Source organism: Brachyhypopomus gauderio, chromosome 6 (genome assembly GCF_052324685.1).
Source record: "Brachyhypopomus gauderio isolate BG-103 chromosome 6, BGAUD_0.2, whole genome shotgun sequence".
In the NCBI taxonomy this organism is placed as follows: Eukaryota; Metazoa; Chordata; class Actinopteri; order Gymnotiformes; family Hypopomidae; genus Brachyhypopomus; species Brachyhypopomus gauderio.
This window is the reverse complement of record NC_135216.1, coordinates 8469578-8539512: the sequence shown is the minus strand read 5'-3', so window position 1 is coordinate 8539512 and position 69935 is coordinate 8469578. Positions and strand designations below refer to the sequence as shown.

The 69935-nt window shown below is 45.4% G+C and overlaps 5 protein-coding genes across 14 annotated transcripts; 3 read left to right on the top strand and 2 right to left on the bottom strand.

Annotated features, from left to right (window-relative positions):
- The first annotated feature begins 16318 nt into the window (after positions 1-16318).
- Positions 16319-30985, top strand: fndc5b (fibronectin type III domain containing 5b). Its single transcript, XM_077008489.1, has 6 exons — positions 16319-16877; positions 23372-23487; positions 27167-27365; positions 29604-29690; positions 30406-30581; positions 30752-30985. Exons 1-5 carry the CDS (start codon positions 16808-16810, stop codon positions 30543-30545), a joined length of 612 nt encoding a protein of 203 aa, XP_076864604.1. The 5' UTR covers positions 16319-16807; the 3' UTR covers positions 30546-30581; positions 30752-30985.
- Positions 30986-36944: 5959 nt separating this feature from the next.
- ldlrap1a (low density lipoprotein receptor adaptor protein 1a) lies at positions 36945-48009 on the bottom strand. 8 transcript variants are annotated; one of them, XM_077008488.1, is made up of 10 exons: positions 47279-47596; positions 42329-42471; positions 42050-42162; positions 41775-41889; positions 41386-41458; positions 40953-41000; positions 40216-40328; positions 39887-39921; positions 38282-38313; positions 36945-37608 (listed from the first exon to the last, which is right to left on the bottom strand). In XM_077008488.1, the coding sequence occupies exons 1-10, from the start codon at positions 47358-47360 to the stop codon at positions 37568-37570; spliced, it is 795 nt and encodes a 264-aa protein (XP_076864603.1). In that variant the 5' UTR covers positions 47361-47596; the 3' UTR covers positions 36945-37567. The 8 variants fall into 8 exon arrangements, 5 of the variants coding, with proteins under 5 accessions (XP_076864603.1, XP_076864602.1, XP_076864601.1 ...); XM_077008487.1 differs by having other exon boundaries at positions 36945-38313; positions 47279-47597; XM_077008486.1 differs by lacking the exon at positions 38282-38313 and having other exon boundaries at positions 47279-47592.
- maco1a (macoilin 1a) lies at positions 47953-54995 on the bottom strand. Its single transcript, XM_077008483.1, has 11 exons — positions 54736-54995; positions 54283-54424; positions 53969-54095; positions 52817-52940; positions 52452-52621; positions 51568-52069; positions 51264-51422; positions 50765-50947; positions 50220-50340; positions 49766-49940; positions 47953-49647 (listed from the first exon to the last, which is right to left on the bottom strand). The coding sequence occupies exons 1-11, from the start codon at positions 54813-54815 to the stop codon at positions 49445-49447; spliced, it is 1986 nt and encodes a 661-aa protein (XP_076864598.1). The 5' UTR covers positions 54816-54995; the 3' UTR covers positions 47953-49444.
- Positions 54996-54998: 3 nt separating this feature from the next.
- Positions 54999-58838, top strand: srfbp1 (serum response factor binding protein 1). Of its 2 annotated transcripts, none has more exons than XM_077008481.1 (3): positions 54999-55150; positions 55820-56449; positions 56617-58838. In XM_077008481.1, exons 2-3 carry the CDS (start codon positions 55844-55846, stop codon positions 58123-58125), a joined length of 2115 nt encoding a protein of 704 aa, XP_076864596.1. In that variant the 5' UTR covers positions 54999-55150; positions 55820-55843; the 3' UTR covers positions 58126-58838. The 2 variants fall into 2 exon arrangements, with proteins under 2 accessions (XP_076864596.1, XP_076864597.1); XM_077008482.1 differs by having other exon boundaries at positions 55791-56449.
- Positions 58839-60081: 1243 nt separating this feature from the next.
- Positions 60082-68032, top strand: e2f3 (E2F transcription factor 3). Of its 2 annotated transcripts, none has more exons than XM_077008479.1 (7): positions 60082-60643; positions 61851-61953; positions 63160-63379; positions 63454-63616; positions 64524-64634; positions 64772-64901; positions 64988-68032. In XM_077008479.1, exons 1-7 carry the CDS (start codon positions 60362-60364, stop codon positions 65260-65262), a joined length of 1284 nt encoding a protein of 427 aa, XP_076864594.1. In that variant the 5' UTR covers positions 60082-60361; the 3' UTR covers positions 65263-68032. The 2 variants fall into 2 exon arrangements, with proteins under 2 accessions (XP_076864594.1, XP_076864595.1); XM_077008480.1 differs by lacking the exon at positions 60082-60643 and adding an exon at positions 60881-60900.
- The last annotated feature ends 1903 nt before the right edge of the window (positions 68033-69935 follow it).

Here is a 69935-nt window from a genome sequence, read left to right as displayed (position 1 = left end):
GTGCACTGTGGACGTCCTTTGTCCCTCAGCTACTCTGGCAGTGTGTAGTCTGAGGGGCTCTACGTCACTCCAACCTGTCTCATGCTTCAGTAAAGCACATCTGGGTGGGTGGTGGGAGGGGCTCAGTCTGGCCACGCCTTTCAGCCACTTGTCCAATGGGCTTATCAGCCTGCCAGAAGTGTGTACAATGCCACACGAGGTTTGCTGGATCAGAGAAGTAGGACCTTCTTGAGGCATGCTCCATGAAACTTTTGATAAAAGCAGTTAAAAGATGCAGAAAGTCTGTATTGTAAAAGGTTATTGTATTGGCTTTACACTGCTTCCCTACAAAAAAGTGAAAGTTTACTGTTTGTGAAACATCGTGAATTTATCTGAGTGCAAATTATAATAGCCAGTCATATTGTGAATTGCATGCTCTATTGCATAGATCAGAATATGTTGTTAGAATACGGAGAACCAACATTATAAACTTAATTATCACTTAAATAGCCTGCTTTGTCAAATCTTTTGTATATGGCCAGTATTATTTAAGTTTTAGCCTAGTGACCATGTGCAGCGGAGATTGAATATGTAACAGAACTGGTGTTGGCAGTCTGTAAAACTACAGCTGGCCCTTAGACAATTCACTGTAATTAGTGCTTAAGCTTGTACAATATACTGCGCTGTCGAAAAAGTTGAGGAGCATTTGAGTTCAAGGTAGCACAAGGTTTATTAGTGCTATAGAAGCCAATTAGTTGCACATTTATTCTTCTTCTATACCTGGTGAATCCGATTTAGAGCCACAAGGGGCCAGAATCTGTCCCAGCAGCAGTGTGTGAGGTGGGACCCAACCCTGGGCATACTCAGGGCATACACACACCCCACTCACAACACCGGGCCAATTTGGAGATGCCATTGTCAACTTCACTCCAACTATACCTCCACCCAGGGCCACCCCCACCTTCAGCATTGTTTTACCACCACTAAGCAAGCAAACGTGATCATGTGCTAGCTGAACTCTATATCATAAGACATCAGTTAGGTATTACAGTCTGGAGGAACACCGAGCTACTGTTTTATTTAACGCTTCACCATTTATGGAGGGGCATGTGACATGTTTTGTGGTCATACTTATTTGTATGCGAGACCACAAATGTTTATAACAATGGATACAGACAAGAGCAGTAGCATCGAACTTGGAAACCGTATCCATGTAATGCTTAATATGATATTATAGAATAACAAAATAAACAAACAACCAAAAACTGAACTATTTTGCAACATTTTGAAAATCTCCTTTATTTCAACATGAAATAATAAAAAAAAAAATTCATATTTCCATTGAATCAACCACATCCTAAGATAAAATTGTTATTGAAGTAAGGTTGTCCCTAACACACAACTAAAGATGCTTAGCATCTAGACCAGGGGTGCCCATTACGTCGATTGCGATCGACCGGTCGATCGCGAAGGAAGTGTGGGTAGACCTCATGACATTAAAAAGTAGTGGATGAATGACAGGCTATGGTCCATCTGCACTAACGGTTGTATATTGATTGACATACATGGTAGCCAATCTGACGTCTAGGGTTTGACGACACATGCACCCCCGCACCCCCCCCCCCCCCCCCCCCCCCTTTACTTGGTCATCTTATAAGTAGCTCGCAAGCTGAAAACTCGTGGGCACCCCTGATCTAGGCTGTTTTCAGCCCATGCATTTGTGAGATCCTACATCTCTTCTGTAACAGCGTCATGCTTTAACATGATCTAAACTGTCACAGAACCAAATGGCACGGACACTGGTCTCAGCTCAGCTTATCTTAAAAAAGAGTGCAGAGAAGAGAGGGGATGAGAGGAGAGGAGAAAAGAGGAGAGGCCACCTGGAGTGTTGAGAGAGAGTCCTTGGGAAAGGCAGGACAGGACATACATCCATGTCTCATTAGAGCTGTACAGTCTGGGCTCACATGTCACTGGTAAACAGCGCGCCAATCCCAGCCCTTCATTCAGCTCCAGGGTAATGCACAGTGGCCTCTACAATGATGGGCCCACCATGGTAAAGCCAAGAGGCTTATGGGAAAAATGTCTTTTTAGCTTGACCATAAAATGAAATCTAATAGAAATTAGTTTAATTGATTATTTATTTCATTAACTGAACATCTTTTAAAGAAACAATCCCTCTTTAGCAATTCTTACATTTACAGCATTTGGCAGACGCCCTTATCCAGAGCAACTTACATTTTTATCTCATTTTTATACAAGTGAGCAATTGAGGGTTAAGGGCCTTGCTCAGGGGCACCTCAGTCAGGGCCTCAGGTCTGGGGATCGAACCCACGACCCTCCGGTCACAAGACCAGTTCCCTAACCACCAGGCCATGACTAAGTTATGTATTTTAGTAACACAAGCATATATATAGATAAAACCATTAGTCAATTGTCAGCAGGGAAAACAATAAGTAAAGTAAAATGGGAAATTAAATGTTTTTTACTTTCCTAAGTCACATCAATGATGACAGAGACAAAAATGCTTCACATCTGAAAATGTAAATACCCACCTCTACTTTTAGGGCAATATGTTTTAAAATACATTTTGAACAACTGGTTGACTGGAAGTTTGTTTTGTGTGAGAGAGAGTTTAGGAGAAATGTCTGTCTAAGTATTATGATAGGACAGCTGCGATAGCAGCTTGTGTCAAGCATCCACATTTTTCCATGCCAACAAACTCCTCCATGCCAACAAACTCTTCAGAATGCTTGCCACGCAAACGCTTTTGCTGATATCAAACCTCACCAGCTAGCCATCACTACAACTTTAATTGGAACCAGACAGTGAGCAGACAAGACAAAGATAGAATTTTCTGTCTACACTAGATATGGATTGATAAGGAAAACGGAAGGTCACACAGAATATGGGCTTTTACTGAGTTTATAAAGATGATTCTATGACATAGTAGGACTTCAATTGACATCAGACAACTCTGTGACATAGTAGGACTTCCAATGAGATCAGACAACTCTGTAACAGAGAGACTTCCAATGAGATCAGACAACTCTGTGTCATAGTGGGACTTCCATTGACATCAGACAACTTTGTGACATAGTAGGACTTCCAATGATATCAGACAACTCTGTAACACAGAGAGACTTCCAATGACATCAGACAACTCTGTGACAGTGGCACATCCAATGAGATCAGACAACTCTGTGACATAGTGGGATTTCCAATGACATCAGACGACTTTGTGACATTGTGGGACTTCCAATGAGATCAGACAACTCTGTGACATAGTTGAACTTCCACTGACATCAGAGTTTTGGTAGGATGTTTGGTAATGTGAACTCAAATACCAGAACATTTTAGATCAAATTCTGTCTCCTTTTTGAAAAGAGGGTGATCCTGGTTGGCTGTTCTAGCAAGACAGTGATCCTAAGTTTAACAACTTTGAACAAAGGACTAACTTTAGTAAAAATAACTAGAACTTTTTTCTTTTAAAAAAATTCTCATTAGATGTTTAGCAATGCACTGCTACAGAGAGTCCTTTCACAAGTCCATAAAAACTGATTAACAGGAAGATAAAGAAGGAGATTACTGCTCATAGTCCATCCTACCCCATAGTCCATCCTACCCCATAGTCCATTGTACCTCCCCTGCTGGCACACAGACATCTGAAACCAGCTCTCTGCCTGATCTTTGGTCCCGCAGTCCTGCCTCAGTCCCGCAGCCCTGCCATCAAGGAAAAGCCTGTCAGGTGAACACATTATTGTGAGGTGTGGTTAGTGCAGACTCGTGTAGATTAGTGTAAACTAGTGTAGATTAGTGTAAACTAGTGTAGATTAGTGTAGACTAGTGTAGAGTAGCATCAGGACTTTCTGGGCCAACTAATAGATGACTCTGTTAATGGACCTCATTACCTCAGTAATGGCTAAACTCCTGCAGGAATATTTGTGTGGTAATGAGAAACAGGTGTGGGCCATTTTTTTTTCTTTTGCCTTCAGTAGCCAATCATTTGCTCTCTGGTTGGACGACTTCTTCTGGTTGGATGACTTCTTCAGGCTCTGTTGCTGAGCTCCAGGGCTGCTGGAGCCGTTTCCTGCACCAGCGCTCCAGAAAGAGACCACAATCACCTCGCCCAGCTCTGGAGCAGAGCAGCTGGCCACGCGAGGCCTGACCACTCCACCTTACTGATTATGTAAAAACAGAAAAAAAAGACCAGGACAAATACAACCAAATACAACTTAAAGAGATCGGCTCGCTCGGTCTGGTGCGTTATCTCCTCCGGCAAAGCTGTTTTCCACGTCCGAACCCCCTCGCCCTTTCCACCACACACGAGCGTTATCGGTCTGACAAAGCGGATGCAGCTTACACAGCCAGCAGTGCGGAGGGTGGGGTAATCCTTGGGTGAAGGGAGGCAGGCTGTGTGCAGCTTCAGTGCTGCAAATGAGAGGAGATGAATAAGCCCCACGCAGCCGGTGGAGAGATGGGGCTGTGCGTGTCGGAGGAAGAGGAGTCCTCCTTCTTCATCCAGTCCAGACACAAATGTGCTTCCACTTTGCTTAATGAGGAGGTGGGAGGTGTATAGAAGCGTAGGAGAAGCGAAGAAGAACTGCATGTGGGTGGGTGAGAGTCTGTGTGTGTGTGTGTGTGTGTGTGTGTGTGTTCATTAGATTGTGTAAGAGCTCTCGGCCATCTCCATCCTGCCTGTATCTGCCTGCAGCAACGTGCTGGAGGATCATGAGCAGGGACGGGAGAGATGGAGACCTGAATGGCAGTTGGCCATATGACTGAGCTACAGACCTGACTCCCCTCCACGCTGATGCAGCTGAGCTCAAACGCAACCCCCCCCACCCCCACCCCCACCCCAAACTACCTCCACATCCGACTCTCTCTCAACATCTTCGAGTCCTATTCTCAGCTTCTCTCTCTCTGTCTCTCTCTCACACACACGATGAGCACACGTCTGGCGTGGGCGTGCGGGGGTCTTTGTTGAAAGCGGGTGGAAACTGTGTGGAAGTGGAGCTCCCTGGCGCTGCCCTGAACACCGGAGCACGCTTCGGAGACGTTGACAAATGGGTGCGGTTACCCAGGCACATTACACTCCTACAGGCTGATGGAGCAGCAGCTCCCACTCCCACTGGAGCAAAGCAGGCATGCTGCGGGAGTCTGGGCGTGTGCTCGAGTGACGTCGGCCCGTCGGACCGATGATCTGGTCGCTTCTGTTTTTGGTGCTGAGGAGGGGGCAGTTCTCTCTATTGAACAATCCCACACAGAGACATGCGTGAAGCATGTGGGTGTGATTGATAGGAGAGTCAATAGAACACAGTGCTTGGGTGCTTTTCTCTTTCAACATCAGAGACAGTCAGTGTGACACACTCTGTCTTTTATGTCTCTCTCAGACACGCGCACACGGAGCCATAAGGGTGCAGATAAAGCTGCACACCTGATGTCTGCTGTCAGGAGATCTGCCGCAGTTATTCATCAACTCCCTTTTTCTCCACGCTGTCTTTCTCACATTATTTGCCTCTCCCTGACCTTGTCTCACTTTGTCTTCGTCTCACTCTGCCCTCGTCTCACTCTACCCTCGTCTCACTTTGCCATCATCTCACTCTGCCTTCATCTCACTCTGCCATCGTCTCACTCTGCCCTTGTCTCACTCTGACGTCGTATAACTCTGCCCTCGTATAACTCTGCCCTTGTCTCACTCTGGCCTCGTCTCACTCTACTCTCGTCTCACTCTGCCCTTGTCTCACTCTACTCTCGTCTCACTCTGCCCTCATATAACTCTGCCCTCGTCTCATTCTGCCCTCGTCTCACTCTACTCTCGTCTCACTCTGCCCTCATATAACTCTGCCCTCGTCTCACTCTGCCCTTGTCTCACTCTACTCTCGTCTCACTCTGCCCTCTTCTCACTCTGCCCTCATCTCACTCTACTCTCGTCTCACTCTGCCCTCATCTCACTCTACTCTCGTCTCAGTCTGCCCTCGTCTAACTCTGCCCTCGTCTGACTCTGCCTGAGGCTCAGATTCAAACAGGGATTACACAGCTGTTAAATCAACTTTGCTAAAGATAATCAGGATTATGTAACCTAATACATACATCCCACAAGGTTCTGGAGACGCAGTGCAGCAGTGCATGCAGAATGGGTCTCCACAAGGCAAAGAGGTGAGACATCAGGTAAGACATCAGGTGAGACAATAGGGGACACATGGTCGTGTAGGTGACAGTGAGCTTACTGAGACACAGCAGCTGAAGACCTACATTAAACTTCCTCGACCACGAAAATGGGAGCTAAAGCTGTGTCAGTCAGAATGGCGCGAGTTTCACAGGCGTTAATGGTGCACAGGTTGCTAATGAGTTGGAACTGTGTTGTGTGATGGATGGGAATTGAGGAGTGGCAGCTAGAGGCAGGGCAGCTAGAGGCAGGGCAGCTAGAGGCAGGGCAGCTAGAGGCAGGGCAGCTAGAGGCAGGGCAGCTAGAGGCAGGGCAGCTAGAGGCAGGGCAGCTAGAGGCAGGGCTCACCACACACTCATTCACACAGGCAACACAACAGCTCCTGGAACTCCTGCTCCACAATGTGACATTTATAAATATGCAACAGAACCTACACAACACCTCTCATGCACTCAAAGAGGTCTTGCATCGACAATCTCTCTCACCCTCTCTTTCTCTGTCTGTCTGTTTATTTCTCTCTTTGCCTCAATCTTTCTCTGTTTCCCTCAATCTTATCCTCTCTCTTTCTCTCTCCTTTCTTCTCTTTGTCTCTCTTTCACTCTCTTTCTCTCACACTCTTTGTCTCTCTCACTCTGTATCTCTCTCCTCCTCTCTCTGTCCACCCACACTGCTGCATGTAAGCTCTCACTGCTCTCTTGCCCCACACAGTGATAAAAGAGTCATCTTTTCACATTAGACTGTATGTGTGTGTGTGTGTGTGTGAGAGAGAGAGAGAAAGAGAGAGAGAGAGAGAGCGATAGATAGGAGGACTGTGTGGTACAGATTTTTAAAACATAGGCTGACATGAGCAAGGACTAACAGCATGGGCGTCGGCATAGAGAATAATAATGTGGTGAAAGTGCATGTGAAATAATGTGTCTAAATAAGCCTATAACAGCACCGAGATCCAATGGAAGGAGTCTGCTGGAATGTACATTCATATGACCCTTTGGACCTTTGCTAAGCCTCACTGATTAATGGAAAGAGACCCAGAAAGATCACCTGCAGAAGCAATTACCCCCACACTGTGCTCAGAGCGCACAGATTTAAAGATGGACAACTGGAGCTGATTATAAGACATCTGCAAGTCTAAAACCACGAGGCTCTAAAACCACAGCTTTACTGCAATCCCCAACATGCTGAGAGACAGACAGAAAGAGAGAGAGAGAGAGAGAGAGAGAGAGAGAAAGGCTAACATGATATTTCTCCCTCCCATATATCCATGAATACAAATGAGAGGGGATGTGGGAAAGCGTCGGCTGTGTAGGAATGCAGTCTACTCTTCCTGGAAAGCACTAGAAGATTCCACAGACCCTGGGATGCTGATTAAAGTACAGCGGAGCTCTCCAGCCATGGCCGGAGTGAGTGGCGCTACCCACCTGCTCAGTGGCTCAAAAAAGGGGGCATGCAGCGTATGCGACGCATAGGGGCGCTGCACTAGAGGGGGCGCCAAATCGATGAGATATAATACTTAATTTGTGTCCATCTTACGTTCGCCCCCCCGTCAACAACTTTCGTTCGGGGGGCGCCGATAGTATGTTTGCATACACCTCAGAAAGTAAGTAATTGCACCACTGCACCTGCAGGTTCCTCTTTAAGCCCCCCACGCACGGGTGTGCGGCACGATCCGGAGAGACCCATCACAGCATCCCAGACTTTCTCCTCGACAGTCTGAGCTGCCGATGAAACGGTGCCTCATAAAATATTGTGTTTTCGTGCCCTGAGGGCTCAAGTTTATTGCATACGAGGAGGACGTTCCTCATAGCCCGTATGATGGGGCTCGTTCAGATCCGCACATGTTTGAGAAAATGCTCAGAAACAGAGAGTGGGATGTGGCGTTAATGTCACATCTCACTGTTTGACTATGTTTGCTATATACGGACCAGGTAGCTGTAGAGGAAACAGGAGGAACTCAGCCAAACCTGTAGATGTTCATGGAGAAGACATCACACACACACACGCGCACACACACACACACACACACACACACACACACACCATGCATTCTGTCATGTGTGTTTAGTGTCTGCTGAGCCTACCAGTCAAACTGTCCTCTGAATGTTCCAGTGACCATTCACAGGCCTGGTAAATATGTACAGAACAAACAGACCCAGGGGTCCGTCTGTACCTAAAGCCCCAGCATGCATGAACCTGTTTTGGAGGGTTTGTCTGCCAATCTGGCCACCATACCGAAAGAAACCGGAGCAAATAACCCCTTGAGTTCTCTCATCGATGGAAATGATAGGTTGAAGGTTTTCACTCAGGCAGAAAATTGAATTGTCCGGTGGAGGGAAATCCCCTATTTAATCATAGTTATTTACACCTATGATGACGTGAAACTCATTAAAGTCACACAATGATGACTGATGACTGTTTGGAGGCATGAGCTGGAGTAAAGCTGCGGGTGAGGGGGTGTGAGTGTGGAAGGTGAGTGAGGTGTTGTAGGTAGATTGGGCTACAGATTCCCTTCACATATTTGGGAAGTCGACACATATTAGTGTGGTGGGTGTACTCACATATCTGTGGGAATCCAGATTTGAGGTAGTCGTCATATTTTTGGGGCAGTCTGTGTGTATTTGATGGCAGGTTACTGAGGGAAGGATGCTGGGATTTGAGAGGAAGATAATGAGTCAGAGCCCAGACAGTGTTGCTACAGTGCTGTCAGTGATGGGGAGTGTCACAGTGAACACAGAGGGGGATGTGAGCACAGTGAACACAGAGGGAGGATGTGAGCACAGTGAACACAGAGGGGGGATGTGAGCACAGTGAACACAGGGAGGATGTGAGCACAGTGAACACAGAGGGGGGATGTGAGCACAGTGAACACAGAGGGGGGATGTGAGCACAGTGAACACAGAGGGAGGATGTGAGCACAGTGAACACAGAGGGGGGATGTGAGCACAGTGAACACAGAGGGGGATGTGAGCACAGTGAACACAGAGGGGGATGTGAGCACAGTGAACACAGAGGGAGGATGTGAGCACAGTGAACACAGAGGGGGGATGTGAACACAGTGAACACAGAGGGGGATGTGAGCACAGTGAACACAGAGGGAGGATGTGAGCACAGTGAACACAGAGGGGGGATGTGAGCACAGTGAACACAGAGGGGGGATGTGAGCACAGTGAACACAGAGGGAGGATGTGAGCACAGTGAACACAGAGGGGGGATGTGAGCACAGTGAACACAGAGGGAGGATGTGAGCACAGTGAACACAGAGGGAGGATGTGAGCACAGTGAACACAGAGGGAGGATGTGAGCACAGTGAACACAGAGGGGGGATGTGAGCACAGTGAACATAGAGGGAGGATGTGAGCACAGTGAACACAGAGGGGGGATGTGAGCACAGTGAACACAGAGGGAGGATGTGAGCACAGTGAACACAGAGGGGGGATGTGGGCACAGTGAACACAGAGGGGGAATGTGGGCACAGTGAACACAGAAGGAACATCCATCTGCTTCTTTTGAATGAACACAGTGGAGCTCCAGATAGGCAGAAGAGGTCAGCAGTGACTGCAACATCATCTCAGCATCACCTCAGAAATATCAGTGACGTCAAGTGAGGTGAGGTGAAGAGGGAGGTGAGGTGAAGAGGGAGGTGAGGTGAGGTGAAGATGGAGGTGAAGTGAAGAGGGAGGTGAGGTGAGGTGAAGAGGGAGGTGAGGTGAAGAGGGAGGTGAGGTGAAGAGGGAGGTGAGGTGAGGTGAAGATGGAGGTGAAGTGAAGATGGAGGTGAAGTGAAGAGGGAGGTGAGGTGAGGTGAAGAGGGAGGTGAGGTGAAGAGGAAGGTGAGGTGAGGTGAAGAGGGAGGTGAGGTGAAGATGGAGGTGAAGTGAAGAGGGAGGTGAGGTGAGGTGAAGAGGGAGGTGAGGTGAAGAGGGAGGTGAGGTGAGGTGAAGATGGAGGTGAAGTGAAGAGGGAGGTGAGGTGAGGTGAAGAGGGAGGTGAGGTGAAGAGGGAGGTGAGGTGAAGAGGGAGGTGAGGTGAGGTGAAGATGGAGGTGAAGTGAAGATGGAGGTGAAGTGAAGAGGGAGGTGAGGTGAGGTGAAGAGGGAGGTGAGGTGAAGAGGAAGGTGAGGTGAGGTGAAGAGGGAGGTGAGGTGAAGATGGAGGTGAAGTGAAGAGGGAGGTGAGGTGAGGTGAAGAGGGAGGTGAGGTGAAGAGGGAGGTGAGGTAAAGTGAGAGGTGAGGTGAAGAGGGAGGTGAGGTGAAGTGGGAGGTGAGGTAAAGTGAGAGGTGAGGTGAAGAGGGAGGTGAGGTGAAGTGAGAGGTGAGGTGAAGAGGGAGGTGAGGTGAGGTGGGAGGTGAGGTGAAGAGGAAGGTGAGGTGAGGTGAAGAGGGAGGTGAGGTGAAGTGAGAGGTGAGGTGAAGAGGGAGGTGAGGTGAAGTGGGAGGTGAGGTGGGAGGTGAGGTGAAGTGAAGAGGGAGGTGAGGTGAAGAGGGAGGTGAGGTGAAGAGGGAGGTGAGGTGAAGTGGGAGGTGAGGTGAAGAGGGAGGTGAGGTGAGGTGGGAGGTGAGGTGAAGAGGAAGGTGAGGTGAGGTGGGAGGTGAGGTGAAGAGGGAGGTGAGGTGAGGTGAAGAGGGAGGTGAGGTGAAGAGGGAGGTGAGGTGAAGAGGGAGGTGAGGTGAGGTGAAGAGGGAGGTGAGGTGAAGAGGGAGGTGAGGTGAAGCAGGTGGCAGCGACTCACTGAGAATGCACGCCATCTCAACCTTGAAAACTCTACCCAAATCTGTCCTGCCTCCCACGCACTTGTCTCTCTCCATCTCTCTGCCCCTCCCTCTCTCTCTCACTCTCTATCCCTCTCTATTCATCTCTCCCACACCCTCTCTCTGCCACTCCCTCTCTCTCTCCTACTCTCTCTCTGTCCCCTCTCTCCCTCTCCCTTTCTCTCCCACTCCCTCTCTCTCTCTTTGTCCCTCCTCTCCCATTCCCTCTCTCTCTCTGTCCCCCTCTCTCTCCCACTCCCTCTCTCTCTCTCTGTCTCATCCTGTCTTCTTTTCCCTCCATCTGTCCTACCTGGTTCACCAGCTTCACCCATCCTCACCACACTTCCCAGTCATGCTCTGTTGAATTCATCATGATTGTGAGGGCCATTCTAGCTTTAGTGAGTACTACTCATGGCACAAGGAAAAGTGAATGATTCTATAATTAGAATATATTACAGTTATAATACTATATGACGCTCAGCTGCTCAATTACAAAAGAATGAAGCAGATATATGTGGCAGTTTCAGGTAGTCTAGCTTCTCTTCAGAACAGTCACTACCACACACAAGCTCCTATAAGGAAGGTTCATTTGGATGGAAACCAAATGCTTCAATTTACACATCAATGTATGACCTTTAAATGTCATTCAAGAGCAACAGGAAGCAATTAGAACATGTTGCTGAAGTCGTGTGATGAACTTAATCACCTTAGTGATTAGAGCACAGGTTTAATCAGGTAATCAGTGTGATTCTGCATGTTTTGAAAATAACCTTCCGAAAATGAGGACGGATCGTCAAGCCCGACAAGCATGACCAATCCCAGCATGCTTTCCCCAGCAGAGAGAGGCGGTCTGACCAATCAGACGTGTTCCACTGACAGCCTGTGAAAGCGTGAACGTCACAGTGACTTCTCTCCCACTCCACGGCGTTACCCGGCAGAACACCGCAAATGGCTGACCATCGTAACACTCATTGGTTCGTTGTTAGCGTTATTCTAGTCACAGTGTCACAGCCGTCTCAAAGCCACGGGAGTGTCTGGTTTCTCTAAAATTCAGCATGTGGGCCTAATGAAGGAAATGTATAAAGTCCACATTGTGCCATCAGTTAGCGCTGGACTGAGCAGGGAGAGGAGCACGCCACTGTAGAGCAGAAGAAAACCACTCATCCTCCTGTCACGGGTTGGACAGCAGCTAGCAAAACAAGTATTATGGCGTTCAGATATCACACATTTATTAAAGTGTTCCTGTTCTTGTCATTTGTTATTACAATCACTGAAGAATATATAACTGACCCTGTATTTTCAGAGAAATGATTCAAACTCACATAACTTATCATAACTTATACCTTCTTGCCATTTGTTAATGTTTCAATAACTACTCACAGCTGACTAATGCAGCTTGGTCTGTTGACAGAAGACATCAAGAACATGAAGAATGAAGAACTGATTTGGTTTGAGGGCTTTTGTGTCATGTTGGATTATCACCTAGTTGGTAATCAAATCTGTCATCAATGGTGGTAAAGGCAAAAAGACTTTTGCAGCCGAGTTATGAAAGTGGCCAGAATTTTATAAACATTGGCATCTGAGCTGGTGAAGATGATAGAATTGAGTTCAAGCAGCTGAGCACTGCTCTGTCCTTTAGAGATGTAGTTGCTAAAACGAGCAAGACTGGCTTCTTCTGTGTGCTCTTGAGAGGCACAGCTCAGCCTGAATCTGAGGGGTATCACAGGCTTTCAGTACTCAGGGAGAATGCACCAGGCATTCTGCACCAGGCATTCTGCACCACACATTCTCACCAGGCATTGTGCACCAGACATTCTGCACCAGACATTCTGCACCAGGCATTGTGCACCAGACATTCTGCACCAGGCATTACCCCTGAAGAAGGTGTGCAGAGCTCACTGTCACCTCACTCACCACATGGATGATTAAACATGAACCGTATGAAAAGGTTAAAACATCTTAAAGAATGTCGAGACACCCATGCTAACTTGTAAGTAATTACCTTGTTCTTAACACGTTCATTTTTTTAAGTTCTGAAGTGACTAAATGTAGCATGTTCATGTTCTCCTGTGGTACTGAAGGACCAAGACGTGCAGAACGTATGGAGAACAGATAAGAGTGAAATGCAGCAGTTTCAGAAGAAGCACGCTATTGTGAATTCTCCTAGTCAAACTGGTAGATGGATGAAAAGGCTTTTATTAGAAAGCAACATGAGACTTTCACTGGATTGTGGGCTGCTTGAAATCCAACTGAAGACTTATTAAAAAAAAGACCTATCACCTGTTCTCATTGTGGGAAGGGTTTCTGTCTTACGGAAAACCTTAATCGCCATCTAAAACATTCGTAGAGGTGAGGAATCTCACCAGCGTTCTCAATGTGCGAAAGGGTTTATAAAAACAAGAAAGATCACCAGAACATTCATTCAGGTGAGAGGCCATTTATCTGTCGTAAGTGTGATACGAAATTCATTTTGGCACGGCACCTTCAGAGAGACCTAAAAATTCATGCAGGTGGGAAGCCTTTCCACTACCTTCACTGTGGGAAGAGTTATTAATGAGATCACTTCAAAGAGCATTTGAAAATACACACTGGAGAATGGGCTCATATGTGGCCTCCGTGTGGGAAGACCTTAACTACTGCTACGATTCCAAAAGAGCACCTACGGATTCACACCGGAGAAAAGCCTTATCGGCGCACTGTGTGGGAGGAGTTTCAACCAATCAGGATCAGAAAACATAAAAGAGGGCAGAAAGCCCTTATCATTGTTTTCACTGTGGGAAAAGCTTTAGTCAATCAAATGGCTTCAGAAGCCACTGCGAATCGCACAGCGCAAAATCAACACCTGCCAAAAGGGGCTTGACACGTCAAGTTTAACAGCAGACTGCTTGCTACCATATCTGCTGGGCTGAAAAACTTAACAGCGTGCTTTATTGAAAGACTTTCTTCTTATAAAGTGCTGCGAAACACACGACTTTAATACCTGTTCCACAGAAGAACAATGCACCTATCTGGAAATGTATAACCTAAAGCTGTCATTGTGACTGAAGGTAAAAAGCTGTGTTTGTATGTAGGGTTTATATTTGAATGCTTGCGAAAAAATAATAACCTTCTTACATTTAAGAGGGGCTCCAGTGCCACCATTTCTACTGTACTGAAATATATTTCTTCTGACATTGTGTCCACTGAACTTATAAGAGACTGAAAGTCACATTTTTCACTGCTAAACTGCCAAGTTTGTCCTGTCGATACCCTTCAGATATATCAAGAGGGCAGACCAATATTTGTTAGATTTGGAATTATAATAAATAAAAGAAGCAGCACGCAAAAACCATCAGACAAGTAACAGATGCGAGACTGATATGATGTTGGACTAATGTGATGCCGGACTATAAAATATATATTACGTGCAGTGTTTGTTCTAAGTGTTAACTAAGTGTTTTTAGTTAATTCTTCCAGTGTGTGGATTTTTCCATGAATCCCCTGAAGCACATTCATGAAGAACTTAGAAGTGATTTATGAGGTTCAAAAAAGAGAGGAAGAGAACAGTGATTTATTTCACACAACAGTAATATCTCAAGCTGTCAGTACTGTTACTGCAGAGAGCCTGAAGCAATAAGAAAATAATCGACTCTAGTCTTGAGTCTTGAGATTATATATATTATGTATTTTTGAGATTATATAGTGTATATATATTATTGAGATTGTTCATAATGAGGATGTGACCACTGTCCCTTTGACACTCTGTTTGATTCTGCCTCATTTTAAGGGATTTGCTCCATGGCATTGGAACTGTTTAAATCAATGTTATTGTTAAATCAATGCTATTGTCTTGTGTTATTATCAGTGTTGTCTCCAAATGTCATTTGTATTGTGTGGTTTTCTCATTGCGTGTTGTAATTGTTTTGTGTGCAGGTCCTAGATCAGATCATGGTGGTGCAACAAGAGATTCTCAGTAGCAACATGGCAGTCTGTTGAACACAAGCTGGTTGGTATACGTTTGTATTCATGAGTCAACACATTTGTAGCTTACACTGATCTTCTGAGTGATTAGCCATGGCTCATTGCTAGATAGATGGACTAACCTGAGAATCAACAGCCTGCATGCATTGGTCATCAAGCATTCAGTAACAAACTAGTAGTTTTGCAATACATAGCACACGCATACGCATACACATTATGTACTGAATGTGAATTAACAAAAAGTTTGACAAATACAACCATGATCTGATCTTTGTCCTGCACGCAAAACAAGTACAACATGCAACGTGTAATGAGAAAACACTTGATTAAGACATTTGGAGATAACACCGATAATAACATAAGACACTTTGTAGGATGTTAAAAGTAATAACATTGATTTAAAAACAGTTCCAATGCCATGAGGCAAATCCCTTAAAACCAGGCAACATCAAACAGAGTGGCAAAGGGCCAGTGATCACATGCTTCAGGAACCTTGAGTGTGAGCCTGTCTCTGCAGCAGAGACACAGAGACTCTGTCTCTGTAGCAGACACGGCAGGAGGGACACACACACACACACACACATTCATCTTCCACACTCTGCAGCTCCAACAACACCGAGTCTCTTACCAAAGCGGTGAGACACACACGGGCCCTCTTTCTTCACTAAGGTGGAACATTAAACCCAAGGCAGATAAGGCGGGTGAGGAGCACGCAGAGAGGGGCGTTGAGCCGAAAGATCAAACGTGCGATGGTTCGGCAAGAGACGCCGCCTGCCCACGTGCGACACCAGCCGTGATGATAATGACTCTGCATATGCGTCCCACCGTGCCACCGGGGACGGCCGCCTTGCGATCGCCAGACTGCAGTCTCCGGTGAAGGAACCACAATGAAGCACCTGCTGAATATTGTCGAGTGTACAATGGAGTGCACTTGTCAAAGCTAGTTCCCCTGACAACAGAGCACGGCCCCAGGCACTCTCCCTGCAGTGTGCTGTGCTCTTCTAATGTCCAGCTCGGCTTGTCAGCCTTGAACTGATTCATTTGCTTTGTTTTTACAGGAAAAATGACATAACACAAATTGTGCAATGATTGGGTTATAAGTTCATGGTTGCTTGCCTCTGGATTCATACCCAATTAAGCATCAAACTGCAATCGTATGCCATTTTGCTTTTTACTGAAAATATGGGGGCAATATAACACAAAACAACATAAAGAGTCGTTAAACGAGTGATAATTAGGTAATTAATTAAACTGAAGTGATTGCATTGTGAAAACGTACAGCTGCGCAACGCATGGAACGGCACGTGCTTCGTTGCGTGGTGTACTGCCTGGCCCAGATACGTAAGAATAAAGAAAGAGTTGGAAAGGCCCTCTGGCTGTAACCATAAAATTTTGTGGTTCCCCTCTGAAGGCAGGCAGACAGACAGACAGACAGGGAGGGAGGGGGAGCGAGAGAGAGAGAGAGAGAGAGAGAGAGAGAGAGAGCATGAATCGACTAGAATCTAGATTAAGAGCGTTTGATGATGAGTGCTTTCAATCTGGGATCTTTTGAATCTGAAACAGCACCATTTGATACAACCATCGTTTAACGACAGGCATAATTTCCTATAGTTAAACTGCTGTCCTCACAGCTTAGACTTAGATTTTTTTGGCGGTCTGTACCCCACGTCACTCTCAGAACCGCCGGTGCGTAAAACAGCCCTAAATGCCATGCGCGCGTCTCAGATGCAGAGCTAGATGTTCCGACCCAGGTAGCTACACACAGTCAGCCTTTGATGCGCCTTTCTGCGGCAACCGTGGAGTTCTGATCTGCGCTGCTCGGAATGAGAAGGACGCGCAAAAAGACGACAAGCGGTGGTGCGTGCTGAATAAAAGCGCAGATCTCGGGTCGGAACCTTACTGCGAGTAAATGGGATTCAACGTCATCCGAACAGAATGTGAAGAATTCTTTAAAGGATGGGAGGGAAAGGCTTGTCCGCCGCGTTGCTGTTACTGGGCTACATCTCCGCGTCTTGGGTTAATGCCGGTAAGTTTGCGTTTTTACCGTGTCAGTACCGTCAGTATTGGCTCGGCTCATAAGACGCCGAACAGGACGGAGCGCGATGAAGCATCGTTGCCCCAGGTGTGCATTTAGTTTTAAAGCGCAGTAGGTTATTGCATTAAAGGAAACACACACACACATGCTCACTGGCCATGCAGGCTGAATAAACGGGTCGGTACAACCTGTTCATCACAAGCACTCAGCAACAGTACCAACCGTCTGTACCAGAGAGCCTGCAAAAAAATAATGTACAACTTGGGCCCGAACCTTGCTTGGTTTATTTTCATTCATCGAATCTTCTGATGGGCATTTTGGACTCCAGTAAAACACGTTTCTCGATGGCAAACAATGATAAAAGAATGGAAGTTCGCTGACTCAAAACTGGGTCTCGTTGGGGGGGTACAGTGTTCTGATGATGATTTGGTTGTTTAAATATCTCACGTATAGACGTGCAGAGGAAGGTCACGATGAGAGCTTCTCACCGGATAGAAATACATTAAACAGATGATGTTTTGATAGTCAGTTACCTGTGAATTTAACACGTTGAGCGTGAGTGGACTGCCTTGCGTGCGGATTAAGAAAAACAATGTTAATTGCAGTCTGTTACTGTGTATGTACAAGATGTCAAGTAAAATGTTAAGTTCCCTTAAAACAAACAAACAAACAAACAAACAAACGTGTAATGAATATGTCCATCATGTAGATTGTACAAACATCAATCTTTTAGCACCTTTACTAACAGAGACAGAGTCGTCTGTTATGATAAAAAACAGGTTTGTGTCCAGTGCTTTGCAGCTATTTTGATGCTTGAGTTATTGTTTTGAACACAGACATAGCAGACATGTGTAATCTGTAATATTCTTTGCAGACTAACTCAGCATGTCTCATGCCAACCTCCCACGCTTTATTATCCACACATACTGAAGGAGATTCAGATCCACCCATACTGAAGGAGATTCAGATCCACCCATATACTGAAAGAGATTCAGATCCACCCATATACTGAAGGAGATTCAGATCCACCCATATACTGAAAAAGATTCAGATCCACCCATACATTGAAGGAGATTCAGATCCACCCATATACTGAAGGAGATTCAGATCCACCCATATACTGAAAGAGATTCAGATCCACCCATATATTGAAGGAAATTCAGATCCACCCATATACTGAAAGAGATTCAGATCCACCCATATATTGAAGGAGATTCAGATTCACCCATATACTGAAGGAGATTCAGATCCACTCATACCGAAGGAGATTCAGATCCACCCATACTGACGGAGATTCACATCCACCCATACTGAAGGAGATTCATATCCACCCATACTGAAGGAGATTCATATCCACCCATACTGAAGGAGATTCATATCCACCCATACTGAAGGAGATTCATATCCACCCATACTGAAGGAGATTCATATCCACCCTTACTGAAGGAGATTCAGATCCACCCTTACTGAAGGAGATTCAGATCCACCCATACTGAAGGAGATTCACATCCACCCATACTGAAGGAGATTCACATCCACCCATACTGAAGGAGATTCATATCCACCCATACTGAAGGAGATTCACATCCACCCATACTGAAGGAGATTCACATCCACCCATACTGAAGGAGATTCATATCCACCCATACTGTAGGAGATTCAGATCCACCCATACTGAAGGAGATATATATCCACCCATACTGAAGGAGATTCATATCCACCCATACTGAAGGAGATTCAGATCCACCCATACTGAAGGAGATTCACATCCTCCCATACTGAAGGAGATTCACATCCACCCATACTGAAGGAGATTCACATCCACCCATACTGAAGGAGATTCACATCCACCCATACTGAAGGAGATTCACATCCACCCATATACTGAAGGAGATTCACATCCACCCATACTGAAGGAGATTCACATCCACCCATATACTGAAGGAGATTCACATCCACCCATACTGAAGGAGATTCACATCCACCCATACACTCTGAGATGTATATGTGGCCATTCATGCATATCTAATAGTGACAGAGCAGAGCGAACACGGCAATCACTCAAAGGGGGTTATGGGAGTCAAATCCCAAAACCATGACAGCAAGCCGTAAACTGTGGTGATTTTTTGTAAAACGCTCTACCTCAACATCAGAGAACGTAAGCAAAAAGAAAAGGCAGGTAAAAAACAACAGCGAGGTAGAGCACGTTGACCTGAAGGAACGCGAACGAGCCAACATTCTTATCTTTTAACTTAAACATCAGCAAACAGAGAGGCACTGAAAAGGAATGACAAGTAAACTTAAACATCATGGTCTGAAACAGACAATGGATGGTGGGGGGCTGGAGGGCAGATATATTTCACCGTGATTGGCTGAATCCTGCCTGTGAGACGCAGCTGTCCACCACCCTGAACAAGCGCGCTCCGGTCTCCCCTTTCATGTGCACGGGAGAGGCTGAACAAAGCCACGGCCTGTATCAGAGCTCCGGTCAGGCTATGCAACAGAAACCAGCAGAGCAGGGCGCTCGGCACTGACTGTAGGAATAACCCCCAGCACAGACGATTCACCACAGAGGCAGCCACGAAGGCGGCGTGCGCTGGCGACATGCGGCTAATGTGCTAGGAGGCTGATTAACTGCCCCGGTATCTCGTGGGGATTTTATCTCCTCGTGAACCTGAAGTGATGAGCGCGTGCGATGAGGGTGTGTGAGGAGCGTGTGTGGTGAGCGTGTGTGATGGTAGGCGGAGGTGTAATCGCATGGCTGCTCGGTCTGGCACAATAGACGACTGCTCCGTCGTTGGGACACGCCGTGAATATTGTACGAGTGGGATATTGTTCTGAGAAACCGTTGTATGGTTGCAGTCCCTGTGGACTGAGCCCAGAACAACAACACAAATCTAAATATCACACTGATATTTTTTGTGTATGTCAACTAGACGTGACAATACATCAGGGGACATCCGTCAAAGCTGTTTATTCGTCTTCATTCACTCTGTACCCCTGAGATTTAACAGACGTGCCTAATTAGCCCACTAGTCAAATATGGCTAACGCCATCACTAGCCCATAGCCAAAGACAGAGGAACCAGGAGGTCAGGGAGTCATTTAACTACAGACCGATATCACCATGAAGCTGCACTGACAGACCCGACAGACAGACAGAGGCAGGTCTGTGGTCCGACAGGACTTTTGCCCACTGTGTGGAAGTGAGACAGGACGGATATGTAGTAACAGAGAAGGCTGAGTGTTTTCTCAGTTGTAGGATTAGATCAGGGAAGCAGAGAAGTGGCTAAGCAGGCAGAGCTACTTTGATTATTACTACTGATGGGCTCTATAATTACTTTTCACTTTTCAGATATATTCAAAGCCAGTTCTGGGTTTCCATCTGTACCTTATTCAGTGTAATAATACTTGTAATAATAACTGATGTCAGAACTGCCTCATGAAAACTTTGAAAGTAAAGCCATCTCTGTGAAGCTAATTCAATTTCACCGCTAGCCTGGTTTGAGGATAATGATCTTGCTTATTGCATGTGAGTGATCGTTGGAGAAAATTTGTTTCCTCGGTAACTGAACTGACATGATTTATTACCAGACTTCATGCAGATCTGTGCACATGCACGTTAATTTGAGTTGATTTTATAACCATCGCATCCTGGAAATCCAGTTTATGTGTGACATGTCAATCAGATATGCACAGAGTGTACGTCAGGCCTCATAATGTTTAAAAAGTCAAAATGACTGAATGAAAATGGCAAAATATAATTTGCAAGAGACGTCATATTTGCAAAAAACAAACATTATGGAAAATCAACCACATGGGTTATGTCATTTAAGCATGTTGTGCTCTGGCCGTGTCCGTTGCATACCCACGGATCTCCCCACCACACACCCATGCTTGTTACTAATTAATTTCAGACAATTGTTCACAAACTTTCCCAAAAGAGGAACGCACGAACGAACGAACGAACGAACGAAAACCCCACAGCTGAGAATGGCGGCGTTAGCCTGCATCCCCATTCTTACACTCAACTTGTGGCTTTCGCAAAATTGAATCTTGACGGGCCACATTCAAACGGTCCTCAGCTGAACCGGGTATGTCTGGACATATATACAACACAGTTGTATGTTATGTTTTAGATTGAAAGGTGCTACAGTAAATATTCCCCTTAGCCTGCCTACGGCGGGGACGGACACGGAGGGCCTGTGTATTTACGAGGCCTGTCAGGGCCGAGGAAGCGGCACGCTCCAGCCGGGGTCCTCGCCTCTCGGCCATGACGGAGTAAATCACTGCAGCATGCACAGGTGGCCAGGAAGTGGAATCCGCCGTGTGTCTGCACCCAGCTCACACTCGGCCCACCACCGTCGGGCCCACAGAAGCCCGCAGAAGGAGGGGGAGCAGCACCCGACATGGGGCTGCTATTAAAACGCTCGCAGAGATTTTTTGGCCCTGTGTTTGACCCCCGATGAGAAAGTAAACAAACCCTGTATGTATTTCCGGCCTAGCGAAGAGGCTGGAGAAAACTCTATAGAATCACAGACTTAAAAGCCAAAATCAAGTACACTACAATGGAGTGAAGCTGTTCTGAATTACATCATTTTTTTTAGCAGGATTCTTTATAGGTGATTTAAAAGTGGTAGAAATTGCAGCCTGAGTCTTTCATTGCACATTAAGGAAAGTCTCACGTGTGATCGATTTCTTACCAACACGGTCGATTTCTCAGCACTACGGTCCTAAGGTTACCGTTGCTGTAAGGATAACATAATGTTTAAAGGTGTGATTTAGACTTTCATACAGTACATCGCTGCAGTTAACTGCATACATTCGTAATCAGCAGTGAGGGGATGGAATATGAGGGTCAGATGGTTGGCTAGGAGTCGATTAATAAGCTCAAAACACAGTGAAGTCTGGGGCCAGCCCGCTCAGACCAAACGTTGTCTAGCCATAATCAGACTTTGCCTAGCCAAAATCCGATGTTGCCTAACCGTAATCAGTAGGGAATTCACCTCCCTCAAGTAAGTCCAGCAAGACCAGCTATTACTAGGTCTTAGGATCTGATTAGATTAATTAAACACAGTGGGATATCATCCTTCCCTTGACAAAGCAACATAGATCATAATGCGATGTGACACCATACCACCATACATGTCATGAGTGATTTCTGCACTTGGTTTTAGCATCATGTTACAGCTGTGGTGTTCAAAACCACTGATCTGGACTCTGATTTCCAGTGATATCATTTGCATAAAAAGAGTTTACCAAATCACCCTTTCTGTTTGAAGGTGGGGCTACGTAGTTTCTGTACGAGCCAGTTGTGTTCTTATAGTGCAGTGTTTCCTACTCTGGTCCACAGAGAGCACGTTTTATTTAACACAGACATGTTTAGTACGCAGACATGATCACATATGTCATGAATATATAAGCAGTGTTTGTGATGATTAAGACAGCTCCACCTCCCTCGGTTTTGATTGTATGCTATAAAAATCGCTCGTGCACTATGGATCAACTAAGTTAAAATTAGATTGATGATGTGTGTTATTACCGGCTATTAAGACATGGAAGACATATATGGAACTTGTGCAAATAGAGGGAATAGCTTGCATACCTAGTTTCAGCATGACATTATATATTTTGAATTTTTGGCATGTAAAACATACGTATGTGTAAGGTTATCATTAGACAATGAAAACATGTTACCATGCCCCAACTTTATGTAGAAATCTCCCAGAGACATTATTTCAAGCAGAAAAGCTAGAACTCCTCTAAGCTGATAAGCTATTATGAACTCTTTGGCAATGACTCGCTCTTTTTAAATTTTGCCATCTATCAAACTGTATTTCACATTAAGAGTTGGGAATTTGTGCTATTTTAACAGATGCAAAGAAGCTGCTACTCTACCCTGCTGTCTGGGAACATTAGCGAAGGCTAGGTGTTAACAGCAGTGGTTTATGCCTCACTGCATTACCAGGCAGACGGATGATGAAGCAGTCATAGCATCTGAGGTCTCTCTGCATGGTGCGCGTTTAATTCACGAGGACCAAACAGAAAGACTATAGGATGGGGGCAACAAACACCGCTGTTTGTTTTGTGTGTTGGCTGTTAAAGATACTGAGGTGGGTTCAGCTAACAGTCCGAGAGCTTCTTCTGGAGTAAATACAACTACAAATATGATGGAAGTATCGATTGAAGTGACCTCAGAACAGGCTGGCCAGCCGAGGGGTTCCACAAACGAGCTTAGAACACGCTGCCGTGTTAGGTGTTAGAAATAAAAGAACACTTATGTGAAAAGCAGCCTGTGGTCTCTTGAGACCGACCTTTCCCGCTTATAAGAAAGAGATGTTCCCAGCTATCTTCTGTGTGCCTTGGGTCAAAGCTGTTGAAAAGAGACGTGATACGATGCCTTCTCAGTATGTTTCTTCTTTCTCTCTCTCTCTCTCTCTCTCTCTCTCTCTCTCTCTTCCCCCCTTTTGTCCCTTTCATTTTCAGATAGTTTGTCTGCTCCGCTCAATGTGACCATCAAAACCTTAGAGGGCAACTCAGCAGTGGTCACATGGGACATCCTAGAGGGGGATCCTGTCATCGGCTTTGCCATCACGCAGCAGGTAGCCGCATATGAACCCCATTCAAACGGGGCAGGAGTGACTCGACAGAGCTTGTGCATTGATGCCTGCGTGGTACATGCCAGCTCGACAGCAGATTGTGCAGGAAGTTGGTGTGTGTGTGTGTGTGTGTGTGTGTGTGTGTGTGTGTGTGTGTGTGTGTGTGTGTGTGTGTGTGTGCGTGTGTGTACAGGAGGAGTATATATATAAAATGTTATGTATGATTATGGCCCTTTCATAAATGCTCTATCTCTGTGACTTATAACTAAATACCACAAATTAATGGTGTCATAATCCAATACCATAATACCATACATCTCTAATTTGTGTATGAGATATATATGTGGTTCTTTACAGGCTATGGTACATTTTTGTAGAATTTGCATTTGGGACATAACACTACAGGTTCAAGCAATCCTGAAAATAATAGTTTGGCTCGTAATGAAGCTTGCTGGTTCATAGTCTTTGGAAGCACCTATAAACACCTGTAAACACCTGTAAACACCTGTAAACACATGTAAAACGTGTAATTGGGGAGGATTGTAGCTGGGAGTCTGGAAGATCAGTACATTCAAGATCCCCTGTGCACATGACACTTGTGCGTTCACAGTCATTTACTAAGTGCCCAGTTTACCTGACAGGTTCCTGAACTAGCAGCACGTTTTCTAGCGTTGCCACTGCAGTGGGAATTGATCATAATTGGCTAACATAGCTAGCAAGTTAGCATATTACATTCTTTGCCTGTCAGGTCACATTATTAGCCAAATTTAACAGAAAAACGTCTGACATTTTCTGAACACAAACATGACTAATTAAAACAGCAAAGATTATGTTAGCTACGAGACAGACACCCAGCTTACATTAGTCAATGTTTTGCCCATTCCGAGCCGTGTGAACAGCAGTTCTACTAAAGAGAATTATGGGATTTGCCTTTGCCAAGGGCACATGCAGTAGTGCCGTTAATATGGCCAGAATGCCTTCACAGACTGCTTTCATGGGATGGATTCTAAATGCAACATTTTTAACATCCTGAGCATGCAGAAATGTTGCCCATAAAGGCAGTGTTGGTTAAGCAGCTGTCTCCGGAGTGGAACGGTGAATATGTAGGTCTGGTTCCTGCTGAGTTTTTTCATTACACTGCGTGTGACATTGTTAAAACACAGCTGCGCAATAGCAAATGGTTCGTCTCCTATAGACTCACAACAACATATAGTGCAGTGAACAAGAACAGGGATCATATTTTTTGTTGCTTTGACTTTGTATTTCATCACTGTGAATTGAAAAAAATGATCGTGGGAAAATATGCACAATATCAGTCTTAATTCAGTAGCACTTTACATTGGAACTAAGTCCTTTTTAGACTGTGCAGAATGTTTTGTCTTGTGCCTCTGAAGATGTCCTTCACTCATTTGTCTAGTGGTACATTTAAGGTCACTGTCCTGCTGGACACACTGGGTTCTGAGTTTGGACATGAACCATTAGCAGGATTCTACTGGGGCCACTATGTCCTTTTATCTTGGATTTCTAAACTCCCTATAATTTGCTGTTCCTCTCATGCTGACATTTGCTTGCTAAAGTCACCATACACTGTCTCGCCATACGCTGAAACCGTCAGCCGTCTTCTTGCATGCCACGATTGGTCGATCATGTACACGCCCCACACCGAGCTATTGGTCGGACAGCTTCAGGTGGCCGTGCATAACTGTGGGCTGACGAGCACACAGTTCGCATAAAACCAGTGAGAGTGAAGGTCGCGCTCTGTGTGAGTGTTTGTTGTTCTAGAGAGCGTGGGTGAGCTAAATCTGTTGTAATTATCTTAATAGTTTTATTTACTTTACTTTTTTATTATATTGTTTACTTTACTTTTTTACATTTTTTTTATGTTATTTTACTTTAATTTCTTCTAACATTTCCTTTTTGTCTTCTCCTTTTTATGTTTCTTTTATTTATACTGTAAAGCACTTTGAGTTGCATGTATGTATGAAAGGTGCTATACAAATAAAGATTATTATTATTATTATTATTATCATGTGTGCTGCTTCACGTATGGCCAGTTATTTGGCCATATTGAGGTTTTCCTTCTATACGATCTTTTGTTTGGCACCTTATCAAGTCCTAACAGTGCAGAGCTGATAGTGATACACTGAGGGTTAGACTCGTTATTTTTTTGATGTTTTGTTTTATCTGTGAACAGCATGCGACAAAATAATGACATAAATCACACTCTATCACCTGCATGCTGGCTATATGACATCAGAGGCTTGTTAGTGTAGTAAAATAGAAATGAAAAACAATAGAAATAATAGGAAAAATAATACTGAATGTGAAGGCCGGTGTTTGTGTGGATATCTGTATTATACTAGATTCCCACATGTGGATGCCACGTCTGCCTTCATGCAGGAAGGTTTACCTGGTACGTCACAACTAATGAAACTTCTAGTCAAGTAGTGGATTGTTTTGGCAACTGATTTTCATTTACTATATAACAAATATTTTTATACTTGAAATGTTTTTCAAAATCAATTGGATTTGAACGGCACAGCCGAACAGAGAAGAATCGGATTACCTGGCCATGTTAATTGGTCCTGTAATTTGAACAAATCTATCAAATGTGGCCATGTACACATGCCCCCCAAACCTCGCCCTCCCCGACCTCTTTTTTGAAAATCAAAATATGGTGCACTTCAGAATTCATATCATCAGCAAAATTCATCTGGCAGCAATGCATGCTGGGGGCTTCCACGTTTGCATCACAGATGAGGCGGCTTTGCATCGTCAGCGTTTGCGTTTTCCCTCTCGTGCCTCCCTCTCCCCGTCACACGCAACGGGCCGAGATCCGGTCCAGCAGTCCACTGGCCAGTGTGCCTGGAAGTGCATGAAGGAAAAGGCACTTCCTGTATGGTTCACCCATCTAAATGACAGTACCAGCGCACTACAGCTGACATTCTGCGCCTGTGATCGTCCTATTACAGTCTGCATTATTGTTTCATCTAAAATCCAATTTCAGTGTATTTTATGCAGAATAAAAACTGTGGTACGTATTCATAAAAAAGCATTTCTTAACACGAAATCACGGGAACTTTTTCCTTTCTCTTTTATGTAAAACGGACAAATTGCAGAACCCACAGGAATCCACAGTGCCACTGGGAAAGGAGGGTGCAAATGTCATTTGAACAGGATTTAACATTTTTGTGATGTGTATAAAACCGTATTTCCCAAACATGGTCGTGGGTGCAGAAGTGACCAGTGTGTGTCTCTCTTGTGTGAACTGTCTCATGCAGAAGTGACCAGTGTGTGTCTCTCTCGTGTCTCCTGTCTCATCCAGAAGTGACCAGTGTGTGTCTCTCTCATGTGTCCTGTCTCATCCAGAAGTGACCAGTGTGTGTCTCTCTCGTGTCTCCTGTCTCATGCAGAAGTGACCAGTGTGTGTGTCGCTCTCGTGTGAACTGTCTCATGCAGAAGTGACCAGTGTGTGTCTCTCTCGTGTCTCCTGTCTCATCCAGAAGTGACCAGTGTGTGTCTCTCTCATGTGTCCTGTCTCATCCAGAAGTGACCAGTATGTGTCTCTCTCGTGTCTCCTGTCTCATCCAGAAGTGACCAGTGTGTGTCTCTCTCGTGTCTCCTGTCTCAACCAAGAAGTGACCAGTGTGCGTGTCTCTCTCGTGTCTCCTGTCTCACCCAGAAGAAAGACGTGCATATGATGCGCTTCATTCAGGAGGTGAACACCACCACTCGCTCCTGTGCATTGTGGGATTTGGAGGCAGACACAGAGTACATTGTCCATGTGCAGTCCATCAGCTTGAGTGGGACCAGCCCTCCCAGTGACCCTATCCTCTTCCGCACCCCAAAAGAGTCTGAGAAGCTGGCCTCCAAAAGCCCTGGTAAGCCAAGGATATGAATATTGCAAAACCTAGCATTTCACACCAAATATAACCTCTTTAAATGCAACCCCAGAGAACTTGTTTATTTGCAAACACACAATATTGAGCATAATACATTAAATGAAAGCTTATGGTCAGCTTATTGGACAACCATTCTAAAAACACACTAATTCAAGGTGAAATAGCTGGCATTTGCACATTTCGCCTTATAATTCTTTTATTGCGGGACGTTGTAGCTTTCCTAGCACAGCCTACATGTCCAGTGTTATAACCCATTTACTGACCCACTTATTTAGACAAACTTCGGTGGAGCAGCCGTTTGATGGCACCGGTCAGGTATCCGGTGCTGGAGAGCTGGGAGTAGCTGGTTCTGACTGTTTCTCCCTGCCTCGGCTATGCAGGGCCACTGTCTCTGTTTTTTCTGCTCCTCTCCATCTGATGTAAGGCAGAGGGCCTCAGGGAAGCGCTTTGGCTGCAGGTCTAGCGCGTCTCTCCAGGTGTCCGTGGCGCTGGGTCACGTTAAACTGCTGACTCCACCTGGCCGGGATGATCTAGTGCTTTTTTTGTTTGTTTGTTTTTTTTTACTTTCAAGGACCCTCTAGTGTGAGTCACCCAATCTCAGACAAACAGGTTGAGCCTTCGGGAGAACAAGGACAGGCAAACAGGAAAAAGAAAAAATGTAGATTGGTTGATTGCTCCTTTTTAAACTGACTGGTGTACATAAACCTTAAAACTGTGTGGATCTATATAGTTGGCTGTGCTACCAGACATTAGTGTTCATGTTTGCTCATTTTGGTGGTGACAAACTTGCACAGACGTGTACTACTACAGCACCTATTTCCAAGGCCTTAAGCAGACATCTGTACAGAAGCGTTCATGGATCAGCCAAAGAACTGCTACAGAACCACCACAAAACCGCCATAGAACTGCTACAGAACCACCACAGAACTGCTACAGAACCGCCACAAAACCGCCATAGAACTGCTACAGAACCACCACAGAACAGCTACAGAACCACCACAGACCCGCCACAGAACCGCCACAAAACCGCCATAGAACTGCTACAGAACCACTACAGAACCACCACAGAACCGCCACAGAACCACCACAGAACAGCTACAGAACCGCCACAGAACAGCCACAGAACCGCTACAAAACCGCCACAGACCCGCCACAGAACCGCTACAAAACCGCCACAGAACCACCAGAGAACCGCCACAGAACCGCCACAGAACGCTGCAGAACCGCCACAGACCCGCCACAGACCCGCCACAGAACGCTGCAGAACCGCCACAGACCCGCCACAGAACCGCCACAGAACCGCCACAGACCCGCCACAGACCCGCCACAGAACGCTGCAGAACTGCTCTGAGGCTGTTTTTTTTTTCCTCAGCTGATGCCACATGTCAACCATGTCAGGCAGATAACAGGAGCATTTACTAAAAACACTCTTTCATAATCAGCCATTAGCACTCAAGTTACTCTCCAATTAATCATGCAGGCAGCATTTCGCTTCACTTCATTTCGCATGACTCGAGGGTGACTAATGAACGCGGACACTTAATCCTTCTCTCCGTACACCCCCTGTCCTGCCCCTCGCTTCAGGGTGGCTTCGCGTTGTTTTTCTTACTGAACCCGTGACATGTATCGACTTTGATAGGGAGCTGAAAAATGCCCAGACTTTCACTGCTCAGAAGCACGAAATAACATTTCAGTTTTACCTGAAGGGTATCGACGTTTCCGTCCGAGCGGCGAGGAGCAGAAGGAGACAAGTGGAACCTCTTCCATTCGTCACAGAGCTCCGCCGCTCTATCACTCCAGCACGCTCACACGGAGCCTCGTTCCTCGGAGGCTTGTCTTAGGCTAATCAGTGAACACGAGCAGGAAACTCACAAATGAGCTTAATTACCACCAGTCCCTTTAAATGTGTAGCCAGGAGGACTGGTGTGAGCTCTTCTGCTTGTGGCAGGAAGCAGCACTTGTGTTGACCAGGGAGGGTGGAAGCCGAGATTGAGGAACCTGAGGAACCTGAGGAGAACCTGAGGAACCATCACCAAACACCACCACATGATGGCCATGCCTCACTTCAGTCTGGGCAGAGAAACGTTCTGCTGTATTAGCATCACACAAAACATAACTGGGTTTTGCATTCACTGAGGGTTCCAAATTTGGGATGTTTGAAAATTGATAAACTACCAATGTTTTTTTGTTTTTTTTCCCCCCTCTCTGCTTCATCAGATGAGGTGACCATGAAGGAGGTTGGCCAGGCACAGCTGAGGGCCGGAGAACTCATCATCATAGTGGTGGTCTTGATCATGTGGGCAGGTAAGACACCCACACTCATCACCTGGGTTTTGTCTTCTAAAACATCCACCGCATGTGTCATTTTTATTACTCTTCTATCATATCTGGTGATAGGGTTTAGTACACATTCAAATTAGGTTTCACACGAGACGATGAGTATTACAACCCCTCTGTTTAATAGGGGTGTGAGCAATATCAGAACAGGTTTGTTGCTCAGGGAGGTGAGATTGATTGGTTTCGCCACTACATTAAAATCCAGCGATAGCTGCATTTTCTGCTGCAAACGAGTTCTTTGAATGACTTCCTGTAGGATGGAGAATCGGTGTACAGAGTCACTGAATCTAATGGGAAAGAACTCTGTGTGTGTGTGTGTGTGTGTGTGTGTGTGTGTGTGTGTGTGTGTGTATGTGTGTGTGTGTGTGCAGTGGGAGATTCTCTAGGCCTAATTGAACCTCGGGGACTTTCTAAACATGTCATAGTGTCTATCAAGCTTGTGAGAAGATTAGAGAATAAATCATCAAAATGACAGTTGTGGCACAGCTCGGAAAAACGAAACACCTCATGACATATCTCGAGTTCATTTGCAAATATAGTTTGTAATGTTTTTTGGCCGCGAACACAAAAGAGCGATCCATCATCAGATGTTCTATTATCTCCCTCTTCCTGACATCCTTCATCTATCACTTTCCATCTCTCCTATACTGTCCCACTTTCTCTCTCCTTCTCTCTGTCCTAGGAGTGATAGCTCTCTTCTGTCGTCAGTACGACATCATCAAAGACAACGAGCCCAACAACAACAAGGATAAAGCCAAGAACTCGTCGGAGTGCAGTACCCCTGAACACCCCACAGGGGGCCTCCTGCGCAGCAAGGTCTAATCACACAGGCAATAATGGGCTTTAGCCTCAGGACATGTAAGTCATGCAGTTTATTTTTGCTTGAAACATTACGTTTGAACAAATTGTGTTTTAAAGCGTATGGTGTGCTTAATGTTTTTTGAAATCCAGTTCTGATCAATTCTGGCAACATTCCAGTCCAGTGCAATTCAATTCAGCTTCAGTATTGTTCCTGATTCCTCCCACAGAGCTCTGAGACGTACTAGAAAGCCATTTAATGACATTGTTGTGAGACAGACTGCCCATCCTCATTTAAAAGACTTCGATATTCCATCCTCCCAACAAACGTGGACCCCTTGGTGCTTGTCTGCGAAGGACACAGAGACACAGCTTCCCACTGGAGCACCACTGAGTAAAGTGGTCATGTGGAGTGGAACGTGTGTGCACAACTGCAGCGCTGGGTTACGCACCCCCCCCCCCCCCCCCCCCCCCCCCCACGACCCCGCCCCCCGCGGCTTCCGCTCCGAACTCAGAGACGTTTCGGAGCCGTCGCCTCAAGACGAGGTCCCGGCCCGCCGAAAGCTCCAAAAGCAGCCGATGCCGTAGAGCCTGAGGTGCATGCCGTTGCCTCCGGCAGGGCCCCGCACAGATAAGGATGAATGTGTCATCTCCTTTGAGGCAGATGCTAAATAAACCACAACTATGACTGTACTAAGAAGTGAGGAATGATCCCCCCCCCCCCCCCCCCCAAGCTTTCTGCCATAATCCATGCTAAAAGAGGATCGTTAGGCTACAGTTACCGAGGAAGGTGGGAAACATCTGGGAAATATCCATTCGAACTCCGTTCTCCCTTTTGTCTAGAACATTTTGTTCTTATATTTGTTCCATGCTGCCTTGTTTTCTTTATCCATTCATCGCGTTCCCATTACTATCATATCCCGCCACCTCCTGAGGAGTCATAGCGGCCACCGCAGCACGTTTGATCATGTTTATTGGTGCAGTGGGATTTCACTCCATAAGCACTTTCCTGCTCTCAGGGCCTCCAAGAAAACACTCAGAACATCGATAACACGATAACTGGCTCTGAACTTCATCTGCTGTTGTTTCTGCTGAATCGCACCGTTCGGATCAGCGTCTCACACCGCGATACATTTAAGGAATATTCATATATTAATACGGTGTTACAAATGTCTAAATTGTGGCTAAATCGCGGGCTCGTCGTACGCGATAGCCACGTGCGTCGCGCGCTGTACAGTGTAATGCACAGCCTAATGTAGAGTACAAGTTGTTTTGTTCCTCATGGTTAATACGGTCACTAGCATAAAGTGTCACCGCTAATATGCTTCTGCTGTGATGGTGTGGCTACAGTAGAAAAGCAGGGGCCTTTGCTCAAGGCATTACTGTAACATCCAGCGTCTCCTTCAAAGCCTTCAGTCTTCAGTTCCCCCGCCGCTCATTTAGAAGTTCTCATGGACCGTGTTGTTTTTTGCTTTTGACAGTTTAAGTGAACTGCTGAGGTAAGGGAGTAGCCTGGAGCAGACAGTCACTACTCTATGCACAGATGGGCTTGTCAGTTACGACACGGTCTCTGATGAGGCCGCTGTCCTTACCAGTGAGACTCCAGGGAGAAACGAGCAGGTCTTCAGTCGCCAGGCAGCAATAACGAGACGTGTTTCACGCAGCTCCACCAGCCCGCGAGGAAGCGATTGGTCTCATTAAAGACGTCAAACGCGTACATATTGTATGTTCAGAACATTTGCGACCGCAACCGATACTGCGTTATTAGAACCGTAATACGTATATATGCATTTAGACTCGGTATTAATGATTCTGGTCAGATCGCAGTCCAAGAATTGTTCTTTAAAAGCTTTTCGACAATATAGAACACCCCAAACACAAAGGACAATAAGTAATTATGTTTACTCTTGATCCAACTGTGATATTCAGTTTGTTTGTTTTTGTATTTTTGCTATTTGTTTGTTTTTCATTGGCGGAAGCCCGATCGCCCAAGTGTGGATCGTAGGTTAGGCAGCCATTGGTATTCTGCTCCCTAGTAGCTTAGATTGATGACGGTGTTAATCAAGAGAGCTGAAGGGTACCTGAAGGGATCCTAGCGCAATTAAACATCCCCCTGTCCAGACTGATGGCCATTAGCTCCTCATCTCCATCACCATGGTGACAGCCTAACAGACTGTCCTCTCACTCTGTGGTTGTCCCCTAGTCGTGTCCGGGCCTCCGTGTTTCATGCCACTCCGCTGCCAGAGCCCGAGACCCGATCCTTCTACTTTAATGACTCATAATTAACCTTGGTCACGGGGGAGGGAGCAGGAGGCCTGCTGGGTGAAAAATAGCTGGTATCAATATTGTGTCTGGGCAGCTTACATCAGAGAACTAAAGTGGGGGGTGGAGGGGGGGGGGTCATGCTCTGTTCTTCACACTAGTTCCCGCACCAAGCAAACGAGATGACACAGCACACCTAGAGGTCATTGTGGCTCTGGCTGCAGCAGGGGCCCAAAGCAACGTCACTCTGACCACAGTCATGGTCAGCCTGTCACACCCGCTCCTGAACCACACCCAGAGGGGCGGGGCAGACGACTGAACCGCCCCACCATCACTGCATGCCGGGCACTTACGTTGCATTTCAAACCTGGTCTCCAGAACGGCTTTTGCGAAAACACCCACATATCATCCTATACTTCTACAGTAGGTTTGGAACTTATCCAGCTCTTTTGAAAGCCTTCCACAGCGAAACTATCAAAATCAAAAGAGCAACCACGCCTGGTGCTCAGTAAACGTAATGGAAACATCTCTCTTCAGTGCTAGCCATTCCTAAGCAGCAGTTTCAAAGCTCCTGCAGATGTAAGGGGAGGAACTTGAGGAAGTGCTCCTGACTGGCCCTTCTTTTAATCATTATTTAGTGTGACTGCTTTATTTTTGCAACAGTAATTTACTTTTTTTAGTTACATTTTTAAATTTGTAAATAAATGTAGTTAAAACAGGTATTTTTGTTACTGTCCACGAGTACAAGCCACAAAGAACACACACACACAAATCTAAAATGCGTTGCCATGAACAGAATTAAAACACCATGATGTCTAACAACTTTATATTACAGAGAACTGAATCCCGTCACAATACAAATGAGATGCTTTGTATACACCATAGATACATCTACAATTAGATATGTCCTGTAATTTAGAGAAATTTATGAATCTGTCATGCACATCAAGTAAATCAACATTGACCAATTTACTGTATCATGACAGCTGTAATAAAGGAAAACAAAAAAGCATTTATTTATCATTTTGGAGGCAAAATGAAAAGTGGCAAAGCGTGGTTATGTTAAATAAAGAAAACATCTTTTGCTAACCAAATGCACATTAAAAGTATAAGCAGTCCTACAACGCTACTTGTCCATTCAAAATCATAGCTAATATCCAATCACATAAACATCTATAAGCCAACTAGCAGTCTAGTTATATGTAGAGGCACCATAGGCCTGTATTCATTGAGACTTATACATTAATCTAATGGACTTGTATTTGTGATGATGGTTTGATGACCGGTGTAAAGTTCACATCTGGTGTTGAGTTCTTGCTTTCATTTTCTGCTCTGTGGCATTAGTCAACCTACATATAGATATACATTAATAGAAGTTTAACATGACAATGTTAAAACCACAATCAGAGATGCACAATGATGATTTGACAACAAAAGAATTAGACAAACCACCCCACCCCCCCACAAAAAGACACACCTAGCAAGAGTTGTGGACACAAGGACATTCTTGATGCTTTCAAATTTTTTATCACTGACGAACCACAGTGCCAAAAGCCTTTCTGCTTTTGATTTTCAAGTTTTCAAATAAGACATAGTCTACCGTCATACCAAATGGCTTTCACAAATTTCTGATTATGGCTTTAAGATGTGAAGTTTTAAGAAGACATTTCTTGTACATATATCTGTTGTGGTTACTTCTATAGCATTCCCGATAGCCCAGTAGGCCGACTGATAAACTAGGATACTAAGCCTTAACGCACCTACAAGAGGGTGATGCTAATAATGCAAATGGTGGAATTTACAGAAGATGCATTTAAGCATAATCGAGACGGTCATGAATATCACGTTCCACTGATCTACTAGGACGCATGGACTTGAGTACAGGTGGGATGTTTCATGTAAATCACCGAGAGTACGTTCATTGTTGTTCTTAAATCAATGCTTCATGAGGGCTAGCATGTTTCTGCTATTCTATACAAAATTATACAATTTATATGGATTAAAAACATAAATGTCTACTTATGTACTGCCACAATGACAATAAAGTACTGAATATTTTCCAAAGGGTTGAGTCCTGTTTTGTTTTGTTGTTCTTGAATATACAGGATTAGTATACAGTACAAATGCCATCACTCACCTCCTCACAACTGAAGCTATGCTAAAACAAAAATCAGACAAGGGATGCAAATAGAGCCTAGCATTTTTAAAGGGCTCAAAATATGTCTTACAATTACACCTTTAATTTTGCTATTCTACTTTTCTTACCAATATTCATGTCACACTATATGACAGATCAGTGTGCTTGGCAGAGAGAGGAGACTTGGGTGAGCGTTGGCAGGTGTGCTGGACAGACGGGCTGTGAGGAGAGACACCCAGACACCACGTCCAGCTGGACGGGCTTGAGTCCCCAGCCATGGGTGGATGGCGAATGTGATTTATTTTTTCTAGCGTGTGCAAAGCAGATGAGTCTGGCGCGTTCACCAATGGACGGTGAGGAAATCTGATGGATTAAAAGACTCTGGCTGAAGTCTCTGGCTTCTCTGGTCAGTTGGCGAGTGAGTGTGACATATTAGTTGAAGAATGAAAGTCTAGACAAACATTTGGAGTGGACAGAAGAAACCAGGAGGCTGACTACTCTCTCCACACTGATTTACTGAGACACAGGAGGCTTTGAATTCTTCTGGTATTACAAACACTCATCTCTCCATCACTGCCATCGGTGTTCCTAAAGCAACCGTCAAATGTTGCGTTGCCAGATTGTGATCGACGCGGTAAAGATTTGCACTTAAGGCATGTTTCCGTGTGAGGATCCTCATGGTTGCAGCATCAATAAAGCCTGCCCTTCAGCTCTGCCTGGAGATCAAAATCATTTGCCTGCGATGCGCACACACACACACACACACACACACACACACGAGGCGTGCATTTACATCAGATTTGTGGCCTACATGAGGAACCATGCGACAGGGGAAAAAAACCCCAGGATATTCGATGACGCAGACACGCACGGAGAATGCCTTTAAAGCAGAACAATAAGTGATGGGTGATGCATATTTCAATGAACAAATAAGACATCCATCATTATTCCAACCTTGACCGATCAGTCTCTCAAAACGCTGCAACCCACAGAACAGCAGGTCCGCTAGCAGACACACACAAACACACCCACAGACACGTGCGCTCAGAGCATCCTGTCCAGGTCTTTCTGCATCATCCCACCCCTGCCCGAGACGCGTGTGCTTTAATATCAGCAGTAGCTATACAGGAGGCCACAGCACCAGTCCCTGTGTGCTCAGCAACATTACGCATGCTACACAAATCAATAAGTGGATAATTACATTACATGCACGTCACTGCAGATCGACGGGGGAAAAAAAAACTGCTCGGATTTGAACGAGGTGCGGATGCAGGTTTCTAATAACAAGCATGACAGGAATGCTGGAGGCAGGGGAGTTCTAGAGAGCCAGCGTGTGTGTGTGTGTGAATGTTGGCGCAGGCGTGTAGCTGATCCGGGGCCCTGTGCCTCCCACACGTTTTCAGACACGTTTTTTTATTCTCGATGTAGACTCGGCGTGCATGTGTGTAAGCCAACGTGTCATAAGTCCTCTGGAGGACCGCACGTCTTGTGGCCCAACGCCCCCTGCACTGGGCTCAGACTTGTGCGAACACACACAGCTTGTGAGATTCATCCTGACAACTTACTTAGACAACATGCATTATTTAATATGACTGTTCCGCAGAGGCAGGCCTGTCTGCTACTGAAATAGCATGAAAGGAACATGCAGAAATAGCAGAAACAATAATTTAGCGATTTATAAGTCTTCACCACAAAAGAAATGAAGAACAGATATATAGATAAACACAACATTTATATAACATTTATATATAAATGTTTTGCAGGTCTAACACAGCCACCGAGATGGAGACCTATCTTTTACAGGCACTGGGGATATGGCACAGTAAACCATGATAAACCATGATACTGCATCACACACACACACTTTACATAGACCAGAGCAGGTAGGTAAGTAGGTATGCACACACACACATCGAGTTATGCAGTGTGTGAGAAACAGAAATATCTTTTGGATTGACTGTGAAAATGCTGCCCTCTCCTGGTTTGAAAATGTATCCCAAGACACACACACACACACACACACGTATGATTCATACATTTATTAAGTTTACATACAAACATTACTCTACATCTGGAGGTGTCACTGAATTAAGTGATCATGGTAAGCACCACGGACCAAGCACTTCAGATCAGTGCGGAATTGAGTTGAGCTTAAACTAAATCAAATCTCATCCCTCTTAGCTTCTCTCCAAATAGATGCATAGATCTAATGAGTCTGTTCAAGATTGAAAAAAATCCCTCCCAAACATACAAATGAAATTCTGTCATTTTGGATTGTCACATGGAAATCATTTTAATTCTGTAGGTTATACATTAAATACAAACTAAAGTAAACAAAGTGAAACACAAAGTGAAAAACACACTTTTCATAAACTCTGTGAATGTGGAATAATTGTAGAAAAAACTCTACAACAGACTGCACTGCTTTAGAACGAGCGTTTGCCTCGGCCGGGGAGATCGGACTGAACGAGACCTGTTCACACTGGTCAGACTGTCCCTTTAGATCCTGTGATCCTTTAGATCCTGTGATCCATTTCATCAAACAGGTGCTGCTCCTCTAGTCTCTCTCAGTGGTCCATGTGGTCAGCTCTAGGTACGTTTGCGTTGACCTTGTCGGTGTCTGGGTTGCAGCCACAGCCCAGAGAGGTCAGCCCAACGTCCAGGACCTGAGTACGGGCCTCCGCAAATCTAGGAGACAGACACGCACGTGGGACTGAGAACACTCTCCACTGATGGTGGTACAGATATAAATCACTAAAACATAAAAATAAGCTATTATTGAGAAAATTATGAATGAGTACAGCTATATGGTTATTGCTATGTTATTCACTAAGGTTAATGTAATCACAGTCAGACTATTACTAAGGAGTGTTTTCTAAGAAAATGTGCGTGCTAAGGTTGGGGTGGAGGACCCTACAGTCTTAAATACAGGGTCAGACAAGCACTCATTACTGCATCTTTATTACATGTTCTTCTAAAGCAAGAACATACAATAATAAACATTTGCTGAATAAGGTGAGTGACATGTACTCACACCCACATAAGATATACACAAAAAGGCAACAGCAGTCCGATTATGTAACTTGGGGGGGGCATTGAAAAGAATAAAATGTAACGGAAAAATGTCTATAGTGGCTCAAGGGCTCCAGCGTGATAAACAGGACGTGACAGAGCCCGTGTAACCAAAGAGAAAAAAAAAATGGATGGAGCTCGAAAAGTTTGGTATTCGAAAATTGGGTCGGGGAGGCTGGGGTGGGATGCACACTAGATTAATAGAGAACATGGTACGAGGACGGGTGATGTCAGTGGGTCAGAGGTCAAGCAGGACCGGACTGGGTAGAACTACAGAACCATTTATTACCTGGAGAATACTCATAGTTCTCCAAACTGCAGCTACAGACAGAGAGAGTGAAACAGTTAAGGGTGCACATAAGCTGCACATAATCATGCTCTTTACCACTTCGAAAGTCTCCTAAAACAATTCATAGAGAAAAGGCAACATATTTATTGTAGGAAAGGCAACATATTTAAGACTCTAAAGGCTTAGAATGTCATTTCAGCCTGCAGTAACTGATACTGTACCAGGAGAAGAGCTTTAGCTGAACAGCTGACATTGACCTTATAAGCCACGTCGATATCCCGAAGGCACCTTACACCTTCTGGTACAGTCACTGATCCTACAGGCCTACGGGTGTACTACATACCTGTGTACAAGTTCAGATTGTACATGTTGTCAGGCACCTTCTACCGCTTAAACCTGTCCATGACTACAGGGCCATATCTGGCTGCATCCCACCTGAGTGGCAAACCACTGACCACAGCAACGAGGCTGGTATCACTACGCCTAGAACAGTGGGCCGCAGGGCAGCTGACAACGAGGCTGGTATCACTACGCCTAGAACAGTGGGCCGCAGGGCAGCTGACAACGAGGCTGGTATCACTACGCCTAGAACAGTGGGCCGCAGGGCAGCTGACAATGAGGGTGGTATCACTACGCCTAGAACAGTGGGCCGCAGGGCAGCTGACAATGAGGGTGGTATCACTACGCCTAGAACAGTGGGCCGCAGGGCAGCTGACAATGAGGCTGGTATCACTACGCCTAGAACAGTGGGCCGCAGGGCAGCTGACAAACGATCAGTTCTGAAGTGTAGCTGCGGCTATACGCAGGTGCTGTAGGTCACCGAGCTCCTATTAAGGTCGACTATAAGGGCTGGTGCAATGAAGTGTTCATTAAGTGGTCTTAATGAAGTGTATTAGACAAAAGACGACACTGGATAAGTTCACTAGTATTGTCTCATCACATCAGCAGGAGACAAGAGACACACTAGGCTGCTGGTATAACTGCTAACAAAGCTGCTTGGGAGCCATTTCTAGTGGCGATAGAAATATTTGTAATGGTGGTTTCAAGAATTGTAAATTTCTTTGACATCTGGTTGTTTGGAACAAGAAGCAGCCATCAAATGTATAAAGTAACTTTTTTGTTAAGTCAGTTTTTTTTTCCTGTTTGGAATAAACATTTCGGCTTGTGTTGGCTTTATCTGAGAAACTGCTTTAATCAAACTTTGCACTGACTTGTACTCTAACATATTTACTCCGCCACATCAGTAAAGCATAAGGTTCTTCATCAAAATGTCAAAGTAGCCCTCTAAGCAGACTTTTATTTTGATTGAGGGAATGAACCCAAAACACCACAGCCTACTAGTTTGTGCTCACTGACAAACGTCACACTGGGTCCATTAACCAGTAGCCACAGGAGGCCGTGCAGCACAAACCCAGACATAATATTTCAAAACCGACATTTCCGATCTGTGCCGTCCAATCTGGGTGCCACTGGTACACTGAAGTCAGAAATCACCGGGAGGTTATCTGTGCGCTCTTTCATTCTCACAAGGACATGCTATTCGGCCCTCAGGGAGACAGTGAAGACTGCGGCAGGACGTCACGGGACGAGAGCGGTGGGGTTTACCTAGAAAAGGCTTCATCCAGAGCGTCATCCTTTTCCTGTTAAAAACGGACATTAAAGTGATGTTAAAATCACGTCGTAGCTAGAGTACTGCACAGCTGCACTTACTCCCTGCCGTTCCAGCACAACCGATCCGACTCCTCGAGGGCTCGAGAATTAGCTCGTGACGGAGAGGTGCGATCAAGACGCCACAGTTGCCACTTAGAATCACTGTTCACGGTCAGATACATGAATATCCTGAAGTACGCGAGTTCAGAGCCGTTACAGTACGATGACGTTCCCTGAAGGAACAGGCCAAACAGTTTGTGAGTGATGAAATGACAGGATCTTACCCGGACGGTGTTGTTGTTGTCAGGCTCGGTTAAATGGTTCGCCCGGTTGTCAATATTCTCAATAACCGTGTTGGGAAAGTCCGCAAAATCCAAAAGGTTTCCTGTCTCTGCGTCTACAACCCAGTAGATGTGGACCATCTTAAATGGAGCTTGATTTCTGTACTCATCACCTCCCCACGTGTCCTTGAACCAGGGCACTGTATCATCTCAGAAGTGTCAATTGGATTAAAAAGACCTCCTATAGACTTTCAATTGGATTAAAAAGACCTCCTATAGACTTTCAGGGCACTTAATAATGGATCATAAAACCCCAATTTATCTCTTATTCTTATTCTAAAGTGGTGACATGTATCTGATTAACCTTTTCTAAAGAAATATTACATGTAATCTTGCTATTCAGAGCTGAATTTTCGCTTAGTGCTAGCTGGCTACAAATAAATCAGCCAGGCTGGGTAAATGATACATTTATGGTTGGATATCAGGAGCACTGAAAGAAAACAAGCAAGTATTGGACGCAAGTTTAAAAGGAAGCTGAACTTTAAATGGCCCTTTCACAAAGTAACATTTGTCATTTTATTTTAATCAAGCAAACGCATTTCCAACAGTATGAAAAATGATCACAACATTTACCTTGAATCTGAAAATACTGCATGTAAACAATATTAATACCCCCAGTGATGAATATATAGTGTGTATACTATATGCAGTGCGTGTATGATTAGGTCATTTAGACTGACCATTACGGGTTTCCACAGCACATCCTGGTTTCAACTGCTGTTCTTTCTCTGATAGAAATGAGACAAGACAGGAGATGAGAGGGAATGAAGATAATCAAACATACAGTCCACTGAAACATGCAATAGAGTAAACAGGTCAGAAATGTATGTCCATTTCAAAAAGTTTCCATTAAAAAAATGTTGAGGGAATCCAATTGCGCCTATAACAAGAAAATCAGATCTTAGCAGGATGACTACAGCCCTCTTAAAAGCTCAACGGTATCAGTGGTCTTCATTTCAAAGGCTCCCTCAGGTGGACACTCAAGACTTCTGCTCAGTCCAAACGATAAGATCTCAGACTGAAATGGGTCCATCAGCCAGACGGAGGAGCCTGGGGGCTGTGGCTGGTGTGGACAGCCAACAGTGGCACTATGAGAGGCACGTTGTGGTATACCTTCTTTGGCGAGCTGCCATAGTTCAAAGGCCACTCTGAAAGCCTGGGCCACGGTGAGCGTTACCGCCTGCGCCTGCAAGAGCAAGAAAGGTGAATGCGAGTAACACCACCACCGTAAGAGAGATCAGACCCCCTCCATTTTGCCTCGACTAAACAGTGATGCGATAAACTTCACACAAATGATGAAACATCACGGAAGGAGGAGACAAGACCTCATCTTGAACCAGGCAAAATTGTAGTCCGTGTAGACAAAACAAAAAAGCACGTATCCCTCCCTCTTGTTTGTTTAACGCAGCTTGGGACTGACCAAGCCTACCTCTGGAATGATGTACTGGGTTCACAGGAAAAGCTAAACTGTGCAACCAAACAAAAACCCCCATCCCACTCACCACTTTCCTCTTGGCACAGAGGAACGCGTGGCACTCCAGAGTCTCGTTGTGTTGGTTCTGAGCGATGTAAGCAAACACCTTGTCATGTATTTTGTCTGCAGTGCAATACGATATTCTGCAAAACAAACGGGGGGGGCGCCGAAAAGGGTCGAAGCTAAAACTGCGTGTCGAAGTAAAATTTGTTCCGCGTGCAACATTAGCATTAGCGCTGATCTAGGATCAGCAGAGAGGCCATGCACATGAGCTTGCTTTAATGGAGAAGGAGGGACATTCACCTGTATATTGAGATGCTCTCAATCACTTGATTGGACACGGTGTTGTACAGCAGGATTCCCTGAGGTGAGACCTTTAGAGCCACTTTGGGAGGCTTCCTTCCACTTGCTTTAGACTAAGACCATACAATGTGCAGTGAAAGAAAAAATAATAAAAAAAATGTTCGACAATATGGGGAAAGAATGATAAACAGGATTATGAATAAAAGAGAGTGAAGTGTAACCAATTTATATCAACTGGAACTTGGAAATACAAATGGGAAGCTCCAGTTCATAACTTACTGTAGCGATGATCCTCTTGACAGCAGCAGCTGACAGGTCCTCGCCTTTGGGCTGGTCCACAAGGGTCATTCCCAAGTGTCGCAGGTTAAAGGTCATGCCCTCCAGGAGGGTCTCCCTGGTGTCAGTCCAGTTCTCTGGAAGCTCTGGGGGGGGGGGGAAGAACCAGGTCAAAGTTTATGATGCAAGGTCAAACAGCTGCATGAACAACCTTTGAACTAATGCACAGGGGAAGACCCAGGCAGCATGGACAAGCACCTTCTGAAACGGTACTGACAGTTTAATGTAAGCTGAGTTTTAGATGCATGGCTTCTTGTAAACCATGCATAAAAAAAAAATCAGACTCCTCCAGCATACAAATAAATATTCACAGGGACTGTACTGATGTCCTTGATGTCTTCGTGCCAAACCCCCTCTTTTCCCAAAAAGATGTTACAAATTTGAAGCTCAGAGATGGGCAGTGGTTGGCACACCCAGAGCAGTTCTAAACCTGCAGGAGGAACGTTCTGTCTGATTAGGAGTCGGAGTTGCTGAGCCTGTGATTATGAGGCAGAATGGAGTTTTGAAATACAACGATAAGCCATGATAAGGATCAGGTAAAAAGACACAAGTCTGAACACATTTTCCGCTACCAGGGAAAAGCTACTTCTTTGCTGAATCATTGAACTCTCTTTCCAATTCAACTGCCTGTGTTTTTTTACTTCAGCCATTATACAGTTGGTAAAGAAGGACCAGTTCAATGAACCCCCCCCCCCCCCCCCAAAAAAAAAAACCCTAAAACAAAATATAACACAACAACAGGCCACAGACCAGCTGACCCATTCAAAGTAAACATGGAAATCAACTATGGGACTGGTTAACAGTTGGACTACAGTGGATTGTTGATCAACAGTGGGCCTAGTTCTTACTTTATATATAATTATATTGAATCTTAAAACCCAGACACTATATTTTGAATAAAAATTCATGCCATGCCAAGAGCAGCATCCTTTAAAAGAACTGATGGGATTTGGTAATGTATTAGCTAGTTTAAATCACTTTGTCTCATTTATTCTAAGTTTTAAGTCGCACACAGAGATAAGGGGTAAAACTGTAGTGTCTCACCCTGGTAATAACACTTACTATACCTCACAGTCCTGACTGAATTACTACTGCTCATTATTTGTCCTGTCAATACAGATAGAGAAAGAGCATGAAAGAGAATTAAACTTTAAGCATGATTTACAGCCCTCTGCCGGCACCAAAACTTTTCTTAATACTTTAAGGACATTGAGAGAAGACTATTCTGTGTAATTTACCAGCCTACGGCTCACAAAATAATACACCTCGGGGGAGTTTATTCATGATCGTCCTCCAAACTTCAGAAGGCTTCCTCGGAACCACATAAATAAAGCGAGCCAGCCATAATAGCACACATAGAGTGATGGGCAATCTCGCCAAAACGCTGATTAGTGAGACACCCAGAAGCCCTTAGTCACCGTGGAAACCTCTACTTTACTTGAATGATGCTACCGGGAGCCATGAACAAACACACCCATTCTGAACTCTACCCTGTACTCTCAAACAGAGGAAGTGATGTCAGAGTACGCCAGGTGTTCCTGGACAAGAAAGGACAGAGCTGTAAAGGGCAGCCGTCACAGTTGGTACTGGTTTGGTGAAATAACAGAAATGCTTTCATGCACAAGATCGTTTTGAATGATTTTTTTTGCAAGGCTTTGACCTCTTGACTCGTCTCAGTCTAGAACAGAGTAAACAGGAAATGCCTCACAACAGGAAAAACAAATAAAAGAGATCAGTTACCGTCAAATTTAAGACACTTAGAATATTTTGTCTGACATCTCACAAAACAGGCCTGATTGTGGGACTAAAGTCTAAGTTTTATGCATTCTATTTTAGGAAATAAAAGCACTCAGAGTTTTAAAGGTCCTCCAAATTTCTATGGGACTTACATCTATATACTGCTTTGAACAACTTGACTACAGAACTATCGTTATAAAATAATACTTTTCAAATTAACTTCAATAACACATTTACTATATTGCACCTACATGAAAATATGACTTCAATATGACTGCAAAATGCCCAGACAGTTCTAAAAGAAAGATCTTATAGAGCAGCACGTGCTAGTAAGTCGTTTCAAGTCTCTAAAACGTGAGGAGTGAAATATCGAATGGCCCCGCAACTAAATGAACCTGTTGGAAAAGACAGGACACCTGCTGATGCCATACATGCACCAGAGTGTTTAGTATGAGCAGGACACACACACAAGAAACGCGGAGCTCTAGTTGTAAATCGTACCTCTCCAGAAGCACCATAAACGCCCACTCAGGCCATTCTAAAGCATCCCACATTTGCAGCAAATGATAGTTTCTCATTTGAGGTGTGTGACTTTGGCGCCTTGGAAGGGCAAACACCCTCCCTCTTTCCATCTTAATGAGAAATCATTTCTAGAAGACAGCAGCTAAACGGCACATTAAGCAGACAGGGACATGGTTTAAAAGGACGCCCAGGTGAATGGGGAGCAACAGGGCATGAGGCGCCGTTTGGCCTTCTCTCGGACGGCGAGAGTGATGGGACAGGACTCTTATTAATATAAGCTGTCCACACGCATTGAAAGATCATTGGTTCTGAAGAAAAATAAAATGGGTGTGTGTGTGGAGGGGTAAACACAGGGCATATAAAAAATGAAGACCTCTGTAAAATAAATAAAAGAAATAGTAAGTATTTACATGAAAAAAAAATATACCCCTAGACAAATTGAGATTTCTTCAACCTTGAATGTGAAACTACAACTTATGTTTAACTTATAAAATCAAGCCAAAAAGCTAACAAAAACCAAAAAGATTTTAAGGTTAAAAAAGCCTTACAAGGGATTGAAGGATGGAGGAAATATTCTCCTTTATAACAGAGGATTCGATTATTGTCAACACAGCCACATCACATTTAAAATAATGTCAAATAATATTCTATACCTGCCATCAATTTAATTGATGCCTATATATTGAATTCCATTCACCTGATCGTTTCAGGTGTTTCTCCAAGTTTCTTGGTCATGGTCCAAAAAGAACATACACAGCATTAATAGAACTCATTGTTCAAAAGTATTGATATAGATGGTTTCAAAAGATTTACTAAGGCATTAGATATACCATAGATCACAGCAACGACAAACAGTGACATTACCAAAAACAGGACGTCGCTCAAATTCCATCAGAAGCCCAGGAGAAAGCTGGTCAGGAAGTCAGCCAAAAGGCTTACGGCCATGTTAAATGATCTGCAAGAAGTTCTGCCAAGGGAACCGGGTAAGGGTAGCAAGATGGCGCCCTCTTCCACTTTAAAGGTCACCCAAATGTAGATGGACTCTGGACAGAAGTGCATCCAGTTTCCCAAAACCACAGGGGAAACTTTATGGTCTGCTGAGACCGTGGGTGAATGTATTAGCCATAACTCCAAAACAGATGTTTTGATGCCAAAAAAAGAGATACCAAAAGAACCACAGATCCACAGTTAAGTATAGTGGGGGAATCTCTGTGGCCGCTTTCTGTAGCTAAAACTAGGGCAGGGATGAGGGTGGAGGGGAGAGCTGAAAATACCAGCTGACTTTAATCATCTGAACGCTGAAGAGGAACTTGAGTATGACAATGCAAATCATACATCCAAATCAGTAAAAGAACAGATTCACCAAAAAATTATACTTTTGAAATAAACCAACACCTGAATCCAAGTGAAAGTCTGTGAAGTGTCCTGAAGAGGGCAGTGTACAAGAGATTTCATGGACCTACAAAGTTCCTATTGTGAAGATTGGGGAAACATTGTGGTTAATCAAAACTCTTACATGGAGAGTGCAGTAATGAAACGGATTCAGACTTGGTACTTTAAAGTATTGGTTTAGAGTGGTGTACAAGATTATTATAGGTTATCTGTTCCTACAATATTTGTACCTATATGCAATCTATACATTCAAAGGAGAACACAATCTCATTGAAGGTGGTTGGAAAAAAGCTTGCATCATTTTAGTTTACATAAACTACCATTTTCACAGGGGTGTGCACACATTAAAACTGAAATGGTACAGAAAACCGCAGGCTACACTACTCACCCATTTGGCATTATACAGTGGATATAAAGCAAGACTCCTTACTTAAGGGTTTTTAGGGAGCCGTACACAAGTAGAAGGTGCTCCAGAGTGCTTGAACTTGGCTGTAAGCTTGAATGACGGGCCTCAAATGCCTTGTCCTGGCATTCCAGGCTTGTTGTCATAGTATTAAGTAGAATACCCAGCCACAAACTCACTCTTGTGGTTCAGAGAACTTTGAAGTTCCCTCTGTGTGAGCAAGGGTGTTGCAAATCCTTTCAGGAGGTTACAGGCAGTCAACTCCGCTGGAGTTATACAGTAACTGAGCCGGGGGTATGAATCAATATACGTTCTTATTGAGTTACATATACAGCACTCCTCTGGTCTTTTGACACTGGTCAACTGTAATTGTTTGCCATTTACTGAAGGTGTTCTAGTAAATGCAGGAGTGACTACAGAGTTGCTGGAGGAAAATATACATTTGATATGTATAAATGAGATGTATAAATTAAGGTCAGTACTAACATTTCCCCCCAAACATGCCAAAGGCTTCCCTGTACCCAACACAAAATATACAAGTTTACACTACATAATAACTGGCAGGGGATAAAGCTGGGAACTACCCAACTGCAACTAAAATATTTTAAGCACCCGTTTCTACGAATGGCTAATCCTTCACGAAATCAAGTTGAAGCCATAGTTTTAAAACAAAGCAGAATGTTGCAAAGCACCAGCTGTCAATAAATAAATAAATAAAAATAAAAACATCTGGTATTTGAAGCAGTGATGTAAAACCTCTAGCCTAAATGGTACGTATGCGTGTTTGTAAACAACGAAATTAGACTGACACCCGAAATACTGGGCAGAAATATACTCACTTTGGTGCTTACCAGCACTCCACGACTGTTGGACACGACCTGGACTGCGAATAGCCCGCTTGGCCGACTTCAAAACGTCCATTCTGGTGTTAAATTGTAGCTCGGGTGTAAGAGGCACATTTGAAGGTTCGCTGGCTCATAAAAGTCCTCTCAACTTTGTTGCTGTTCTTATTTCAGCCTCCGACTGGGCGGAGTTATATCTGTCAATCACAAAACCCTGCTCGTGTCGTAAAACCATCGTTTTTTCCGCTTAAAAATATATATATTTTAAATAAACGATTTAACCAAAACACGTGGCTTGAAATGTGATTCTATGTGAATAATTTAAGCGTCGGACCCACTAACAGGGTTGGAGATATCGAGTTATTCGTTTATAGCGCCCCCATCTGGCTGCTAGAACAAAGAACATCTACCGACGAAGACCTCACAAGAAGACTAAACCTTATGTGGAAATGTTCACCTTCTTGAATTTTAGTCTATCGCTAAAAATCAGTTTACATAGCACATATGTAAAAATAAGTTTACATAGCACATATAAAGGTCAGTCTAAAAAATCAGGTGAAGAGCATATCAAGAAGACCATTTGAACTGAACTTTCAGGAGCTTAAGGATACTCACCATAAGTAACTATACACGAACATGCTCTGAAAAGAGAAAATAGAGGACAAAATAACAACTGCTTTCTTCTTTACTCTCCAAAGTTTACAAAAAAAAAAGAGACCCAATACAACACCATTGCAATCCACTGAATACTAAAAAGAAAAAAAAAGAGTAAAAAATACGGGGAACACTAAAATATTCAACATCATTCAAATTATCCCTGTTGCACAACTAGATCAAATCCAGATAAGTGTGCGGCGTGACTCAGATCAGTCGAAAATGCAAGTTTTTTGTTAGGAAAGATTTCTGTTAGTAATAGGTGCTGTGGCCATAGTGCATTAGTCAAGGGGTTCCTCGTTCTGATGTCCCTCTAATAATAAGGAGGGGTTTTTTTTCGGTAAATAAAACACTGCAATAATTTTGCAATGTTCCAATGTCGTAAACAAACCAGTAGCTATTCCCAGGTAAAAAGAAATTTGGAGGGCCAATGACAAGTAAAAAAAAAAGTCATAATTCTTTGACATCTGCCATTTTTAGGCAATCAAAACAAACACTGGTGGAGGTGATTAACAGCAGTACTGTCAGGCGAGTGGTCACGTGACAGGGTCATCCATTCAAGTTGATTGAGAGAACAACTTCCGGGTCGAAGGTGAAGCTTTAAAACAGAAGAAGGTTCAAGGCACTGTGTAAAACAAGGTGAAAATATCAGCTACCGACACGTTCGTATGTTCAGCATATTATTTAAACTCTACTGCAATTTGGTCCAGTAATAAAGAGGATTTGCATTGACCGCAAAATACAACATTCCCGAATATTTATGCAGCATGTAATCAACAAATACAACGTACAGATCAGCCTGTAAACCTCATCTTCAACTCCAGCATCTCCCTACATGGAACACAGGGGAACTCCAGAATAGTTAAAACCAACACAGCATTGGGGAAGAATGGATTATTTCAATTTTTTCCAAAATTGAACCTAACCAATTACAAGTCTTTATCTGTACTGAAATACTTTTGTTTCAAAGAAGGGAACTTACAATACTATGGTCATGATCAAACATGCTCTTTCAACAGGCAGAACATACGGATAAACAAAATGTATCTGATCACAAATACTCTCATCTCATGGTAATTAAAAAAAACCCAAACATGGTGACATTTCCTTTTGTTTTACATTCATTCAATTTATGGATTTAAAAAAATGCCTTTATTCTTGGCACTTAAAGTTCCTTGTTTTTTTAACACATAAGTGGGGCAGAAAGAGGCTTCTGTTCATCGAAAGATCGCACGACCTCATAAGACAGGGCCAGACAAGCACCACAGGCAGCAGTGCCTTAAACACCAAAAATAGTTTAGCTGAGCCTGGTGAAAGCTTTATAAAAATAATCATGACATCCAAACTGGGCGGTTTTGGTCAGTGGGACATCCTTTTTCTAACCCTCTTTAAACCAAAAAACAAGGTCGACTATTTTTGACCAGGGGGGGTGTAAAACACTCTCGAGAGGTACACATACTGAGCTTGGTCAATTTAGAGAACCGAAACCGGAGGAGACGGAAGGAGTCTTCACTTGTTCAGCGGCTGGTACACGGAGGCATTGGGGTCCAGACTAGAGGGGCTGGTGTCCATGAACTTGGACGAATAGTGAGGTGCCACTGGACTCATGCTGTTGGGCTCGGCAGAATACGCAATACTGGGCATTACGGCCATGACCTCGGCTATCTTCTGCTTCAGCTCCTTTATCTCCTGGTCCTTCTGCAGGATCTGACCTGCACACAGATGTGTTCAAAAAGGAACCGTGAGTGTGTTTGTGTGTGTGAGAGAGAGACATCAGAACAAAGACGGGATTATGTGACACTGAATCAGTCGACGAGGGACAGGAGGGACCTTGTGCAATCTCTAGCTGCCTTTTGGCATCGCCCAGCGCGGAGAAGAGATCTAGCTTGATCCTGGTCTCAGCACTAAGGCTGTTCTCCAGGTGCTGGGTTTTATCCTGCATGGCCGACAGGGCAGACATGAGGACCTCTGTGTCCTTCTCATTCTCCTTATACTTGTGCAACTCCTGCAACGGAGAAAGAAGAGAGAAACCTCTGCTTCAACAGTCTGGAGGGGAAAATGTTAACCACCAGACTCAGATACCCAGAAACTCTGGAAGTTACTGAGTTAGCCCTGCTACTCAAACATAGCCCTATCTAGAAGGAGCTAACTGAAAACAGCTCATTTTAAAGTCAAAACGTCTACATACACAGCCTCGTAACAGGGTGGGCATGTGGGCGTCTCCCACCTCGACCGGCGTTATTACAGGTGAAAGGGGGCGGAGCTCCAGCGGAGAGACGCTCACCTGCGCTTTGCCCTCCAGCTCCCGGAGCTGCTCCTCTTTAAACTTCACGTCGTGGGAGAGCTTCTTGCACTCGGACTCCAGCTCACGTATGCGGTTCCTGAGGGAGTCTGTGCACTCTCCTCTGCGGGGTGAGAAGACACGGGGAGTCTCGCACCGCAAGACACACAGAAGCGCAGGACTCGACCGACGGGGTGAAGCCGAAAGGCGTGACGGAGCGGAGGCGGTATCGGTTCAGCTTTCAGAGGGGTCAATGGGCTTCGTAGGCGTTTCCCCAAACTCACGAAAGGTTACGTCTTGTATCAGAACACACTAAAAAGGTCTCGCATTAGTTACACATTAGTTACACAACCCAAACAGCCTCGCACGGTTCGTCTGTATTTGTACGGCATAATCCGTATACTTCACTGCATATTTTCAGATTTGTACTGGACTTCAAGACTGGTGTGAACTTGTGAGCACAACCAATGCATAGGTGGTAGAAGGCAAGAGGTCCTACCAGGACCGAGCCCCGTGGGCCGGCCTGCCGAGCCGTGCATGGGTCCTACCTGGAGGCGGCTGCCATGGCGATGGCGCGGGCAGCTGTGGCCTCCTCCAGCTTCTTCCTCTTCTTCTCCTCCGCCAGCTGTTTCTCCACCGCTGCCCTCGCCTCCTGCTCCACCTTCAGACGCTTCTCCAGCTGGGCGATGGTTTGCCGGTCCTTCTGCTTGGCCTGCACTGCGTTATGAAGCCTGACACACACACACACACAGTTTTCTACAGGTGATGACAGTAAAGATAACCCCAGAGCATCAAAGCATGCAGAATGTAAAGGAAACCAGAGAGCACTTTTAAAGTGATGAAGATCTTTTTAATCCAGTGTGCTGAAGTCCTGGACACCTGCCACCCTGCGGAGGTCTAAACTCCAGTCTAAACGCACTGAGCTCCAACATCTGACGTGGCAGAAGGTGTTTTCTTGCATACGTCTGACAGGGGTTGGAACCAAGTTCTACGTGGCAGTACATCTCTAGGACCAGAACCAGGACGGGTGTTTTGGAGCGTACTCACTTGTTCTGAAGCAGCTCGTTCTCCTGGCGGAGCTGGCTGAGCTCGGAGCGCATGTTCCTCTCCACGCTGCCCAAGGAACCGATCTGACCGCGCAGGTCCTGCTCCAGCTGACGGCTGGCCTGCAGGTCCGCCTTCAGCTTCTTCACGTCCTGCTCCAGGCTACGCCGGCACACAGCACAACATGGTCCGTTCACAACCACCATCAAGAAAAAAAAAATACCCCAAAAACAAACAAACAACAACAACAAAAAGACTTTTACGTGCGGTTTTGTGAGCTGGAGGGAGCGAGCTGGACGCCTCTTACCGCACTAAAGCGTCCGGCTTACTGAGCTGGTTGTTGGGTATGCAGTTCTCCGTCGGATCTCGATGGCTAGCAGCGGTTTTCCCCACACCCTTCTGCTTCCTCTCATTCCTGTTGGACGAGGAGGAGGAGGGCACGCTGCCATTGGTGGAACTGTGGCTGCGAGGGGAGGAGTTTTTGTAATGTTTGGAGGAGGGACCTCCTCCCACGCTGCCCAGATCCTCCTTCTGCAGCAGGTTCTCCGCGCTGCCCCCGAGCTCATTGTTCAGTCTCTTGCTGCTCAAGTGGTTTTCCATGTATTCAATGTCTTGCAGCTTAGAGTCCACAGTTTGCAAGATGTTGTTGTTTATTCCTATGCTGTGCTGTTTCTTGGCCTCCCTCCCGCCCTCCCTGCCCCGGTCTCGGGGCTCCAGCTCTGAGAAGGAGATGGGAAGTTTCTTGGTGGTACCAGTGCCATTCTGGGCCACCAGCGTTGCCTCCGTCTCCAACGTGCCTTTAGACGCAGCTGAAGAGAGACAGAGGGACAGATAAATCTGGAGAGACATTTTCCCCAATGGCTGTGTTTTCCTCTCTGCTAATTACCAGTTACTAATGTGAACGCAGAAATAAGCTCATGCATTATCATGGATTATTATTACTTTTCTAACTCTGGGAAAATAATTCACTTCTAGATACTGGCAACCGTATCGAAGGCACTGGCAGGACAACGCGTAAAACCAACGGTGCTCAAAGATCATCGTCCCTCGAGTTCTGGCCTCCGTGTCTCCTCCGATTCACACTTCCTCCCACTAAACCGATGGGCATTCGTGCGAGATTTAAGTCTCGGTCGGTGGCCAAGAGGGTCGATGAGCGGCGGGGGCCCACGGGTCTGTTTACGCGCCCCTCACCTTCCTCCGCCTCCCTCTCCTGCCTCTGCTGGTCGGGCGGCAGGGCCTGCTGGAGCAGCTGCATGTAGAACTCGTTCTCCTTCTGCACCTCTTTCTGCTTGCGCAGGCGTAGCTTGTAGCTGACGTAGCTCTTGAAGCCGAAGCCCAGCGTCACCACGGGGTAGCCGATGCTGCCGCGGGAAAGACAGACAAGACACGTCAGGGAGCAAGCAGCGTGTCTTTCTCCAGCTTTGAGGTGTAATAAACAAACGAAAAGGGAACGGTCGTGCGCGTGAAGCCCCGAAACGACGTATCGCACGCGGAAGCGCGTTAAACACGCGGTTCGGTACGTGAACGAGTGAGCCGGTCGTGTCAGAACTGGATACCAGTGAGCCGCAAACGGACGACACAGTCCGACGTGGAAATTCTTCAGGTCTTTGAATCTGATGGCTGCTTCGATGTAGACGAAGAGGATCCACAAAGAGACTGTGGGCAGACACACTCCTCGCTCTGAGGAGGCGCGCACACACACACACACACACACACACACACACACACACACACACACACACACACACACACCATTAGTCATTTTTTAATTCCCTGTATGATCAGAGATTTCAATTTCCCCATCACAGTGTCCTTGTTCCAACGGTCACAAGGACAACACTGACAATGCTAGGAAACTTTGGACAAAAACTACTTGTTAAAACTCTTCATTTGCTGTTTTCCCCCCTTTAAAAGTAAGCTAGACAAAAGTCCTCTTCCTCATATAGATAACTATCAGAATGAGTGTACCCATTCCTCCTGAAACATAAACTTAACCACTTGACATATCTGAGCAGTGGATGACTTCCAAAGCTACCAGGGGGAGGGGGGGGGTACAGAAGAGCTACCTCAGTCTGAACCCCGAGCTGCCTCAGTCTGAACCCCGGGCTGCCTCAGTCTGAACCCCGGGCTGCCTCAGTCTGAACCCCGGGCTGCCTCAGTCTGAACCCCGGGCTGCCTCAGTCTGAACCCCGGGCTGCCTCAGTCTGAATTCAGCTCTTCCCCACCTCTACCATATCCATCAGCATTATTTCTAGGTTCCTAATCTCGGTAACAAGTTCTCAGGCATCCTGCCAGCATTCTCTGTTGCTGGGACTGGCTAGGGGCTCTAGACCAGCAGTGGGCAGCAGTGGGGAACCCCCAACCCAGGGAGAAGTGTCTCAGGAATAAGAAACCATCCCTCAACCACATTACCCTCCACACCCTCAGGAACCCTAAGGCTGTGCTGAAAATCACAACAAGGGCCTGCAAAACAACTCAGCAACCCCTCGTTCATAAAGGATTCTGTTCTTTTTGTGCTACCTTTAATTATAGGCCAAATATTAAAAAAAAAAACATAATAAATATGTACTACTACAGTTTGTGGGTAAGTCTAAAATAAAAAGATTCTTATTATTGCAGCTATTTTGATGCAGTTAGCTTTGCATTTCAGGAAAAAAAAATCCTTGAAAATGAACAAATTCAAGTTCAAGTTGAAATCCTTAACCTACCTGTGTGCCATACATACTGCACCCAAACATACGTGCTGGCAGCAAAAAACAGCCACTGCATAGGGATGAACAGGAGGCATATGATGTCTGAAGTGAACGCCACGCAAACAAAGAACACGGAGAACGCCTGAAGGACAGAAAGAGAAGCAGGCAGACGTGTAAACCCACACGCATCTGCTATATTAATTTTAATGCAATTAAAAGGGGAAAAAAAGTCTTTGAACACATTTCACATCTAGAAAACAAGTACAGGTCATCTCTGGAGTTTAATGAACTGAACGTTTTGTTAAAGGGGGTGGGAAGATGATGCTTACCAGTCCCTGGTATCTAAAGGAGTCATACACACTCCTGATGAAGAGCCAGAATGGCCATAAGTATTCGAACCGGAACTCCAGCACGAAGTCTGCCAGCAGCACCAGAGCCCACACCAGCAGGAACTTCAGGTAGAGGAAGGTACTGTCAAACAAGGGCGATGGACCAGTTAAGACTCGCGTGCACGGACCATTGCTTTGTAAAACAATAGGAAATGGCACAAATAAACATCACGCGCATACATCATCATGGCAGAAGCAACATTTCTGTAATGAAGACCCATGAAGCTCAGACACATCCAGCTCCACGGGTCACCCAGCTCGGCCATCTTAAGCCCTCCAGCCGTGCCTGACAGCTGGGACACGAGGTGGAGGACAGTAGGAGCGGAACACGGCGGTCCAGCGCGGTCAGAACCGGGCCGTGCTCTATTGGACCCGTCCCGTCCCCACCAGTACCTGCTGTGAATGCCCTCGGCGATACGGCTCCGTTTCAACGGCCGACGGAGTTTACTGCAGTCCGCATTGCGCCGCTTCATTCTCCCCCGCTTCGGTTCGGACGCGTTCTTCCACCCGTCGTACGCGGACGGAACGTCACGCGCTCGGTCCTAACACTCGCGCGCGTCGCTCTCCAAACGCAAGGACGTCATTATTGTTGTTGTTGTTATTGTTGTACCTCGGCTAGAAAACAAAGGAATAAATAAAAACACTTCTGTCACAGGCCCCGCCCCTTTTATGTCGCACGTCTTCCTGCGTCATGACGTCACCTCGCTCGACGCGTCGTTTTTTTTTTTTTTTGCGTGAAACGAGAGTAAGATGGCGGCGCCCTGGCCGAGCGTTTTTATTGCGTACATTTAGCGCTTCTGGTTTAAAGGTAAGTCAAAATTCGCATGACACCCGAAGGACTTCAACATCGTATATAATTTAAGCTTTCATCGTCAGTGTTATACAAGTATATACTTGATGAGACAAACGTGGGCTTGCCTAACTGCCGTTCCTTTTCTCAGCCATGCTGATGGACGCTAAAGAGCCAACGTGATCTCCGTGTGTGCGCGTGTCGATCTCCTTTATGAAAGAGTGATTATTGATTATTTATTTGTTTCCCCGCTTCTGATCCACAAGAGTGATGAGATCCAATTAAGTCTCTTGGATGATGTCCCACTTTTCCTGCATACGCTCACAGTTGGAGTAAAATAACTTACTAGTAGCTTGAAATAAATTGACAGCAGTGTTTATTGCTCGTGGTCAGAATTTTATTTTATTGTAAAACGTTTTCATTAGTCCCGCGCAATGCACAGATAAAGCCAAACATGACCAGTACATGTGAAGCTTTTCATTGAAATAAATCCTTTTTTAACTGGTTTGACATCCACAGAATAAATCAAGAGTCATGTGTGTATACAGAGATGTATTAAAAATTATGTGGTTGGAGATTGCAGCTTCTGTACAGCTGCACTTATTTGGACAACTCTTATAACCTTTCTGCCATGTTGTGTGTGTCTCTAATTGGTCAGGCTTTAACACACTGATCCACTTCCTCTAGTGGTCTACAAAAGACTGAGGAAAGATGGCAGCAGCGCTAAACCTCAGCAACGAGGTGGTCAAACTGAGGCCCGAGGTAAATAGGGTCAAGGTGCTGGTCCTTCGGAAACTCACCCGACAGATCGCGGCCCTGAAAAATAAGAAAGGAACACAGGCCGACTTGGAGAGGAACGAGAGGCGCATGGCACGCTTGCTCGAGGAGATACATGAGCTGAAGAAGCTCGCGCCGGACACCATCACCAAGGCCGCCTTGCAGCAGGACATCACCTTCCAGGAGGTGTGCCAGAGCGCGGCCAGCCTGTCGGAGCGTGCCATGGCCCGCGTTGCCACGCACCCGCAGTTCAGCGGGAGAATCCAGAGACTCAAGGATGCTCTCGAAGCTTTTAAAGTCGAAAGGATCCGTGCTGCAAAGGCCCTGAAAAAAGCGAAAAGGGAATCTGGAGGCAGTGTCCTGCAGCAGAGCAGTCCAGATGAAGAGGAAGAGGATGATGGGGAGAGGGAACAGGTCGGGAAAGAGAGGCGTGAGGAGCATGGGGGAGACGATGACTCGGCTGTGACCCACAAAGCAGAGGGGGAGGGGCTAAACGATACGACGAAACAGAACCAAAGTGTTGCCGTCACAACAAAAGAGGTTTGTGTATGTAAGAGTGCTAAAAGTTTTGCTAGTTTGCTATTTTTCATGTTAGTGGATTATATCTTATAATTTGGTCCTAAAACCTAATTAAGGAGATATTCACTGAAATTTATGCTAACATGATTGACATATTAATTGTCTCTGAACAATGTTTTTTTTAAAAGAAATCTTCGGAGACAGACAGAACACCCACTGAGGTGAAACGGATGAGGAAGGAGGTGAAGAAATTGAGGATGCTGCTTATTCGGAAGTTCACCCAGCAGATTACTAACCTGAGGAGGGCAAAGGTCAAAGGGTCTGAGCCAAATGACAACGAGCAATGCATAGCAACACTTCAGAAAGACATCCAGGTTTTGAGGGCTCTTGTGTCTGACCATGTTACTATAACAGTGCTTCAGGGGAAGGTGGATCTTGAAAATGTTCTGCAGGACCCAAACTCCAGCTTGCTGGAGAGAGTCACTGCACGTATAGCCACGCACCCACGCTTCATCAAGAAACTCGAGGACGTTCGTAAAGCCATCGAAGAGGAAAAAACAAAGGTGGCATCGGCTGACCAAAGAAACGAGGGCGAGGAGGGTTTCAATGAAGTGACACAGGCTGAAAATAGTGGTGATGATGATGATGATGATGATGATGATGAGGTGGAGGAGGAGGAGGTTGAAGACGAGGATATGGTGGATACTGATGACAGTGGTGACGACAAAACTGAAGATGAACAAACAAAGGTGATGGATCATAATGTAAATGTAACTAAAGGGTATAATGCTGTAAAGCTGTCCGAAGATGCCAAATCACATACTAAAATCGACACGCGTGCCACAAAATCAAAAGTAGGAGTGCCTAAACAAGAAGTAGACAGTTCAATCCATCTAAAATGCGTGTCTAAAACAACTGCCACAGCAGGCATTGTCAAGAGCCTGCTGTCCAACAGTAAAGGAACCCCACTGAAGAAAGCACCACCAGGAAGAAAACAACCCAGAGTTGAGACGAAGGAGCCAGAGAACAGAGGTGGCAGGGAAGAGAGCGACTTGGAGCTGTCAGATGGTGATGAGGAGAAAGAATATTTTGACGACAGTACCGAAGAGCGCTTCCACAAGCAGTCCTCTCAGTCCGAGGAGAGCGACGACGACGATTTCTTCCTCGGCAAAGTGAGCAAACTTAAGAAAAAGAAAAGCGATGTAGCACCTGGGGAGGAGAAAAAGAATGATGCCACCAGCACAGCCAGACTGCAGAAAACGAAGGAGGCACCTCAGGTATTCAAAGTGCAGTCTGTCTTCTGTTCCACCCTTTCCAAATCTAGTGATGTTTCTCAGAAGGGGACTCGCTCTGATCCAAAACCAAGGCGCTCGCAGAACCAGAAGAAATGTTTTGATGGTGACGCGAAACCATCTTGGTTCAAAAGACAAGACCCCAGAACTGACAGAAGCCATAATGCATTTAACAAAAAGTCAGCTGGACCCAAAGGTCCTGGTCCGGGAACGCGTATGGCCGTCGGGGCTCGGTTTGAGAAGAAGCCAGCCCAGGGTAATGAAGGCGGCCCAGCCAGGCCCGGCAGCCGCCCTAGGCCTCCCCAGCAAGCACTGCATCCCTCGTGGGAAGCCAGCAGGAAGCGGAAGGAGCAACAGGCCCTAATCGCAGCCTTCCAGGGGAAGAAGATTAAATTTGATGATTAAGATGCTTCATGTTTTACCCCCAGACCCACAAAGGACCTCTAGCTTTCTATTGGTGTCTTCTGTCTGTTCAAACGCCAGCAAGAAGGACAAAACTAAATGTCTACATACACATTTCTTCTCTACTGACTTAAAAACCGTTTTATTCTGTCAATACATTGGAATTATTCCTAATTAGAAAAAACAAATTCAACCGTCAATTGTTGAAGCTGTTTTTATGGAGTCTTTTGTGTAGCTGTTTGTGTTTATGCAGAACAAAATATATTTTAATTATATTTCTGCCAGATATGAAGACCAAACTGTTACACAGTACATTTTACTTACTGCTGTTGCATATGTGGTTGTAATACAACAAATGTTTACTAAAAGATTGTGATTATTTTTTTCTTAAATTGGCCATAGATGGTAGATTCATAGATCGCAGAATAAAGTAGTCAAAGTGGCTGGTAGAACATCATTACTTAGCATCACTGGAAAAGAACATTGTTTCATGATTACTATGGGTGACAGATAGTACGTGATTATATCATATGCATATACATCATATTCGTGATTATTTTATATTGGTCCTGGAGGGCCAGAAACATTTGCCGATTGCTCTGCCCAGGTACTAAACCGGGCAATTAATGAGTTAAATCAGGTGCATTTAAGCAGAACAGACCAGACAAAACTGATCTCTGGCACTCTTGGACCAGGATTTAATATCACCATTTTATATTAACTAATATTAATTAAACACACCTGATTCATCAATCTGTTCCCTGGCTTACCAGGTTTGTCTGAGCAGAACAATCACTAAATTTAGCTGGCCAGGACTGGACCTTTACAACCTGCTAGAAATTTGTTTTGATTAATATCTATGTAAAATAATTCACATTACTACCAGTCTATCACAATGAAGATAAGGATCACTTTACTGCAAGCCAAAGAAGACAACTGGAGATCAAGATTTGTGACAAAATGAAAGTGCAGTCCAAACCAATCCTTTCTCAAAATGGTGCTTCTGTAATAAAACTACACACAAACACACAAGCACAAGCAACACCATCTTGGGCTACGACATGGCAAAATATTGTCTTGGGTGCCATATCCAACCATGGAAACGCTCCACCACAGGTCTCTACACAATTGCATACTGCAGAGGTAGGTGACCATGTGTTTGTCGGTTGTATACTATCAAGAATCTCTCCTCTAGATTGAGAAATGGGAAGTAGGGGAGGGAAACTAGTGTGCCAGTAGTAGCCAACCTGCATCATATAGTGAATCCAGAAATGTGATTGTGTGCAGCACTAGGGACCTAGGATGGTGTGATGGAAAGTGTGCAGAGTGTCAGTCTCACAAGGCTACACTGTTAAAGATGAAACAAGTCTGCTTTTTGAATAGAAGTGTTTTTGCAATTACCGTTTTTATTTAAACAAAGTTCCTAATATAGGAAACTGGTTTTCCATACGTTTGTTGGGGAATTGCACAGAGGAACTTCATTTCGTTGTTATGTACTTGTGACAATGGAAATGACAAAGATGAATCTAATCTAATCCAATCTAATAAAACTGAAACAGAAATGTGTTTGCTGGTACACACGTGCCACAAAGGCTTTGGTGCGTAAAGCATTAATTTACAACAACCGTCAAAGACTATGCAGAACATTTCGGATAAACTTTTAAATATTATGCAAATGTGATTGCTTGATTCTTCCCATTTACAACATTTTAGCCTTATTATTTCATTTATTTATCTATTTTCCCTCTTCGAAAAAACGTAACATTATATAGTAAAATAACACCATCCAAGACGGACACCCAAGCTTTTCCAGAAGCCGCTGGCGCAGGCGCAGTCTAGCTCTTCCATGTTTTCATTGGTTTACCTACAGGCAACGTCGTCCAATCACGGCAGAAAGTGTATTTGTAGCGGCCAATGATTTTAAATATGCAAATGTGTTTCAAAAACTTCCCGGGAAATCCGAGTTTCGCGCGAGGGCCTTTCGCGCGTAAACCGTATCCCTCCATTCATTGTCCGCTTCCTGGAGCCATTTTTAAGCAGATAGGAAGGAGTTCGCTTCTTATTTTAATCGTTTCCATCCGCTGTTTTTACCCATCGATACTTTACTCTTTTGGCTCAATCCGGTTAATAAGACTTTCTTTTATCACTCCCGGTGATTATTTCAGGTCTTTATTTGAGCAGTTTGCAAAATAAGACCCTAAAAGAAGCAGAGGCACAAAGAGATCCCGAATCTCTGAAGATGAGAAAGGGGGTTTCCTCGGCCAAAGACAGATTGATCATATCGGGGGTTGGGAGTACTACCCTTGAACAAAATACCGGTTTAAGTAAAGCGGCTGATCGGCGTTCTTCGTCTTATTCTACAACGACCTACATGCAACTTAAAACGCCGCCGTCCCGCCGTTCCCAGCCTGATAATGTTCGTGTATCTGATCATTCAGTTGGCAGCTTGTACTCGACTCCTCTCCGGGGACCTAACCTTACGAACGGCGCGGGGCTGCGAGCAGCTTCGGGACGTCCTCCGGTAACTGCACGTATAATCTGTTAATTTGTACGTCTTCAACACCAAGCAGCTAGGCTAACCCAGCTGTCATGGCTAACCCGCATCTAGATGGTGTCTCCAAAAGAAGTTACTCTAACTATATAATTACGTGTTTTGGGTTGCAAATGTCAGTAAGATTCACAAATTGAAGTGTTGGAAGTTTTTTTAATTATTATTTTAATGGAAAACTGCGACTTGTTTTGTTATGGAAATGCGTAGTTCGACGTTTAACGAACTGTGTAAGTTTCAGTGAAGTGACACACTTTCTTTTCCCTCTTGTTCCTAAAAGCCGCTCGCGAGCCGCAGCTCAGTGGCGCGCGCCCGTACGTTAAACTTGGCACGGTGGCGTGCGCCCGTACGTTAACTTTTTTTAAAAAGGGTGAATTAGTCGGACAAACCTCTCGTGTTTACACGTTAGCCTACTAGCTGCGGACTAGGCCCGAACTAGTGTGTGGAAACACACGTAGACGGGCTCCGTGTTCGGGTGTTATTAGGAAGACGGCGGGAGGGAGCTGCTTAGCTAGCTGCTATTACCGAGATCACGTGACCCTAAAGTCTAGGCCTCAGGTTGTTGTTTTGAGGGTGGGGGTCGTTTTTGTTCCCTCAGATTTTATATCCCAGGCCACAGACATTTGACTAAGAAACATGGGTAGATAAATAGGTTAACTCTTGGTCCATTTAATCTGTATTAAAGTACACTAAGGTTCTCTGACTGAACATGCCTCAAACGAAACTTTTCCAGCAGTGTGGAGACGACGCGTCTCTTTCTCAATGCAGGCACCACAAACACGTTTGTGGAGTTTTGCTTGTGTTGTGGTTGGAAAACCAAAACGTTTTTGCTCTTCTAAACGCACTTGGATTATGTCAAACTAAATCCATTATGTGTCTTTTTTGTGCTGTGTGAAAGCTGGTGGTGAATGGAGATTTTGAAGTAGAGAACACTTTATGATTTTGTTAATTAATCAGAGCATCATGTTAATAAACCTCCTCAGGCTGCAGATAAAGTGCATTAGGCTCATTTTAAACTACTACATGTATGCTAGCCACTGTTGAGAGGGCTGGTTAAATTATATTGATCCCCACTCCAGATTAATCAAGTGTCAAATGAGTCAGACTAGGTATAAGGCTAGTTTGTTCTGACATTAGAGCCCGGGCGTTCTTTGTAATATCGTTTTGAATGTCTGCTCAGGCTAAACGCCGTTTGGAATTGGACGCCATGGACCACCAATACAGCGAACCGACTCGGACTCCGAGGGGCCGCAGAGCAGCTCTGAGGGTGAAGAGCCCAAAAGGTACTGCCCCTGTCTCCTGATCTGGGCGTGAAACTCACCCGAGGGCAGTCTCACCGCTGTGGCTGTTGTCGCTGCTGCTCGAGAAACGCAGGTGGTTGTCAGAACTCATCTTACTCCTGGCAGTCCACTTGTGTGTTTCTGGAGCAGCTGTACTCTCCTATGAATGCCCCACATTTTACATGATCGTGGAAGCCACACTTGCACTGAGTCATTTGATGCCCTATAATAAGGGAGTTGTAAATGTCATACATTCGATGAGACGGTTGGATCTTGTCTAGTCTGGGCCCCTGACACCTGTTTGAATGTTTCGTCTGGTCTCCTGTTGTGATGGGAGGATAACCATGTGAAGGTATTCCCTGAATTTGAGGCTGAGAAGCTCACAACGTGGGCCTCCTGGTCGTCTTGTTTACTGTGGCCAGAGGGCCACATTTTCAGTATCCCCCCCCCCCCCCCCCCCCCACCTCTCACCTAGTCTAAGTTGGTGTTTCTGATAATCTGCTGGAACGACAGTGAGACTTTTAGGAATGTTTCATTGTTAGTTGTTTGAGCTTGCCGTGACTGCATAGAATGACCTGAAATGATCATGCAAGGTTTTGGAGTGGCTTAACAAATTGTAGGTGTTGAATCTATTCAGGGGTTTCTTTCAAAGTACAGCTCACCTGCATGCTTTAAATCTGCAGTATTATTTGGTTATTAGCTAAGTAATGCTATGCAGATTTCATTATATCCTCCTTTATTTACAAAGGTCTTGTATCCACTGACGTACCAAACTTATTAGTGTTGCTTGTGCTGTGCTGCAGTGGGCATGTGACACTCAGACTGCTATTGGGCTTGAGGCTCAGGGTGGATCAGTAAGATGTAGACACCCAGGCTTGTTCAAAGTCCAAGATAAGGAAACATCAACACTGACATTCATGGTTCAGTTGCAGAAACTATACTATTGAGAACATCAAAGCATATGGTCAATTCTGTAGCCACGGGAAGGTGTGCTGAGACACCTGAATAACCTTGGGAAGGATGTCTGATTCAAGGATTACCAGATTCAAAAGGTTTTTGTAGTGTTTTGGGCCATACTGTCATGATAGGGTGGACATTGCAACCTGAGAATTACAACGTAACAGACCAGTTAAGATGGGCGTGTTTTAAATGGTTATTTGAATATGGTGTGTGTTTGGATCTTTGCCTGATTGTGTGTTGATGCCCCAGCTCCTAAAACCCCACCGGAGCGATCACGCTACGACACATCCCTTGGCCTCCTCACCAAGAAGTTCTGTCAGCTGTTGGCGCAGTCCGCCGACGGCGTGCTGGACCTGAACCAGGCCGCTGACACACTCAACGTCCAGAAGAGGCGTCTCTACGACATCACCAATGTGCTGGAGGGCGTGCGTCTCATCAAGAAGAAGTCCAAGAACAACATCCAGTGGCTGTGAGTATGCCCCAGTCGTGAGGAGAGGAGCTCAAATGGTGCCGGTGTCTTGAAGCTACGTTGTTCTTCTCCAGTGGTTCCAGCCTGCCTTCTGAGGCAGGGCCGCTGTTGATTGGGCAGAGCCTGAGCAGAGAGATGCTGGCCCTGCGAGAGGAGGAGACACGCCTGGACGAGCTCATCCAGACCTGCGCCGGCCACGTCCAGCAGATGACCGAAGAGATGCACAATCAGAAATATCCTCTGCTGCTTCACCTCTTATTTGATCTCTGTTGCGTTCGGCCTATGGCAGGCAGTCCTTAAAGACTTTAAAAATGTTTTGGATGTAGTTTTCACCGCATCTGCAGGTTTCTTTGGGCCTCGTTTCCTACACGGAAGCTCTGCTTTTATTTAACTCTTCAAACACTGTTTCTGCTGTGTTGAAGGACAGCTAATGTCACACTAGTGTTCATCAGCACTGCGGTGGACTGAATTGAGTAATAAGGTCACCACTAGATGATAGTTTGTGCGTTTGCCAGTCTCTGCTGGTGAACTGCGCTTTTTGGGTGTGGTTCTGATTGGGCAATAAACAGTTCTTGAGTTCTGCTTTAATGCTGCAGGGCAGTAACCTTCATTGGGTATAGACTGGCGTGTACTAGAACTCCGAGCCTCAGGCGTCTGTTGTAAATGGTCCGATTAATGAATTTGAGATGGTTACTTTCTTAAATCTGCTTTTTGGGGGAATTCACACCTTCATAGCATAGCTCATGCATGTTTACATCAGGACTAACTCGTCATCTGATCAAGCCTGTGCTGGGAAACAACATACAAATGAGGCACATTGCACAGCATGTTGGTTGTATTTAGTTAGTTACTTGTGTTCAGTTTACTTAAGGAAACCAGGGCAAAGTAGCTTTTGTAAAGACCCCTTGGGTTTAAGCCATTGCGCGAGGCACATGGCAGATATCTTTAACACAGCTGCTGTGGTCATGACGCAGCTTTTCTGACATCTCTGTCCTGGCTGTGCTCTCGCCGTGGCTGGGAGAGTTACGGCTGTAGGGTTTAGGGCCAGATTAGTGGTACTTTGCTGTGCAGTTTAAAGCCCACGTGGAATTTGTCATCTGGCACCTCGTCCGTCTTCGTGTTTCCCTTATCTGCCCCCACATATGCCTACATCACGTACCAGGACATCAGAGGCATCCAGGCTTTGCAGGACCAAACTGTAATTGCTGTCAAAGCACCATCGGAAACCAAGCTGGAAGTGCCTGATCCAAGAGAGGTGAAACCTTCTCACTCGCGCTCGCGTCCGTTCACGCCGTTTCAGACCAGCGTTTCGCCGTTGCTGAAGTATACATGAGAACAATTGAACAGATATGTGATTTATAACTAAACATGTTCGTTCTTCACTGGCGCTAGAGTTTACAGGTCCACCTGAGCAGCTCCAAAGGTCCCATAGACGTGTTTCTGTGCGCCGACCCCAGTGGACCATCGCATAACTGTGTGGACCTGAATGGAAATGACACTTCATTCCTCAAAGTGTCCAAAGGTGAGTCCATGCGTGCATATGTGGATTCTAGCCAGTAAAGGGCCTCCGTCTTCTGAGGACCTTCATTGGTGTTCATTGTTTCGCAGAAGGCAGCAGAGCCATAGGAAGCGAAGGCAGCCATGTGAACAGCGTGGACGGTGATGGTGTGGTCCGGACCGGCGGCTCCTCCCTGTCGTCCCTGGCCAACTCGCTGGCCTGCGCCCTCCAGCAGTCGGTGGAGACGGCCCCTTTTGCCGCCCTGCCCCCCGCCCTGCTCGGGGAGGACTACATGCTTGCTCTGGACGAAGAACAGGGCATCACTGACCTGTTTGACTCCTGCGACCTGGACGCGCTTCCCCTGGACGACCTGCTCATCATGTGAGCCCTGCTGGGAACTCAGGAAGGCAGGAACGTGTGTGTGTGTGTGTGAGAGAGAGAGAGATGGAGTTAGGTTTCATAGGGAGAAGCACTGGACCAATATTGGACCGGTTGAAGGTTCTGACGTGGAGACCTTTCTGTAGTGCAGCCTGCTCCTCGGGCGTGATGTCTCCAGACCATCGGTCTGCTGTGCTCCGTCTGCTTTGTCTGGTTTGTTCAGCATAGTAACCAGAGCAACAATAGCACACCGAAACTGGCCAGCAGGCCTCAAGTTGCCTGCAGAGTCTGACTCGAAATCCCAAAAGTAGTATATATATTGGTGGGAGTTTCCACATCTTGGTCTTCATGAAGTGTGTGTATGTGGGAGGGGTTAAACACCACTTTATTCCTGCTGCTAAACTAAAACCAAGAACGGGAAATGTTTGGTTTTGTTTCTGTTTTTGGTGGGGGGAGGGGGGTAGTAATTTAGCTAGTAATGTTTTAGTAGTTTAGTTACTTAGCTAGCTGGCCAAACCTGACAGATTTATTATTTTATCCTTTGATGAAAGAGGCTTGTACAGATTTGTAAATAAGGCACATATACTAACATTAGTATATTCGCTCATTAACTCGCTGCCTGTTTCTTGGTTCTTGTTCAGTACTGTAGAAACTACTATACAGTTTTCCCTCTGGTGGACGCCAGTGTATGGTATCACTAGATAGGGTTGTGTAATACTAAGATAGAATATGACAAATAAATGGGTAAATTCTTCCGCCCGGTCGACCCGGGTTCCAGATTGAAATGCATGCGTGTGCGCGTGTGCTGTGCTTTAGCCGCAGTGCTAGTTTTCTCAGGGCTATTACCAGTGTTCCCTTAGTCCAAATTCATTTGGCTAATAATTCCTGAATTCTGTGTGTTTAACATGAGTATTTAACAGCTGCGATTTGCCCCACATACACAGCTGTTTGGAGAGGCGTTTTATAGCTTACTGCACCCTCTGGTCGGGGGTGGGTGTTGGCCAGTTCTCAGCGGTCTGCCGTGTCTAGGCCATGCGCTGTATGCTGTAACACAATGATTGCAGTGCACCATATAAAGATCTACACCACCCTCGTATGAAGGAGAACTACTGGGCATCGTTTGGGGATGTTGAAATGGGGGGAAATGACACTCGTTATTGTAAATGAACAGCTCAGGCTATAATGAATTCCTCTTCACCAAGCACATCTGTAAATCATGGACAAATACCGATTGAATAAGTCTGATCCATTTGAGCCTATTAATCAGTGATCTAAGTTTCTGTCGAAGCTGCTCTGTATTATGGAGTAATGCTTTGAGACCACCGTCATACGGTTTACAGACTCTGTACAGATTATTTCTGAATATGATCAATAATAGGATGAATTGATTAGGAGTTTATGCATCTATGTTCAGGAGGTTCTGAAATCGTCACACTTTTGTGTGAACTGCGTATTGGCCAACTGCAGCCTACATGGTGGAGATGGGCCGTCTGTGACTTCACCACCGTGGTGTCAACGTATCGGACCTTCACTCTTCCTAACCCCAGACTAAATGTGGTTCTCAAAAAGTAAAATTATAATTAATTTAATAATAAGACCCAAACTGCACAGGCTCAGCACTGGGACTATACAAAGGCCTCGCTCCTCTCCCATGTCGTTGTGGGATGTTTGAATTAGCCTGAAGGGCTTTGGGGAAAGCAGGTGAACTTTGACCCCTACACGTTTTCAGCTTTGCCGTGTAAAGGTATTGACATGGTGTGAATGCGCTGTGCTAATAGATTTAACTGGAGTATCCCTCCACCAGGACACGTACAGGACGGGTACTATTACAACGCCTAGTAAAGAATGTAGCGTTGCCTAATCTTTGCTTTAATATTGTCTTAATACTTTGGCAACCCCTAAACATCCGCATGCTTTAAAATTTTATTTAATATGAAATGTTTCTTGAACCATTAGAAAGCTTTCAACTGAACTGGCCTCATGCTGGTCTCTGCTGGGAGGGTTAAAAGAATGAGAATCCATTCTTCAGTTCTGCCTGACTGAACACCACCGAGCTCTTAATGGAGAACTGGGCAGGAAGGAAATGGTTATTGGAGCAGAAGGAAGCGTGTGTCTTGTATTACCGCATTTCTGATCACTCCCGATTGCCTGGCTTATTAGTGTCTGCGCTAAAGCCTTTTGAACTGTTTTTCTTTCTTGGTGTATTGTTTTTTTCCCTCTAGCTGAGCTGTTTGAAAAGAGTTAACTTCTGATCTGCTTGTTTGGATTTGCTTTGCTAATGTGTGTTCAGCACACGGCCCACGGACGTATTAATCACCACCCCCTTCGTAAAAAGCCAGGGCTGCAGAAATTCCATATGGGTTACATATGTTTTCGTTGGCGGCTCCATACCCACCCCACCCCCCGCCTTTGCTGTATATGTATATGACCCGTTCTAGCCTGGAGGGAGGTGGGGGTGGGTTCTGAAGGGTTTAGTCCCTGCGTCAAGCTCTGGTCTGCATTTGCATCCATGATCCAAATGTGTTGAGAAGGAACATGGTGTTCAGACATGTACACTACCATGTTGAATTCTCGCCTGACCATTTGAATTCTAGTTTTATTCTTGTGTGTGTGTGTCCTGGGATGGCCTGGACTGTGTTAAATAAGCTTATTATGGATTGAGAAACAACAAGTCAGGGTTGGACCTTTAAATGTTGCTAAAGCCATTTTGTATGTGATGTGTTCTGTACATATTGTTGCAAACTGTTTTTAATAAAGTTTTGAATGTTCAGTTTGTATACCACATGCTTCCAGATCATGAATACTGAATGTGTTAAAGCCGGCATGCCATGAATGGGTGATTAAAGGGCTTCCTCTTCTTTACAACTGCTGTTGGCTTACTGTGCATTATACTTGGCTAATTACAGATTTGCTAGTACACTACTTTCCCCCTCTGAAATTACAGCTATTTAGAGTAATATCAGTTTTACGTTAATTCCATCAGCTTAGAAAGGGCTGAATTGGGGGCTTCTAAATGCAGCGGTAAATACAGTAGTAAATATGCCTCCTGTTTGAGTGTTCTGGGGACAACAGTAACCCCAGTCAGTAGGCTTGGATTTCAGAAGCTTGGACGGTTTGCTGTGGCTTGTACTAACGGTTGAAGGAGTGGCGTTCTCTGTCTAGTGCTGCTACAATCCATTGGCCCGTGGCCCCTCCCCCAGCAGACACAGCCAATCCCACCTGCTCTGGGGCGTGGCCACTTTCATCTACCATCTCTCCTACTTTCACTCTGTATTGGGGAGAGGGGGGGATCTGTAGCTGCTGGAATGGAAAGTAGCACCGTTGGCCATCTTGACACACATCATGCATACAGGTTGAATGCATTCATTTGAAAATTCACTTAACGATATCGAGTCGTAGGGCTACACCGTCCAGTCTCATGGCTGTTCTGACCCGTCCGGTGCTGATGGTGTGAAAGGCAGTATTATTCAAATGAGCCTCCTCGGTGCCAGGAGCTCAGGGTGGCGAGTGTGCCCGTCTGGCGGGGGTCCCATGTGCGGGTGCCATTCTGGCATTCACAGGCTCTGCACCTGGGTTTCTGTGACGCTCCCTTGAGCTGACATCTGTTGTTAAGAGCAACATCAATGGGCTGAGGTAATTTCGGTGGAAATAAAGCAGGCCGGTCCCTTGACGTGCCACATGTTCAGCGGAGCCGTTTGGTCCACCGCGAGGCTCGTTGCAGCGCAGAACTGCTCAGGGTTTTCCTGCTAGCTGCTTCGCTTGCTTTCTTAAAAGGGTCCTTGGGGACCCGGAGGTGGTGGTGTGCAGAGGCGATTCTCTTATGGAAGAGTGTGTCTTGTACTCTGACTCCTATCTGCTGCTCTCCCTTTCTCTAGCTAGACTTGGGAAGGTGTGACCCGAGTCCTGAACCCAGGTCCTACAGGTAGTAAACGCGGGCCCCGAGCAGAAGAACCAAAGATCCAGTTCTGCCATAGTAGCCAGAGCACCCATTTAACCTTCCTCATGGTCTCCATCACGCTACCTTCACCTTCAGAGAGCCCAGCGGACCTGCAGCACACTTTCCATCTCTTCCTCACCCCCTTCGCCCACCGTCACTCCCCTCTCATCTCATATCACTCAGAAAATCACGAGTCATGAAGGCTGCTTCTCAACGTCTTGCTTGTAAACTTTCCAACATTACAAAAAAATAAAGTTTGGTTGCTGTGACTAACTGAGGGCCTTTTATTGGACCCAAAGTCCCTGCTGATGCCCTTGTGTATGTTTACACAGTTTATTCCTACTGTCCAGTTATTTGGAAATTAATTTTAAGGCTGAAGAAATTTTAGGCACCTTTAATGCCAAAGTTCACAAACCCCTTATCTTAATACTGGCAGGCGATTCTGTCTTGCAAAGCAAAGGTCTTGGTTCTGTACCCCAGTTGTCTCTGTGCTAAAGAGCACAATACAGTGGCTGAGTTCAGTTCAGGTGTGAATGACTGATACCCTTCTTGTCTATAAAGTCTCTGGAGGAGTTTAGAGTCTTGAGGGGAAGCGGTGGGGGGGCAGGAGTTGTGCTGTAGTGTCACCGCCTAAACAGCTGAGCAACATGAGTGAAGATGGAGCAATGGAAAAGTGCCGTAATAAGCAACCAGCCATTTACACGTCCACTCAGAGGAAAACACTTAGTCAGGGAAAATCCCCT

What these genes read in the sequence shown, in the direction of transcription:
- e2f3 (XM_077008479.1), top strand. Translation starts at nt 60,362, where the DNA reads ATGAGAAAGGGGGTTTCCTCGGCCAAAGACAGATTGATCATATCGGGG. An exon ending in AGATGCACAATCAGAAATAT is followed by an intron (nt 63,617 to 64,523) that starts CCTCTGCTGCTT and finishes GCCCCCACATAT; the next exon opens with GCCTACATCACGTACCAGGA. An exon ending in ATTCCTCAAAGTGTCCAAAG is followed by an intron (nt 64,902 to 64,987) that starts GTGAGTCCATGC and finishes ATTGTTTCGCAG; the next exon opens with AAGGCAGCAGAGCCATAGGA.
- fndc5b (XM_077008489.1), top strand. Translation starts at nt 16,808, where the DNA reads ATGGGAGGGAAAGGCTTGTCCGCCGCGTTGCTGTTACTGGGCTACATC. An exon ending in CGCGTCTTGGGTTAATGCCG is followed by an intron (nt 16,878 to 23,371) that starts GTAAGTTTGCGT and finishes TTTCATTTTCAG; the next exon opens with ATAGTTTGTCTGCTCCGCTC. An exon ending in GCTGGCCTCCAAAAGCCCTG is followed by an intron (nt 27,366 to 29,603) that starts GTAAGCCAAGGA and finishes CTGCTTCATCAG; the next exon opens with ATGAGGTGACCATGAAGGAG.
- srfbp1 (XM_077008481.1), top strand. Translation starts at nt 55,844, where the DNA reads ATGGCAGCAGCGCTAAACCTCAGCAACGAGGTGGTCAAACTGAGGCCC. An exon ending in TTGCCGTCACAACAAAAGAG is followed by an intron (nt 56,450 to 56,616) that starts GTTTGTGTATGT and finishes TTTTTTTAAAAG; the next exon opens with AAATCTTCGGAGACAGACAG.
- ldlrap1a (XM_077008484.1), bottom strand. Translation starts at nt 47,360, where the DNA reads ATGGACGTTTTGAAGTCGGCCAAGCGGGCTATTCGCAGTCCAGGTCGT. An exon ending in TCTGTGCCAAGAGGAAAGTG is followed by an intron (nt 41,459 to 41,774) that starts GTGAGTGGGATG and finishes TTGCTCTTGCAG; the next exon opens with GCGCAGGCGGTAACGCTCAC. An exon ending in ATGGCAGCTCGCCAAAGAAG is followed by an intron (nt 41,001 to 41,385) that starts GTATACCACAAC and finishes CATTTCTATCAG; the next exon opens with AGAAAGAACAGCAGTTGAAA.
- maco1a (XM_077008483.1), bottom strand. Translation starts at nt 54,815, where the DNA reads ATGAAGCGGCGCAATGCGGACTGCAGTAAACTCCGTCGGCCGTTGAAA. An exon ending in CCTTTAGATACCAGGGACTG is followed by an intron (nt 54,096 to 54,282) that starts GTAAGCATCATC and finishes TCTGTCCTTCAG; the next exon opens with GCGTTCTCCGTGTTCTTTGT. An exon ending in GCAGTATGTATGGCACACAG is followed by an intron (nt 52,941 to 53,968) that starts GTAGGTTAAGGA and finishes GCGCCTCCTCAG; the next exon opens with AGCGAGGAGTGTGTCTGCCC.